General features: G+C 44.9%; 1 pseudogene; it reads right to left on the bottom strand.

The window, feature by feature from the left end:
• Positions 1-42,130: 42,130 nt before the first annotated feature.
• LOC123821136 lies at positions 42,131-60,619 on the bottom strand (annotated as a pseudogene).
• Between the last annotated feature and the right edge of the window lie 11,282 nt (positions 60,620-71,901).

Below are 71,901 nucleotides of genomic sequence, written 5' to 3'. Positions count from 1 at the left end.
TGCACGGAAGACAAAGCAGTAAGATAAGGACAACGACTCCGGTTCCTAGCCAATTGTACAAGAGTTGGTGAATGGAGGGAAAAATAACCGGCTAAAGTGTTAAAGAATTTTTCGGCATCTCGAGCAATGTCGACGTCCAATGGGGGGGGGGCATTGACTAGATCCTGTATCTCTTTGTGCAAGGTGGCGAGGTCCAAAGAAGTGTTACAATCATGCCAGATTCCCGTCAGGTGATTCCGCACCTTATCCCAAGGGAATCGAGAAGAATTGTAAGGAAACGGGGTAACACAAATATGTGAGTATTGAAAGTGACATTTTAGAGAGGAGCGGACCTCGAGAGAGTTCAGTTCCTCTCCGACAACCCTTACGGTATCGTACAGAGCATTCAACTTCTGCTCTATTTTTCGATCCCATTCCTCTTGGGTCTGAAATGCAACAGACACATTGCGAGCTAGCTCGATTAACGAAGTCCGCGGTCTGAACCTCTTCTGTTAGTGCTATGGCGGCGGTGGCGGCCGTAGCTATAAGGGCAATTAAGGCAGATATTCCTGTAATGAGCATTCCTACGAACCGTTTTGTGCGGGCCAACATTAAGTCATTAACCTTTTGGATGATAGCAAAACCAGGGTCCCTCATACCAAGGGGTGGAAAGGTTAACAGGTACAAAGGCAAAAGAAGGTTGTTTCAATACAGCAAATGAACTAACATTCATAGATAAATTAAGGCAGTTAGTTAGATAGCACTGATCACAGGTTAGGTTATATACAGTATTATGAGAGACCTGCAAGTCTCCAGCAATGAACGCGAAAGGGTCGGGTACACAAGCTATCACAGAAACATTCTTCTGATTTCCAGACCAAGAGATGGCGTCCTGAGCTCCTATGTGCATCCACTGGACCGCTCTCTTTGCTACGGTAATATACTGAAGAGAGGCCACAGCTTTCCACAACATAGTCTGATAGGTTCTATTGTTTTTGGTCCAAATTCCGTAGAGAAGATTTTGAGGCCGCAACGAGCCGTTGCGAAAGTCACTCCAGTCACAAACCCCTTGGTCGCAAACTGTTTGATTGAGATGGCAAATCCTCCAGGCCGGTCCCCATTGGCTGGGCGATGGGGGTCCGACTTCTGCAAGTTGGAATGTCGGCAGGGGGAGTTCCTACGCCAATCGTGGCGGAGGTATTGTTGCGTTTCAAATACAGCATATCAACACCCCAGTGAGTCCCATTACTAAAGTCACTGTCCCAGTCCTCATACCTCTGAATAAGAGTACAGTTTGCCAGAGAGGTGGAGAAGCAAAGCGGCTGCGTCGTAGATATGCCTGAATAATTGACCATCGCACTCACTGGTATCACGTGTCCGACGGAAGGGGTGCCCAGTACCTGGGTGTTGTTGACATAAACTGGAATGAACTCGTTGTCTTCCCAAGTGACTGGGTGCATGACAGGGGGGTTCGGGACGAAAGCCCAATACACCTCCGCGCTCACCGACAGCCTCAAGAGCCAGATAAGGCTAAGTAACAGCGCCAGCCGGCGCAGCTTCTTCTCCGGCCTCCTGATCCGAGGCTGTGTCGTCAGCGACATCTTCTCCATCCTTCTCGTCAGCTTGCGAATTTTGCTCTTGGGCATGACGAACACAGCGTTCAGGCAGCCAACGAGGAGTCTCAGCGTCTGTAGGAAAAACACACACATACCCTCTTCCCCATACTAATACTGGGTCTGGGCCATGGCGTGACCCGTCAATGGGATCTCTCCAATAAACTTGTGGGTATTGACTCATACGTGGGCTCCAATGACGGTCAGCTGCAGAGCGCCCCTCGGTATCTAGAGTGAGGAAATTTAAAACGAAAAGAGAATGGGCTAACAGTAACTTCGGGGACCGAGGATCATACCATCTCCCCCCTTTTAGTTTAGTAAGCTGGTGTTTCAAAGTAAGATGGGCACGTTCAACAAGTCCTTGGCCCTGTGGATTATAAGGGATACCGGTTTTGTGAATAATTCGAAAAGAGAGACAAAAATTGTGAAAAGTACGGCTGGCATAGGCGGGAGCATTATCAGTTTTCAGTACACGAGGGGTTCCTAAAATGGCAAAACAGGAAAGGAGGTGAAGAATAACGTTACGGGTATTTTCGCCGGGAAGAGCTGTAGCGCATAAAAAATGAGAACAGGTGTCAATCGTAACATGCAAATATTGAAGTTTTCCCGAAGGAGAGAAGGTGGGTTACATCCATCTGCCAGAGATCGTTAGGGCGAAGGCCCCTAGGGTTGACGCCAAAATGAGGAACAGGGGATAAGGGAGCACAGGAAGAGCATGACTTGACAATCTGTCGTGCGGCATCCTTGGTCAAGCGGAATTGATATCGTAACAAGCGGGCTGACTGATGGTGAAGGGCATGAGAATCCGTAGCTTGCTGTACCTGTGACAGATAGACTTGTGTATGAAGATCAGCAAAATGATTACCTTGCGTAAGAGGACCAGGGAGCCGGGAGTGACCTCGAATATGTCCGACAAAACAAGGGGAAGAACGAGATTGAAGGAGGGATTGAATTGTAAGGAATAATTGGAAAATAGTAGGGTTGTGAGTATGGATCAGAGGGACTGTTTCAAGGACAGATAAGGCACGAACGATATATTGACTGTCAGTGTAAAGATTGATTGCCTGCTGAAAAAAGCTCCAACGCGCGGGACACTGCATAGAGCTCAACTTCCTGTGCAGATGAAAAGGAGGTGGACCATACAAAAGTTTTATCAGGAGTAACTAAAGATGCTCTGCCATTAGAGGAGCCGTCAGTGAAGAGAGAAATGGCTCCTGCGATGGGGTCACTGACGACAACCTTAGGAAAAATGAAAGAGGCAACGTGCGCGAACTGTAGAATCTTGTCATGCGGGAGGTGATGAGCTATTTCACCTGCAAACCCTTCAAAGGCAAGAGCAAAGGAGTCATTAAAATTCATCAACCAAGAATATTGCTCTGCAGTATAGGGGATAATAATTGTGGGAGGATCCCTGCCTAGGACTTGTACAGATAATTTACGGCCTTGCTGAACGCGCTCCGCCACCAGGGTAGGGTAGGAAAGAAGGGCTTTCCGCGGGGTGGCAGAGCCATGGAGCCATTGCAAAACACCCTGTTGGTAGAGAACGCCCTGTTGGTGTCAGCGAGGTGGGAATGATAATTAACTGCCAGGGCCGAGTGACGTCACAGTAGGTCAACTGCGCTTCCTGTAGGGCTCGAGAGACCAGCTGGAGAGCTTGTTTAGCTTCCGGGGTCAAGGATCTAGAGGAAGAAGGGTTAGAGTCTCCATTAAGGATATTAAATAAAGGTTTGAGATCTCCGGTAGTCAATTTTCAGAGCTGGTCGCAACCAATTTAACTCACCTAGGAACGTCTGAAAATCATGTAACGTTTGGAGAGAGGACGTATTGATGGTTATTTTTTGAGGGGTAAAAAGGGAGGGTTTTAACTGGAATCCCAAGTAGGAGTAGGGATAGGCAGTCTGGACTTTATCGCTTGCAATCTGGAGCCCTGAAGAATGAAGAGCCTGTTGCATGTGAGAAAAGGTATCAAGTAAACGCCGTTCTTCAGCATGTGCAAGGAGGATATCGTCCATATAGTGAATAATCAGAGTATCAGGAAATCGTTCTCGAGTGACTTTGAATCGCCTGTTGGACAAATTTTTGGCATAAGGTCGGGCTATTAGCCATGCCCTGTGGGAGAACTTTCCACTGATAACGCTTTCATGGGCTCTTGAAGGTTAATGGTTGGAACACTAAAAGCAAAGCGAGGGCAATCGACAGGGGACAACGGGATCGTGTAAAAGCAATCTTTGAGATCAATGACAATTTTATAAGTGCCCGGGGAATCCCGGCGGGCGAAGGCAGACCAGGTTGCAAGGCCCCCCATAGGGTGCATGGAGGCATTCACTTTTCTTAAATCTTGCAAAAAGTCTCCACTTCCCTGATTTTTTCTTAATGACAAAGATAGGTGAGTTCCAGGGGGAAGTAGAAGGTTCAATATGGTCAGCCGCTAGCTGCTCCTGCACCAGCCGTTGCGCGGCAGAAAGTTTCTCTTTGGAAAGCGGCCACTGATCTACCCATATGGGTGTATTATCCTTCCATGCTATAGGATCCGCATATGAAGCAGGAGAGACCGTGGCCGCTAAGAAAAAAGACTGTAACGGGGTTCCTGGTTGCCACAAAACTAAGCCCATACCTTCCATAACATCTCTTCCCCATAAATTCACTGGAAGATGGGGGAAGAATGAAAGGCTGGAAGGTCCCAGAGGAGCCTTCCTCATGAGACCAATTAAGCAAGGAGGCACTCTGGTAGGGGGAGGAGGATTGTCCAACCCCCTGGAGGGTAGTAGTAGTTGGGTGCATAGGCCAAGATTCAGGCCAGTGCTTTAGAGAGATTACCGATACATCGGCTCCAGTGTCTAAAATGCCTCTAAAGTCCTTTCCATTGATTCGGAGCTGACACTCCGGTCGGTCTAATTTAATGGCCCTCATCAAAAATACATCAGTGGATCCAAATCCAGAGGATCCACGGCCCTTCTCCTGTAGGGAGGGCTGTCCAAAAGTTTGATAAGGAAGCAGAACAAGTTGCCCAATCCTGGTGCCAGAGGGTAGGTTAATAATCACTTTTTTCTGTTTTTGCCATAACCTTTATTTCTCCCGTATAATCAGAATCGATTATTCCCAGGAGCTACAAAAAGTCCCCTCATGGTAAAACCGCTTCTTCCTAAAAGTAACCCGACCGTGCCCCTCTGGCAAAGGCCCATATGTGCCAGTAGGTAGAGCCTGCATGCCCATCTCAGGGGTCAAGGTTACATGCTGGGAGAGGCAGAGGTCCAAGCCGGCGCTCCCTGGGGTGGCTCGCTTAAGCTGGGAAATGTCTGGCTGCTGGATACTGGAGGTGAATCCAGCACGGGATTGCTCATTGCCCCGTATATTTGCTGCGGGGGCCCGAGGCTGGCCCCCTCCTCCCGTTTCCCTGTGACGGGAGGATGTTCCCCCTCTCTATCTCTCTTGGAATGACACTCATTGGCCCAATGATTGCCTCTTTTGCATCGGGGACATAAACTAGGAGCCCGGGCCGAAGCTGGCTGTGCGGAACCTGAATTCTGAGAGGGTACCTCCTCTGCATTGCCGAGCAATGTGGCCGAGCTTCCCACAATTATAGCAGCTCCCAGGCGGTCCGGGCTTCCTTCTCTTGTTGTCTCTTCTAGAAGCCAAGAACTCATTAACTGTTTGTCCCTTTAAGGCTGCAGCTATAGTAAGGCCCTGAACATACCCAGGCCCAATGTCAGTGCACAACTTGATATAATCATTTAAGGTAGCGCGACCCTTCCACGGTCTCATGGCAGCCTGGCAGGTATTGGCATTTTCAAAAGCCATCTCCTTGGCTACTATGGACGCAGCGTCAGCGTCTCCAATGATCCGCTGAGTGGCCGTCAAGAGCCGAGCTACAAAATCTTGGAATGGCTCATCAGGCCCCTGCCGAATTTTAGAGAGCTCCTCTCTTCGGACTCCTGACTTAGGTAGTCTCTTCCAGGCCGCAGTAGCAGCCCATCTGATGAAATCATATGCCGACGCCGGGTATAACAATTGGCGTTCAGCACCTGAATATTCCCCTGCCCCCCTGCAATTGTTCTGCAGTAAGGTTATCCCGGTGAGCTGCGTCTGTTCCTGCATAGCCCTACACACTGCTCATAATACTCCGTCAGCCATAAAGGTAGTCTCCCCCCTGCCAATACCGCCTTACATATGGTCTTCCAGTCATGAGGAGGTAAAGACATTCCCAGCAATAGCCTCCATGGTAGCAATAGTGAAAGGAGCAGTAGCTCCGTATTGGGCACAGAGCTAACTTAAGCTCCTTTAATGCCTTATAGGAAATGGGCTCATAATCACGAATGTCAACCACCTCTCCCTGATCATTCTGCCCCTGCCTTCTAATAACGGGAAACAATTGAGACTGCGGGAATCCCTCAAGGGGGTCCCCCGCTTGGCGCGCCTGTTGCAATGCTAATTGTAACGGAGAACTGTGCCTGATAAATCCTGGTGGAGGGTTAAGCCGATGTCCTACACGGGCTATGAGCGGCACCCCAGTGGCAAACAGGGGGTCCGGAGGAGAGGGAGCTGAGACTGGGGGCATTTGAACCTCCTGCTTATTAACCCTTTGAACTCGCTCATCCCTTAATTCTTTAAGCACAGACAATAATTCTTTCAGGGTTGGATCCGCCTCGCCGGCCGGCTTCTCATCCTCAGCCGAGGCGAGGAACACCTCCTGAGGGGGGCGACACGATGCTGTCTGCTCAGCAAGGTCCCCCCAATCAACTTCTGCTGGACCGGGAACCCGCGATTTCTCCGATAAGTTCACTTCTGACTGATCATAGTTCGGCGGTTCCCATTTTAGGGGGTGCGGTCGGGCGGAGGTGGTGGGGGAATATAGATTCTCCGCCCGAGCGAGCAGCACGGAGACTGCCCCGCGTGCTGCGCTCCCACTTGGCAAGCTCAGAATCCCCCCTTAAGCAGTCTCGAACAAGAGACCAAAGAGAGAACGCATCTACAGGTGTCTTCTCAGGACCATTAGTTTGATAATGCTCTTTGATGCGCTCCCCCACTTTCTTCCACGTATCTATATTTATAGTCCCTTCTTCCGGAAACCACGGGCAGATCTGCTGAATGAAATCTACAAAGTGATGGATTTGCCCTTTCGACGTGGAAATTCCCCGTCCCCTCAATAGGGAACACAATACCTGCTCAAAGAGTTCCCTCTCGGTAGAAAGTGAAACCCCCATTTTTATTAGCTCTCTTCGTCTACTCCCTGCTACTTTCGTTTTTCTTTTTCTTTCGTATACTTACTGGGCCCCTGTAGCAGCGGTCCTGTCAGGCTCTGCTGTCGTCAATCTCAGGACTCTGGTGGTCCCCCGAAGACCTCTGGTTCCGGTCCCTGTTCGGGCGCCACTTGCCGCGGCCAGCGAGGCAGTGGGTTCGAGACGCGCAGTGACGGACTGAAAAGAGAGAGCGACCAGTTGCTCTGGTGGCAAAAGGCAAGTTTATTGAAAACTCCTGTCATTATATAGTGAGATGTTCTAAAAATAGAATGCTTGCTACGCAATGAGAGTCTTTGTTCAAGAAAGTTTACACACCCCTTCAGGTCACGTACAGAACATCCTGGTTTAGATTAACTCCAAGGACACGACGCATCGCCCCAAGGCTCCGGCACCTCCCTGTCCTTCTCTTGGGAACAATCCGATAACAAACAAGGCCGGGGTAATGTCAGGTCACCTCCCCCGAGGCCAAGGAACAGGCCCAAGCATCATTCTCACAATGCAGGACCCTAACTCTTGACCCCTTCCTGGGGGCTTGGTTCCCCACAACCTGCTGAGAATTCTTTTTCTGGGAAAAGAATTCTGAGAAAATAATTATTTTTTCTTCATGAGGCAAACTATGTTCATGCCAAGAACAACTAGAAAAGCTGAATAAAATACAGAAAACTGGGCTTCTGGCCAAGATGGAGGCATAGGTAGACACTAGGTGCCTCCTCACACAACCAAGATAATGACAACAATAATTTAGAAATAGAATAACCAGAACTGACAGAAAATTGAATTGTATGTAAGTCGGACAACCAAGGAGTTAAAATAGACATGTTCATCCAGACTGGTAGGAGGGGCGGAGTCGGGCAGCTGGGCGGAGAGGGGTTCAGCAGCACAAAGAGTGTTGGGACCAGGCACGTAAGACAGCAGTGAGCAGACCCTGGGCATGCAAGCAGAGTCTGGACATGCAAGCAGCAGCTGGCAAACCCTGGCTGAGGGGTAGCAACTGTCAGACCCAGCGAGGCGGCAATTGTGAAGCAAGTCTCTGCACACAACCCAGGATCCCAGTGCTGAGAAATAGAGCCTTGGGGCACTCAACCTGTGGGGGTTGAAGCTCAAGGAGAGACTCTCAGCCTCACAAGAGAGGTCACCCCACGGGGTGCACAAACCCATCCATATGGGAATCAGCACCAGAAAGGTCCAGTTTACTTGGGGGAAGTGGTGGAAGGTACTGAAATCGGCAGAGAGTGGAGCAAGCGCCATTTTTCCCTCTCGGACTTTGCCCCCACATACAGTGTCACAACCTAGCGACTGGGGTGCCCCGCTCTGGTGAACACCTAAGGCTCTGCCCCTCATATGTAACAGGTGCTACCAGACCAAAAGAGAGAGAGAGAGAGAGAGAGAGAGAGAGAAATGGCTCAAACAGAAGAACAAATGAAAGCCCTAGAACCAATCTTTTTAAGCGACCGAGAGATAGCCAACCTATCAGATGCATAGTTCAAAACACTGGTGATCAGGATGCTCACAGAATTGATGGATTTTGGTCACAAATTAGATGAAAAAATGAAGGCTACAATAAGTGAAATGAAAAATGCACATGGAACCAATAGTGATGGAAAGAAAGCTGGTTCTCACATCAATGGAGTGGACCAGAAAGAAGAAGAAAACATACAATCAAAAAAGAATGAAGAAATAAGAATTCAAAAAAATGAGGAGAGGCTTAGGAACCTCCAGGACATCTTGAAATGTTCCAACATCCAAATTATAGGGATACCAGAAGGAGAAGAGGAAGAGCAACAAGTGAAAAAGTTATTGTAAGGTTTTCTTAGACCCCGCTGAGGAAATAAACAGCCAATTAGCCATGGAAACAGGCAGATGAGCTTTATTTTGGAAGTTTGTGCTCCTGGGCGACGTTTTCCCCGCCTGGAGAAAGGGCTAAGAAAAGACCCCAAGGGAGAAGAGAAAGGCTGGGAGTTTTATATGGCTTGACTTCACGCGGGAGCCAAGGATTGGTTCTTGGTGAACAAAGAAGCAACTTAGCATTGGTGGCTCCTGGTCTGATGTCAGTCACCTCTTCTGGGTCAGAGTTCAGTTGCCATATTACTTGTAGTCCAAATGGTGGCCATAGTTGTAGTCCAAAATGCTAATTGTAACTAGATTCCCACTCATCCTACCCTGCCCACCCTGACAGTTATTTGAACAAATAATAAAGGAGAACTTCCCTAATCTGGCAAAGGAAATAGACTTCCAGGAAATCCAGGAAGCTCAGAGAGTCCCAAAGAAGTTGGACCCAAGGAGGAATACACCAAGACACATCATAATTACATTAGCCAAATGAAGGAGAGAACCCTAGAAGCAGCAAGAGATAAGGAGACAGTTACCTCCAAAGGAGTTCCCATCAGACTGTCAGCTGATTCCTCAAAAGAGACCTTGCAGGCCAGAAGGGGCTGGAAAGAAGTATTCCAAGTCTTGAAAGGCAAGGACCTACATCCAAGACTGCTCTATCCAGCAAAGCTTTCATTTAGAATGGAAGGGCAGATAAAGTGCTTCTCAGATAAGGTCAAGTGAAAGGAGTTCATCATCACCAAGCCCTTATTTTTTTTTAATTTTTATAAATGCATTTTGATTTTTTAAAGATTTTTATTCATTTATTTTTAGAGAGGGAAGGGAGGGAGATAGAGAGAGAGAGAGAAATATCAATGTGCGGTTGCTGGGGGTCATGGCCTACAACCCAGGCATGTACCCTGACTGGGAATCAAACCTGCGACATTTTGGTTCTCAGCCCATGCTCAATCCACTGAGCTACACCAGCCAGGGCACCAAGCCCTTATTATATGAAAGGTTAAAGGGACTTATCTAAGAAAAAGAAGATAAAAACCATGTATAGTAAAATGACAGCAAACTCACAATTATTAACAACCACACCTAAAACCAAAAGAAACTAAGCAAACAACTAGAACAGGAATAGAACCACAGAAATGGAGATCACATGGAGAGTTAGCAACAGGGGAGTGAGAGGAGGAGAGAAAGCTAAGAGGTACGGAGAATAAGTAGCATAGATGGTAGGTAGAAAATAGGGGGAGGGAAGAATAGTATGGGAAATGTAAAAGCTAAAGAACTTATGACACATGGACATGAACTAAAGTGGGGGGAATGTGGGTGGGAGAGGGTGTGCAGGGTGGAGGGGAGTGAAGGAGGAAATGGGACAACTGTAATAGCATAATCAATAAAATATATTAAAAAAGAAAATATAGGGAATCAATAAATAAATTTTATCAGCTTTAAAAAATACAGAAAACCTCTTTTTAAGTTATTGGAGAGCTGCCAAGTTGACAGGCATTTGATGGGTTATGATCTCAGAAGAAGGCAAGCACAATGAGGTGAGCTGACTTTCTGTGAACCATTTCCCCCTTCAAATAATTTGCTGATTGTAGCTAAGAAACCTAGAACTTGGACAGAGGGCCATGGCTAAAAGGCATGTGAATGTAAGAAATATCCAAACCTGTAAGAATTTTTATGAGTTTATTAGAGCCAAATTGACAATTGTTGTGAAGCAAAATCTCATCGGGTTGCTAAAATGCTCCAGAGGATGGCAGTTTTGCACCTTGTTTTATACATTAACAATCAAAGAAGGAGTAAGAAGTGAGGCAGGAGATATCCAGGAAGGAGGATACTCCAGAGGTGCCTCAGGGCTAAGATAAAGGACAACAATACAGGGCAGAGACCCTGTTCTAAGACAGTTTTTTTTCAATTTCTGGAAAAGTGCTGAATCATGGTGAATCATGAATGCACTTGCACAGAAGATGCTATATGACCCCTGCTTCATGATAATAGCATTACAATAAATTAAGGTTGTGTGACCCCCTTCCCTGGTGGCCAGTCAAGGAAAATCATGGGAGACCACATGTGCAGTGGCTTTAAAGTAATATAACTACTTGTACATGCACAATAAAAGCCCTCCAAAACTAGCCAGGAAATATCCGCCCTATAAGAATAAAATCCCTCCAGCCCTTGTGGTCAGTTTCTGCTTGGAGTTGGCCTGCTCCCATGTTCTGTGGAGTGTACTATTGCTTAATAAATTTGCTTTCTCTCTTCCTGCTATAAAAACGCTCTGTGTGTTCAGTTCAATTCTTTGTACATGATCACCAAAAACATGGTTACATGTGCCCACCTGTGACATAAGAAGGGTTACATGAAATTCATTGGTGTGTGGATAAAAAGGGACTGATAGGAGACTTAAGAGTTGGAAAATTTCAGTTTAAGTAATAACTGATAAGCTTAGTAATAACTGATAAGCTTAGTAATCAATGCATGTAAAAACTTTTGTACCAGAAACTGAAGGTATGACCCACCCTGACTCCAGGAGACCATAAGCAGTTTACACCTTTGTGCCTCAGGAAGACTGCAAGCAACTCAAGATGATATGTGAGCCATTGTATTCCCAGGTGAGATGACCACTGCCCAGGACACAGCTAAATACAACCGCCTGGGGCACAGCTTAAGACCAATACCCAGGACAAGAATGCTGAAGTTGTTTTTTTCTAATCCAATTAATTTTCCCCTGAATTTCAAAACCCCTTACTGCACCTTGTTTATTCCCTTCTATAAAAACCTTGGCCTGGAAAGAAGAGACAAGATGGTTTGTTAGGGGATGAACCTACCATCTTTTCAGATTGCCGGCCATCTGAATAAAGTGCCCATAAAAATTCAGTCCTGTATCTGCTTATTGGGTTTGGTAGTGACAGGCAGCCTCAACTCCAGTGTCTTTTCCAGTTTCAGGGCCACATGCTAAGCTGAACAAGCTCAGGGGAGGCCTGCATGACAGGCTTGCAAACTTGGAGACCTAAAGTAACCACATAGGATCGTCTGAAGTTAAAAATTTTCTCACTAAAGGCAGGTCATGGTGGGCAGTTATGTTCTAGGCTGGAATCTTCCCTGACAAAGGTCAGTTTTTACCTTAACCGAGCCTGTCTATTGTCTTTGCTTCTGGGATAAAGTGGCTTTGGAATGTTAAGGTAATTTCCCTTTTTCCAAACCCCTGGGACACAACCACCCACATCAGAGCAGAGACCACAAGTCCTCTCATTGTTTTTGTTATTGTGTTAATTGTTGACTGTTAACTGTCCTGCACCCATCTTTGTAAAAGAAATGTATGTCTATCATTTTACCTTTTTATCCAATCCCAAATGTTATGCTGCTTTGCTTTCTCCCGCCTCCCTAATCTATCACCATTGAATTTCATGTAACCCTCTTATGCCTCTCTTTTGATTGTAATGTATAAAACAGGTGTAAAACTGCCATTTTGGGGAGCATTTCCTCAATCTGTTGAGATTTTGCTTCCTGGCAATTGTCAAATAAACTCACAAATTTTCTTGAATCTTTAAACGTTTCTTACATTGACAGGTGATAGATTAGGGAGGTGAAAGAAAGCAAAATAGAGATTGAAATGTCTTCTTAGGCTCTGCCGAAGAATAAATGTTAATCAGCCACAAAGTTAGGCAGTATAACACTTTTTATTGGAGTTTGCGCTTCTGGGCAACGTTCTCTGGTCCAGAAAAAGGGGGCTGGAGAAGCGCCCTGAGCAGGAAAAATGGCGGGGTTTTATTTTGGGTTGGCTCTCTGTGGGAGCTGGGGATTGGTCCCTTGTGAACAAAGCAGCAACATATCATTGGTGGTTCCCCTTGTGCCCTGGTGATGTCAGCCATCTCTTCTGGGTTGTAGTTCAGCTGCCATGATTGATTGTAGTCCCGCTGCCATTTTGTCCTACCCTGCCCATCCTGACACTCCGATCTCTTTGATAGGATAAGGGGCACCATGCTCCATCCAGCTACTTTCTGCTGTTAGGGGGGCATAGAGGGGAGGGGCTAGAGGTCGGCTGTTTCTGGTTTGTCAGGGAGGGGCAAGTAGGTTTGGGCCTTAATCCAACCTGAAAACATGTCAACAAAAGTTAAAGGTAGTGGAATCTTTTGTGGGGAGGTATGTGGGTGAAGTCAATTTGCCAGTCCTGGCCAAGATGTCCTTTTATGTGGTGAGTTGGAAACCAGGGCTTAAGGTTTCCCTGGGTTGATGTGTTGATATTTTAGAGCAGACTGAGCATTCAGCATGCACCTGCTTGATGGACTGGAGAAGGTTTGGGAAGGAGAAGAGGGGATCTAGGAACTTGAACAGAGCCTTGGGGCCAATGTGCAGTGACTGGTGGATTTCTGAGAGGAGGGAAACAGCCTGTTGTTGGGGAATGGCAATTTTTCCATTGAGGAAGATTTAACCTCTGCTGCCAATGCAGCCACTCTGGGCATACAGGGAAGAGTATTCCTGAGGAGTATAGGAAGGACGTACAGGGGTGGACAGGAAGAATATGGGGGAGGGAGAAGCTCCAGTGGTCAGTTTTCATGCTGCAGCATTAGCCTGGGCATTGACTTGGGAGATGGGGTTTCATGAAGTTTGATTCCCCTTGCAGTGAACAACAGTTACTTCTGCAGGTAATTTTAAAGCTTGGAGGAGTTCAGAGATTAGAGATGCATTAATGATAGAAGAGCTTTTAGATGTGAGAAACCCATGTTCCTTTCAGAGACTAGAGTGGCTGTGAACAATGAGAAAGGCGTATTTGGAGTCTGTGTAGATGGTTATTTGGTTGTTTTTTGCCAGAAGGAGAGCTCAGGTGAGAGTGATGAGTTTGGTTTTTTGTGAGGTGGTGCCTTCAGGCAGCGGTTGTGCTTCTAGGGTGGAAGCAAGGGTGACCACTGAGTAGGCTGCCCTCCGCCTTCCATCTGCCCCCACCACAGAACTTCCATCGACAAACAGAGTGAGGTCAGCATTGGGGAGTGGAATGTCAGACACCCTGTCTAGGGGCTGCCCGAGAAAGTCAAGAGCTTTGGGACAAGACTGAGTGGGTTCAGGATCGATGGTAGGCACTGGTAAGAGGGTGACCGGGTTGAGCTGAGGGGAGAGGCGAAGGGATAAAGTGGCACTCTCTATAAACAGAAAGTGCAGCTCTTGAAGGCATGAAGGGCTTGGTAGTGAGAGCAGATCAGTAAGGCGGTGGGGTGAGAAAATGACCACCGGCTGGCAGAGAGTCAGCTTGCCTAACTCTGCAGCACTACCCAGGGCACAGAGACATGGCTGCCACCCCCGTAAGGTCGGATCCGGCTGCTTGGAGATGTAAGCAACTGGATGGTAGGAGGGGCCAACAGGAATAGTTTAATTTTAATGATTGGGCTATATGATTAGCTAATTTATAGACGGTATTAGGTGAAGAGTTAACATAAGTGAAAGGGGTTAAGGGGTAAAATAGAAAGCTACTTATCAGACTTAGGAGTAGTCCTGTGGAAGAGGAGCTTGGGGTCCTCTGCCTGTGTACCGGAGCAGGTGGTGTCACCCTGCTGTCTAAGTTGTCTTTTTTCTGCACAGGAACTTGAAGTCCTCTACCGGCTCACAGGTGTATGTAGAGTCTGAATTCCTCTGCTGGTCTGAGGAATAATCTGGATCAACAGGAGCCGGCTTTACCCTAGAAATATGAACCCAACCATGCCCAGGAAAGAGCAGAGCTGCTGTTTGGTAGCAGGTGGTGTCAGCTCAGCAATTGCTTTTATTCTTTCTGGTGACAGCTGCCTAGATCCTGGAGTTAAGATGTATCCTAAATAGTTTACTCTTTGCTTGGAAATTTGGGCCTCTTTCTTAGAGACTTGATATCCCTGGCCCCCAAGAAAGTTCAGAGTTAGGATAGTGCTGCAATCTGAGGCTTCCTTCGAGGGGCTACAGATTAAAATATCATCTACATACTGTAAAACTGCTCCTTCTTGTAGCTGTAAATCTTGTAGATCCTTCTCTAAGACTTTGGCAAATAGATGGGGGCTATCTCTAAAACTTTGTGGTAGTACTGTCCAGATATACTGTTGATGGGCCATTGTTTTGGGGTCTGTCCACTCAAATGCAAACAGGTACTGGGAATCTGGGTGGACAGGGATACAAAAAAATGCATCTTTTTAAGTCTAAGACTGTATATCACTGAGTATAGTCCGGCACATGGGTGAGGTAGTATATGCATTGGCCACTAGGGGATATAAGGGGACGACAGCCTCATTAATTAACCTTAAGTCTTGGACTAACCAATACTCTCCTGTGGGCTTAAGAACAGGGAGGATGGGAGTATTGCAGGGGGATTGACAGGGTACCAGCTGCCCGTGTGTAATATACTTCTCTATGATGGGCTGCAGACCCTCTAAAGCCTCCCGCTTGATGGGATATTGTTTCCTGTGGGGATAAACTACCCCAGACTTTAGGAAGATTTGGACTGGTTGGGCAGTGCTGGCCAGGAACCCCAGAGTCCCAAACTAAGGGACCTATTTCTTGTAAAATCTGCTCTGGGATATTATTTTCTTTCTTGTCTTCACAAGCTAGCATAATTATAAGGCCTTATCTGGGACCTCCTGAAACTTCAAAATTGCTCCTAGTATGGCCAAGAGGTATCGTCCTAGCAATGGTATAGGGCATTGTGGAATAATCAGAAAAGAATGCTTAAAAGTTTGGCTTTCACTGACAAGTGATAGGGGGTGTGTAAAAACAAGTCTCAGATTTTCCTTTGACCCCCATAATGCTTCTTGAGTTAGAAGAGAGAGGACTAGCATATGAATTAAGGACAGAGTAAGTGGCTCCACTATCAACAAAAAAATTAATTTTCTTACCTGCCATGTCAAGAGTCACCCGGGGTTCTTCGTTAGAGATCGAGATGCTGGTGTAGGCTGGGGCCAATCTGCTCCCCGGGCACCCTCAGTCCTCAAGTGATGCCATGGCCATAGGAGATGACCCCTTTCCACTCTGGGAGTGGGGGCAGTTGCCCTTCCAGTGCCAGGGATCAAGGTTTGTTCCTTTGCACTTGGGACATAGCCCTGGGGGTGGCTTAGTGCATTCTTTTGCCCAGTGTCTAGGGCTTTTGCACTTAAATCACATTCGATCCTTGTGCCTTCCATGTCTTTGTGGCTTTCCCAGGTTACCTTGAGATGGCTGACTGCCAATGTTGCCACTAAGAGCTAATGCAAGTAGCTTGGCCTGTCTCTCCTCTAAGTCTTGATTGATAAAATCTGAGAAGGCAACATCCATCAGCTGTGCCAAAGGGGTTTGGGGCCCCATTTGTAATTTCTGAAGTTTCTTATGAATATCAGGGGCTGACTGGGTTATAAAGTGTTGCCCTGTCCCTCTGGAGACGATGGGTCTATATTAGTGTACTTCTGAAAGGCCTCTACCAGTCTGTTGTGGAATAGCAGGGCTCTCTTCCCTTCCTTGTGTTATTTCCTTAACCTTATCATAATTCACTGGCTTTTTGACACAGGCCCTCATTCCAGCCAATAAGCACTGTATCATGACAGATTTACTTCTGTTTCCTCCTGGTGTATTATAGTCCCAGTTGGGCTCATGATCTGGGACAGCCTCAGCCACAGGCCTCGCATTACCGGGGTCTTCAGTATGCAATTGATCTGCATGTTTGTGGGCCCCTTCCCAAATTAGTCGCTTTTTTTTTTTTGGAGAGCAACATGTAGTTAGAACTATGTAAAGGTCTCTCCAGGCCATATCAAAGGCAAGGGTTAAAATATGGAAGTTACTGATGAATCTCAAGGGATCCTCAGAAAAGTTTCCTAGCCTTTCCTTGCACTGCTGCTGGTCAGCTATTGAGAAAGGAGCGTGTACCCGAACGACACCTTCTGCTCCCTCCACTTCCCGGGGCGGGGGGCAAATACGGGAGTCTAGGGGCTCTAGATTCAGGCAGGAGCAGGTGTGTGAGCTGACCAGGGAATAAAGGTCTTCAGAGGGAGGGGGAGGATCTGGTTGAGAGGGGAGGGCTGGAGCTGGAGTGGCTGTTGGCGAGAGCGGATAAGGAGGGGGAGGAGGAGGGGAAGCAAGATCTTCAGGGGCATCAGAAAAGGAGGAGGGAGGCTCTGGAGCAGTTGCTTTTGGAGATTGTGCAGGCTCAGAATTTCCCTGGGACAAGAGGACTTGAGCCGTGGAACTCTGGGTGCACAAGTCTGGGCAGAGCGCAAAGCCCAGAAGCCCTGAATGTAGGGGACCTCAGACCATTTGCTAGTCCGTCTGCAAAAATTATTTAGGTCAGTAAGGGTAACAAAATTGGAAGTGCCTTCAGGAGGCCAGGTTTTGCAATTATTGAGCTGATATAATGGCCAGGCTGTAGTAGACAGAAAAATCAGCGATTTTTGTTTGAGGCCAGGCACCCTAGAGGTGACTTAGGGTCTGGTTTGGACCTCTGTCCCCCCATTCCTGGTCCCAAGGACGGAAGATCAGTGACCGAGAATTGGCGTCCCGAAACTCAAGTCACTGACCAAGTCAGACAGAAATGGAGTTCAAGGCCGGGGGATGTGTCCAGCCGTTCTTGTATCCTGGAGGGAGAACAGTGTCTCTTAGAAGGGCTACCCCGACGTGGTGCTACGATTTTCGGTAGGAGAGCAGTCTCTCCGGCAGATGGGGACCTGGAGTCGGAGTCCAAGGACCAGGAAGTTGAGGGACGGCGGCACTTACCCTGGTTCAGTGCTTGGACTGGGGGGGTGGCCGCGAGGCTTCCTCAGAGAGTAGGGAGAGGAGCAGTCTTCAGCAGACAGCAACTCCTCCTGTGTTTCAGCACCAAATGAAAGGTTATTTTAGGCTCTGCCGAAGAATAAATGCTAATCAGCCACAAAGTTAGGCAGTATAAAGCTTTTTATTGGAGTTTGTGCTTCTGGGCAAGGTTCTCTGGTCCAGAGAATGGGGGCCGGAGAAGTCGCCCTAAGCAGGAAAAATGGCGGGGTTTTATTTTGGGTTGGCTCTCTGTGGGAGCTGGGGATTGGTCCCTTGTAAACAAAGCAGCAACATATCATTGGTGGTTCCCTTCGTGCCTGGTGATGTCAGCCATCTCTTCTGGGTTGTAGTTCAGCTGCCATGATTGATTGTAGTCCCGCTGCCATTTTGTCCTACCCCGCCCATCCTGACAAGGATATCTCTGGGATTGGGTAAAGGGTAAAATAAGGAGACAAATACTTCTTTTACATTGGTGGGAGTATAGGATAGTTAACAATAAACATTTATAGCACTTGGAGATGGTATTGTAACAGGGTGCAGCCAAGGGGGGGGTGGCCCAGATAGGGATTTGTAATGGGGTCCAGAACTCAGGGTGTCCAGGAAATATTAGAGAAAAATATATATGATGTCCTCACCCCCACCAGTCTTAGCTGGGGGATGGGAACAAGGAGCAGGGCCATTGAGAGCTGTTTTGTACAGCAACAGTTTTGCAGCTAACCCCCAGCATTGTCATTTAACATATCTATAACCTTTAACTGGTTTCATAAATATGTTAAATAGTTGTGGCCATGCTTTGAGCCAGGGGATGGGAGTGGGTTCAACCCAGGATGCAACTAGGAAGCAACTTCCCCTGGTAACAGGACCTGAGGGAGAGCTTGGAGATGATTGGCTCCAGGCCATGGGCCACACCTGTCCAGACTTAACGTGGCAGCACAGTAAAGCTGGAAGAATACAGGAATGCTGGTGTTACAGGGTGCAGCCAAGAGGGGGGACCCCAAATGGGCATTTGAAATGGGGTCCAGAACTTAAGGTGTCCAGAGATTTTAAGATGTCTCCACCCCCCCACCCCCATGGTGTGGGTTGGGGGAAGGGACAAATGGAGCAGGGCCATTGAGAGCTGTTTTGCATAGCAACAGCCTTGCAGCTACCCTCTGGCGCGGTCATTTAACATATCTATAGCCTTTGGCTGGTCGCTTAGATATGTTAAATAGCTGTGGCCATGCCCTGAGCCAAGGGAATGGAAGTAACTTCCCCACCAACATGTGACTGGGGGCAGATCCCCCAAGCTACAGCGCCTGCGTGGGAGCTCGGAGAAGATTGGCTCCAGGACATGGGGCCACACCTGCCCAGACTCATGATGGCAGCCCAGTAAAGCTGGAAGGATATGAATTCTGGCATGTGAAGCCGAGTGTGGGAGGAGTCGGAAATGAGGCTGCAGAGGAAGATTGGCCGCGGGGATTTAAAACCCAGACTTGGCGGCCATTAGGAAGGAGAACCGTGCTGCTTTAGGAGAGAGAACCATGCAGCTTTAGCAGAATAGGGAGGACCTCAGCCATTGGGAGAGAACCATGCTGCTTTAGGAAGGAGAGCCATGTGCAGCCCTGAGAAGGAGAACCATGCGGCTTTAGCAGAATGGGGAGGACCTTGGCCATTGAGAGGAGGGAGAACCGTGCTGCTTTAGGAGAGAGAACCACGCGGCCTTGACAGAGTGGAGACTCCCGCAGCTTTAGAAGGGGAACCACCACCTCGTTTTAGCAGAGATCCCGGCGACTCAGCTGAGGGTGCCGGGAACCCAGGGAGGTCTCCCAGTCGAGATGGAGTATTAACTGGGAAGAACCAGAGGACTGCCTGAGCCATGGACTTCTATTTCCTTTCCTGAGATACGGTACTCTGGACTGGGCAAAGGGGGAAGGAAGGAAGGACTGTGTCTGTTTGTGGGTGTTTTAAGGGACTTTAGGATTTTTGATGAAGACATTAGGTCACTACTTTAAGTTAGTATAGCATTAAATAAATATTTCCTTTCCTTTTCACGAATCTCTGGCATTGAGAGACGTCTTTCCTAGGGTGGCGGACATGACGGACCTGGGGGCCTTTTAAATAATAGTATATTGTCCCAGGCCCCGCCTTGTTCTGTTCTGTAACACTGGCAGGTGTAACTGATTGTGGGAGGAGTCGGAAAGGAGGTTGCAGAGGAAGATTGGAGTTGGGATTTAAATCCAGGCACACAACCATACCAGGGCAGGACCACAAGGCTTGGGCAGAGGTTGGGACCATGTGGCTCTGTGGTGCGCTCCCTTTTGCCACATGGTTTAGGCAGCAGGAGAGACTTCACCTGGAGGAAAAGGGGTTAAAGGATTCTTGCTGGTGGGCCATGAGAAGGTGCCACATGGCTTTGGATTAACTGGAGATCATGGTGGCAACACAGCTGATGGAGCCAGGAGCCTGAATCACACACTTCTACTTCTTTTCCTGGTACCCCGGACTGGGCAAAGGAGAGAAGGAAGGACTGTGTGCATTTGTGGGTATTCTAAAGAACTTTAGTATTTTAATGGAGACATTAAATCATTACTCTAGTATGTATACTTTTAAATAAATAATTCCTTTCCTTTTCACCAATTTCTGACATTGAGAGATGTCTTTCCTCTGGTGGCAGGCAAATTGAACCTAGTGTGGTGGGGGGGAACCCCTGGAGAAACAGGAGGGGTCCTTTCTGTAATAATAATCGTTAACCACCCCCACCCTGGGTCTGTTCTGTAACAGTATGACAGGAAACAAGAAAACAATGAGGTCTTGGCTCTCTGGTTGGGAGATTGAGTAATTCCTTATTTCAGATCCCTCAGGGCACAGACATTCCAAAGGTGTTATCTTAGATGCAAAAAAGACAATAGGCAGGCTCAATTAAGGTAAAGATCGACCTTTGTCAGGGAAGATATGGCCTCAAGCTTAATTACCCATTACGCCCTGACTGCTTTTAGTTAGGAAGTTTTAATTTCGGACTATTTTATGTGGTTACTTTTGGCCTCTGAATTTGTAAGGCCACAACACAGGCTTCCCCCTGAGCTTGTTGGGTTTAGTATGTGGCCCCATTTTTGTCCCAGGCAGAAAACACAGTAGGGTCTCAGGACCTTCAGAAATAAGAAATTGGAGATTGGGCTCGTTAAGGCAGCAGGTGTTATGGAATAGCAAGTGGGGTCCTGCTGCCCACTGCCACCCTATAGGCAAAATTCCAGAGGTAAAGTTCTGGTGATAAAGGAGTCTTTATTCAAAAGCTGCAATTAAGGCTAAACTATTCAACACCTGAGTTCTCCTATCATTCCCCCTATTAGTTTTTAATTATCTTATTTCTATGGGGTTAATTTATGAACTAAAACAAGATAATGATGGGGGACTTAAAAGTTGGCGAATTTTAATTTTAGGTAATAGCTAATAAGCTTAGTAATCAATGCATGTAAAAAGCTACTGTTCCAGGAATTGAAGGTATGACCCATCTTGACTCCAGGAGACCATATACCTTGATGCCTCAGGAGGGCTGCAAGCAGTCAACATGCTACCTGAGCCATTGTATTCCAGGGTGAGATGTGTGCTGCCCAGCACACAGATAAAGGCCACCACTCAGGACACAGATGAAAGAATGCCGCAACTTTTTATCCAATTAACTTTTTCCCTGAGTTCCAAACCCTTTGAAACTGGAAAAGCTGGCATTCATGCAGCCTATCACCTACCAGAACCAATAAACAGAGACAGGGATTGAATCTTTATGGGCACTTTATTCAGATGGCTGGTGATCTAAGAAGATGGTGGGTTTGTACCCTAACAGATCATCTTAAATTCCATTTTAAACCAACCCTTTTTACAAGAAGAAGAAAAGTGTAGGTAAGGGGAAGGAAAGGGGTGAATGTCACCCTGGAGTACAATGGCTCAGATACCATCTTGATTGCTTTCAGTCTTCCTGAGGCACAAAAGTGTAACTGCTTATGGTCTCTTGAAGTCAAGATGGGTCATACCTTCAGTTCCTGAAACTATAACTTTTTACATACATTGATTTTTTACATACATTGATTTTTATATAGATTGATTAGCTGTTACTTAAACTAAAATGTTCCAACTTTCAAGTCCACCATCGTTCCCCCACTGTTAGTTTAAACTATCTTGTATCTGTGAGATCAGTTTCATATGGAAGCACTCATTTTGTTGTTGAGCATGCATCTTAGCATTAGACCATCTGGTAGGGGGCTTAGGAATACACTTAATTACAGATCCACATAAGGGGCACATTGTATGCCATGACAAGCTATGACAAAGCACAAAACAGTTTTTAGCACAATTTACAAAAGTGCACACATTCCCGCCGGGGCTACATTAGTGACTCTTAAGGAAAACATTTCCCTATCCTTTAGAATTACCACAGGTTCCCAATTATAAATATAGGAGTAGGTAATTTTCTTGTTTAATTTTATATTTTAACTAATTAAAATTTTTTCAATCACAGGTGACATGCAATATTATTCAGTCAGTGCTGAATATGATTTTTCTCTCTGTTCAAGGTTATAAAGCTTCTCTCACTATTATTCATTTGTTCTGGATGATTTCTCCACAATTTAATTGTAATTCCAGATTGATCCTGGGAGGCAGTTAGTGTGGCTTCCACTCACTCCTCCGCCATCTTGCCTCCTCTCCTATTTTCTTTTTCTTTCTTTTTTTTAAACAGAGTTTTATATAAAGAGCATTTCTTTTTTAAAAAGATTTTATTTATTTTTATTTTTTAGAGAGGGAAGGGAGGGAGAGAGAGAGAGAGAAACATCAATGTGCGGTTGCTGGGGGCCATGGCCTGCAACCCAGGTATGTGCCCTGACTGAAAATCGAACCTGCAATGCTTTGGTTCACAGCCTGAGCTCAATCCACTGAGCTACACCAGCCAGGACTTTTCTTTTTCTTTTTTAAATATTTTATTTATTTACTTATTTATTTTTAGAGAGAGGGGAAGGGAGAAAGAGAGGGAGAGAAACATCAATGTGTGGTTGCCCCTCATTGGACCTGGTCTGCAACCCAGGCATGTGCCCTGACTGGGAATCGAACCTGCGACCCTTTGCTTCGCAGTCCGGTGCTCAATCCACTGAGCCACACCAGCTAGGGCCCTATTTTCCTATTGATATACTTAAACAGAGTATAATTTCAAAGGCTTTCCAGGGGAGTACAAATAGAAACAACTATAAGACATGTAGTGAAAGTTTGTTCAACATAAGTTTCTCCTGCAAGACAAAATTCAGAGATGTTTAGAACATTTTTGCTAATATATCCAAATGTTTTAATCTCATTTGAAAGGAACAAGTTCTCTATAACATAAGGTTAAATGAAAAGTAATGAATATAAGTCATTTTTTTCAAAAGATGATTTTCAGGTCTTCTTGAGGTTTTGCGGTCCATTGTTCCTCTGGTGATTTCTTTACTCTGGTGTATTTTACCACAGTGGAGATGGTGAGGAGTATGCCCCAAGCCTCAGTCCACTTCTATTTAGTGCTCTGGAGAGGCTCTCTTCCAGGTCTTGAGTAGCACCTTGTTCCCAGGCTCAAAGTAATGTAGTGAACCTGTAGGGGAGAGGTCTCTACTACAGGTAAGGTCATTAATCATAGCTAAGGTTTGACTTAAATACTGTACGTTTTCTTTATCTTCACTTTTTTTAAAAAATAATTATTTTATTGTTGTTCAATTACAGTTGTCTGTATTTTCTCCCAGCCCCTCCCCCACCCACCCCAGCCAAGCCCACCTCCCTCCCTTGCTTCCCCTTAGTTTTGTCCATGTATCCTTTATAGTAGTTCTTGAAAATCCTTCTCCTCATTATTCTCTCCCACCTCCCTTCTGGTTACTGTCAAATTGTTCTTAATTGCTATGTGTCTCGTTATATTTTGCTTGCTTTTTTCTTTTGTTGATTATGTTCCAGTTAAAGGTGAGATCACTGGTATTTGTCCCTTAGCTCCTGGCTTATTTCACTTAGCATAATGCTCTCCAGTTCCATCCATGCTGTCACAAAGGGTAGGAGCTCCTTTTTTTTCTCTCTGCTGCATAGCATTCCATTGTGTAAATGGAGCATACTTTTTTGATCCACTGATTTACTGAGGGGCACTTAGTTTGCTTCCAGCACTTGGCTATTGTAAATTGTGCTGCTATGAACATTGGCATGCACAGGTTCTTTTGGATTGGTCTTTCAGGGTTCTTGGGATGTAATGCCAGCAGTGGAATTGCTGGGTCAAAAGGCAGTTCCATTTTTAGTTCTTTGCAGAAATTCCATATTGTGTTCCAAAGTGTCTGTACCAGCCTGCATTCCCACCAACAGTTCAGTAGGGTTCCTTTGTTTCCACATCCTCTCCAAAACTTGTTTGTTGATTTGTTTATGATGGCCATTCTGACTGGTGTGAAGTGGTATCTCATTGTGGTTTTAATTTGCATCTCTCTGATGGCTAGTGATGCTGAGCATCTTTTCATATGCCTCAGGGCCCTCTGTATGTTCTCCTTGGAGCAGTGTCTGTTCAAATCCTTTGCCCATATTTTAATTTTTTTTTTGTCTTCCTGGAGTGGAGTCATGTGAGTTCTTTATATATTTTGGAGATCAAACCCTTGTCTAAGGTATCATTGACAAATATGTTTTCCTATATAGTTGGTTCTCTTTTCATTTTCATGCTGTTTTCTTTGGCCATGCAGAAGCTTTTTAATCTGATGAGATCTCATTTGTTTATTCTTTCCTTTATGTCCCTTGCTCTAGGGGACATATCAGTGAAGATTTTGCTGCATGGAATGTCTGAGATTTTCCTGCTGATGTTTTCCTCTAGGACTTTTATGGTATCATGACTTCTATTTATGACTTTTATCCACCTTGAATTTATTTTACACGTATGGTGTAAGTTGGTGACTGAGTTTCATTTCTTTGCATGTAGCTGTCCAGATCTCCCAACACCATTTGTTGAGAGGCTATTTTTACTCCATTTTATGCTTCTGCCCCCTTTGTTAAATATGAATTGAGCATAGAGACTTGGGTTTATTTCTGGGCTCTCTGTTCTGTTCCATTGGTCTGTCTGTTTTTATGCCAGTACCAGGCTGTGTTGATTACAATGGCCTTGTAATACAGTTTGACATCAGATATTGTGATTCCTTGTACTTTGTTCTTCTTTCTCAACATTGCTGCAGCTATTCAGGGTCATTTATTGTTCCATATAAACTTTTGGAATGTTTGGTCTATGTCTGTGAAATATGTCATCAGCACTTTAATAGGGATTGCATTGAATCTATAAATTGCTTTGGGAGTATGGACATTTGGATGATGTTAATTCTTCCAATCCGTGAGAATGGTACATGCTTCCATTTTTTGTGTGTGTGTCTTCCTTAATTTCTTTCTTCAGTATTGTGTAGTTTTCTGAGTATAGGTCTTTTACCTCCCTGGTTAGGTTTATTCCTAGTTACTTTATTTTTCTTGTGCTATATCAAATGGGACTTTTTTTCCTAATTTCTGTTTCTGATATTGCATTGTAGGTATACAAAAATGCCTTTGATTTCTAGATATTGACTTTGTATCCTGCTGTTTTGCCAGATTCACTTATTAGGTTGAGTAGTTTTTTGGTGGAGTCTATAGGATTTTCTATCTGCACTATCATGTCATCTGCAAACCATGACAGTTTTGCTTTCTTCTTTCCAATTTGGATGCCTTTTATTTCCTTTTCTTGTCTGATTGCTGTGACTAGGACTTCCAATACTATGTTGAAGAAGAGTGGTAAAAACAGGCATCCTTGTCTTGCTCCTGATTTTAGTGGGAAACTCTTAAGTTTTTGCTCATTAAGTATGATGTTGACTATATTTCTCTGATATGTGGCCTTTATTACATTGAGAAATGCTCCTTCTGTTCCCACTTTGCTAAGTGTTTTTATCATAAATGGACACTGTACTTTATCAAATGCTTTTTCTGCATCTATTGATTTGATCATGTGGTCTTGGTCTTTCATTTTATGTGATGTATTGTGTTTACTGATTCATGAATATTGTACCATCCTTGCATCCCTGGGATGAATCCCACTTGGTCATGGTGTATGATCTTTTTCATGCATTGCTGGATATGATTTGCTAATATTTTACTGAGGATTTTAGTGTCTATGTCATTGGTGATATTGGCCCGACTTTTTCTTTCTTTGTTATGTCTTTATCTGGTTTTGGGATGAACATGATGCTGGCTTCATAAAAAGAGTTAGGGAGTCTTCCATCATTCTGGAGTTTTTGGAATAGTCTGTGAAGAATAGGGGTTAGCTCTTCCTTAAATGCTTTGTAAAATTCTCCTGTGAAAACATCTGGTTTCAGGGCTTTTGTGTGTCAGGAGTTTTTTGATTACTGCTTCAGTTTCATCTGCTGTTATTGGTCTGTTCAGGCTTTTTGCTTCTTCTTCAGTGAGTTTTTGAAGATTGTATTTTTCTAGAAATTTGTCCAATTCACCTAGGTTTTCAAATCTTGGCATGTAGTTCTTTGTAGTAATTTCTTACAATCCTTTGTATTTCTGTGGTACCAGTTGTAATTTCTCCTCTTTCATTTCTGATTGTGTTTGAGTCCTCTCTCTTTTTTTTCTTGATGAGTCCGCTTAAAGGCTTGTTGATTTTGTTTATCTTTTCAAAGAACCAGCTCCTGGATTCATTGATCCTTAGAATTGTGCTTTTAGTCTCTATGTCATTGAATTCTGCCCTGATCTTGGTTATTGCCTTCCTTCTACTTGCTCTGAGCTGTCTTTGTTGTTATTCATCAAGATCTTGTAGGTGTAGGGTTAGGTTGCTTATTTGAAATGTATCTGTCTTTTTAAGGTCGGTTTGTGTTGCTGTGAACTTCGTTCTCAGGACTGCCTTCATTGTGTCCCATATGTTTTGGATTGTTGTGAGTTCATCTTTGTTTGTTTCCAGAAACTTTTTGACTCCTTCTTTAATCTCATTTTTGATCCATTCATTGTTTAATAGCATGCTATTCAATCTCCATGAGTTTGAGTTATTTTGGGTTTTTTCCTTGAAGTTGGTTTCTAGTTTCAGTCCCTTGTGGTTGGAGAAAATGCTTGATATCAGTTTAGTTTTCTTGAATTTGTTAAGGCTTGTTTTGTGTCCTATCACGTGGTCTATCTTTGAAAATGTTCCATGGGCATTCCAATGGGCATTTGAAAAGAATGTGTATTTTGCTTCTTTGGGATAAAAGGCTGTATGTATATCAGTTAGTCCATTTGATCTAGGGCATTGTTCAATGCCAGAATGTTGATATTTTGTTTGGAAGATCTGTCCATTTTTGACAGTGGGATGTTAAAATCCCCTACTATAATTGTGTTGCTGTCAATATCTTTCTTGAAGTCCTCCAAGATTTTCTTTATGTATTTGGGTGCTGCTATTTTGGGTGCATATGTAATTACAATGTTAATGTCTTCTTGATGGATTTTTTCCTGGAGTATGAAGTTGTGGGAGGCCACTCTGTGTGGTGTGGGCCCAGCTCCCACTGGGAGATGCACAGGACCCATGCCCACAGATAGGTTTTCCTGTGGGGAATCGGGCTTTCAGTGTACCTAGGCTGCTATGAGTCTTGCTTTTTGCTAAAACTCCCTCACCCTGAATTGAGGACATTTATTGAAAAGCAACTTCCTATAAATCATGCTAAACCTTCCAAGGATGAGTGTAACCAGTCCAACTACTTTTGCCTTTTCATTTGCATATGTCCCTCTTCTGTGATGTAATTACCAGCATCCTCTCCTTTGTTTTCTGTAGAAGGTAACCACCTAAAGTGAGCCTTTGCATAGTTAATGAGGACCTTCTTGTGCCCAGTAAGACAATAAAAGCTCATTAGAGCGAGGGCCAAGGCTTTTGCTCCCCTTAAGAGAAAAGGCATGCCATCCCTTTTCTTCCACTGGATTCAGTAATCTGTGTGAATATCTCATTTTCATCCACAGTGGCATGGACCCCATGAGCCAGCGTCCACATCATGAAGTAATCTTCTGGGTATCTTTTTATGGCTCTTTTTTTGAAGTCTATTTTGTCTGATATGAGTATTGCTACCCTGGATTTTTTACCCTGTCCATTTGCTTGGAATATTTGTTTCTAGCCCTTCACTTTCAGTCTGTGTAGGTCTTTTGTTCTGAGGTAGGTCTCTTGTAGGCAGCATTTGTGTGAGTCCTGCTTTCTTATCCATTCTGCTATTCTATGTCTTTTGATTGGGGCATTTAATTCATTTATGTTTAAGGTTATTATTGATAGATAGTTATTCATTGCCATTTTTTTTCATACCTGTTTTCTTCTCTCTCTTTCTCTCTCTCACTGTTTTTCTTCCTGTTCTTAAAGCAGACCCTTTAGCATGTCTTGCAGACTTATTTGGAGGAGGTGTATTCTTTGAGGCTTCTTTAGTCTGGGAAGCTCCTTATTTGGCCTTTCATTTTAATTAAGAACCTTGCTGGGTAAAGTAGCCTTGGTTGCAGGCCCTTGGTTTTCATTACTTGGAATATTTCTTGATATTCCCTTCTGGCTTGGAGTGTTTCCATTGAGAAGTCAGCTGCTAGTCTTATTGGGGCTCGCTTGTATGTTACTTCCTGTTTCTCTCTTGCTGCCTTTAGGATTCTCTCTTTGTCTTGGAATTTTGCCATTTTAATTATGATGTGTCTTGAAGTGGCCCTCTTTGGGTTCCTCTTGATTGGGACTCTGTGTTTCTGGATTTGTGTGACTTTTTCTCTCATCAAATTAGGGAAATTTTCCATCATTACTTTTTCAAACAGTCTTTCTATCCCTTGCTGTTCTTCTTCTCCTCCTGCTATCTCTATTATATGGATATTATTCCATTTCATGTTGTCCTGCATTTCTCTTAACTTCTCTTCATTACTTCTGAGTCTCTTTTCTTTTTCTTGCACTTTCTGGGTGTTTTTTTTTTTTTTAACGTTATGCTCCAGCTCACTGATCTGATCCTTTGCTTCATCAAGCATGCTTTTGATTCCTTCTACTCTGTTCTTCAGTTCAGAAATTGTATTCTTCATTTCCTCTTGGCCCTTGTTGATAGTTTCTATTTCCTTTTTCATGCTGATATAGTTTACAGTGTGTTCATTGTAGTTTCCCTGTAGTTTTTGGTAATTCTTTGTGAGTTCATTGAACTTCCTTATAACTATTGCTTTGAACTCAATATCTGATAATAGAGTTACCTCTATTTCATTTAGCATTTTTTCTGAGGCTTCCTCCTTTTCTTTCATTTGGGGATTGTTTCTTTGTCTTCCCATTGTTTGTGTTCAGTTGGAGGGGGAAGGCAAAATGGTTTAAGATGGCAGGAATGTATTCTCTGGTATTTACCAATCTGTGGAGAAGAGATAGGAGATCCTTTGTATATGTACAGTGCTTTTTTAATATATTTTATTGATTATGCTATTACAGTTGTCCCATTTCCCCCCTTCTCTCCCCTCCACCCTGTACCCCCTCTCCCACCCACATTCCCCCCCTTTAGTTCATGTCCATGTGCCATACTTAGGAGTTCTTTAGCTTCTACATTTCCCATACTATTCTTGCCCTCCCCCTATCTATTTTCAACCTACATTCTATGCTACTTATTCTCTATACCTTTTCCCCCTCTCTCCTCCTCCCACCCCCCTGCTGCTAGCCCTCCATGAACCCTCCATTTCTGTGGTTCTGTTCCTGTTCCAGTTGTTTACTTAGTTTCTTTTGGTTTTGCTTAAATGTGGTTGTTAATAATTGTGAGTTTGCTGTCCTTTTACTATACATGTCTTTTCTTTATCTTCTTTTCTTAGATAAGTCCCTTTAGCATTTCATAAAATAAGGGCTTGGTGATGATGAACTCCTTTAACTTGACCTTATCTGAGAAGCACTTTATCTTCCCTTCCATTCTAAATGAGAGCTTTGCTGGATAGAGCAATCTGGGATGTAGGTCCTTGTCTTTCATGACTTGGAATACTTCTTTCCAGCCCCTTCTTGCCTGTAAGGTCTCTTTGGAGAAATGAGCTGACAGTCTGATGGGAACTCCTTTGTAGGTGACTGTCCCCTTATCTCTTGCTGCTTCTAGGATTCTCTCCTTTGTTTTTACCTTGGCTAATGTAATTATGATGTGCCTTGGTGTGTTTCTTCTTGGGTCCAACTTCTTTGGGGGCTCTCTGAGCTTCTTGGATTTCTTGGAAGACTGTTCCCTATGCCAGATTGGGGAAGTTCTCCTTTATTATTTGTTCAAATAACTTTTCCACTTGTTGCTCCTCCCCTTCTGGTACCCCTATAATTCGGATGTTGGAACGTTTAAAGGTGTCCTGGATGCTCTTAAACTTTTCCTCGATTTTTTGAATTCTTACTTCATCATGCTTTCCTGCTTGGTTGATTCTATCTTCCTTCTGGTCCACTGTATTGTTTTGAGACTCAGATTCCTTCCTTTCACTATTGGCTCTCCTCCGCGTATCTTCCTGCATCTCTTTTATGGTAACCTGCATCCTTTCATCTAAATTGCACCCAAAATCAACCAATTCCGTGAGCTTTCTGATCACCAGTGTTTTGAACTGTGCATCTGATAGATTGGCTATTTCTTGGTCGCTCAAAAGGATGAGTCCTGGGGGACTGATCTGTTCTGTTGGAAACATGTCTTATGTCTTTCCCTGTCTCTCCTTTTTTTTTTCCCCCCCCAGTCTGGTCGCTCTTGTTACGGTGCGGGGCGGAGCTTTGGGTGTTCACGGGGCTGGGCACCCCAGTCGCTAGATTGTGACGTTATATGTGGGGGCGGGGGCGGGAGCCGGGACGGGAAGGAACAATGGCGGTAGTTCCGTTCTCCTGGACTCAAACTTTTCTCTGGGATCCTGGGCTGTGAGCCCTGCCCTGGTCCACAATCACTGCCTCACTGGGTCTGCCAGCCGCAGCTTGAGTACTCAGGGATCACCGCTGCGTTCTTGTGCCCCGGATGGCTGTCACGCCGATTTCGCACCAAATTTTCCCCGACCTCCTTGCGCTGCTGACCTGCGCCAGCCCCACGCCCGCCCGGCTCGTTGTCTCCTACCAGTCTGGATGTACGGGTCTACTTCAACTTCTTGGCTGTCCGACTTCCATTCAGGGAAAATCCTCTATCAGTTCTGAGTGTTATTCTATCTGAAAATTATTGTTATTCTAATCTTGGTTGTGCGAGGAGGTACGGTGCATCCACCTATTCCTCCATCTTGCTGGAAGTCCGGCTTTGCTCTTGTATATGTACAGTGTTACCTGTGATATTTCACTCAAGTAGCCACTATAGTTTTGGTTCACACACCAAGCAGTTGGGTGCTGAGGTACCTGGGCCCTCACTTCTTTTTTTAAAAGATTTTATTTATTTATTTATTTTTACATAGAGGGCAAGGGAGTGAGAAAGAGAGGGAGAGAAGCGGCAATGTGTGGTTTCCTCTCAAGTGCCCACACTGGAGACTGGGCCTGCAACCTAGGTATGTGCCCTGATTGAGAATCTAACAGGCGACCCTTCAGTTTGCAGGTTGGTGCTCAATCCACTAAGCCATAACCATCCAAAGCTTTACCTTCACTTCTTGATTTATATGTATATATCCCACCTGAGCCATAGCCTGAAATGGTCACCTGTATACAATTTCATAAGGACTCAACTGAACCTCACTTTGAGGAGCCACCCTAATCCTGAGCAGTTCAGTAGGTAAAGCTTGATGCCAATGGAGATGAGTTTCTTGGCACAGCTTGGCTACATTTTTCTTGAAGGTGTCATTCATCATCTCTACATTTCCAGAGGCCTGAGGTCTTCATGCCATGTGGAGTCTCCACTTGATTCCTAAAAACTCACTAACCTGTGTAATTTCTGAAACAAAAGGAGGTCCATTACCACTCTGGATGCTGTTGGGTAGGCCAAAGTGAGGAATTATTTCCTTCAGTAAGTCTTTCACTACCTTGAGGATTACTCTGTTCTAGTAGAATAGGCTTCTCCCCAACTTGAAAAGGTGTCCACAAACACTAGGAAATATTTCCACCCTTGGACCCTTGGCATCTGGGTAAAGTCTATTTGTCAGTCCTCAAATGGGCACTGTTCTTGGTGTTGGTTCCCTTATTTTTTTAAATGAGAATCTGTCTTGGGGTTATTTTTCTGGCACACAACACATCTAGCAATTATTTTTTTGTATGGCTTTAGAAATTCCAGGACTCGTGAGCCACAGTTTAATATACATGGTTAATGAGTCCCTTACATAGTGAGTGGCTAGTGAGTGGCCTCATGGAAATGATTCATGACTGGCTTTACTGAATATTCAGGAAAGCAGTATAACTCCTTTCTTACTCCTTCTCCATCCACTATCAGCTTCTTTTTCATCAAAAACCAAGCTCTCAGCTTTCTCTAAGTCTGCAGTCAATAATTCAGGGTCAAATTGTAACAAGTTTAAGGACAGGCACCAAAGGCATTATAAACATTCCTTTAGCAGCCTCTTGCACTGCTGAAGCAGTCAGATTGTTTTCTCTAGCCATTTCAGTGTTCTCTTTCTGATACCCTGGGCAGTCTGTAATTGCCACCTGTAAAGGTACCTGAACAGCCTCTAATAATTTTAAAATTTCTGCTGCATTCTTACTCTCCTTTCTATTGGAGATTAATGGTTCTTTTTCCTTCCAGATGGAACCATGTGATTGCAAAATTAGGAAAGCTTACCTTGAGTCAATATACACATTCACTTTCTTCGTGTGACAATTCTAGTGTCCTTGTTAATGCAATCAGTTCAGCTTTCTGAGCAGAGGTTCCTGGCAGCAAGGCCTTGACCTCTACTATTCCTTCAGGAATTACAGCTGCATACCCAGCCTTTCTGTTGCCTTTGTCCATATAACTGCTTACATGTGCATATAGAGTCCAGTCTGCTTCTTCTAGAGGATGGTCCTATAAATCAATTCTGTTAGAATAAACTAATCAATTATCTCAGAACAGTCACATATTAGCACAGCTGAGTCAGGCTCTGGGATAACAGAGGCAGGATTTAACTTACAGTTTTTGAGTGAGATGGGATTGTCGAGAAGAATAGCTCAGTACCTGCCCATTCTTCCAGCAGTGAGCACAAATTTCCCTGTTGCTGCAGCAGGCTAATCACTTTGTGGAGTGCATAAATGGTAATAGGCTGTCTTATGGAAAATTTTCAGCTTCCTATAAGAGCTTGCAGGTGGCTGTCACAGCTGTTAAGTAGGCTATCCATCCCTGGACATTGTGATGTCTTTGACAATTTGCAGTAGGTTGCAGAATGTCACTAAACATTTGGGTGAGGACACCTGGGGCAATGCCCTGCCCATCATGAATGTATAACTGAGGGGGCTTTAGTAGGTTTGGAAGTTCCAAGTTTGGTGTAATAGCCAGGTATGCCTTCAGGGACTCGAAAGCCTGAATGTACTCCTTTGTCCACTCTAAAGGGATATACTCTGGTCCTTTTAGAGTTTTTCTAGTTTAACAGATCTGATGTAGAATACAGAGTATATGCCCTTAATATCCAGTGGGCTGGCACTCTGGCCCTACTGCCACTGGAAGTGTTCACAAAGGATATTGCCCAGACCTGGTAGGGGCTTTTCCTCTACTGCATTTTGTTCCCTGACAGGTTTGAGATGGAGAGACCAGTTCAGGCTCACTTTCCCCAGTTCCCTCAGCTGAGTAAGGAGGAAGATCCCCCAGGGCTGGAGGGCCTGTGGGAACCCTACCCATGCTCACAGCAGTCATAATATCTAGATCTTCCTGAGCTCTCTTCTCTGAGCTTCTGTTACCTTGCACAGACAAATTCCCTTTTCTCTGGATCATTAATCTGTTTCCTTTTAATCCTGCATCCTGATTATATAAACTCATGGAAGTTTCTAGGTAAGGCATTTTGTCCCAGTTTCCTGATCTTTGACAAAACAACTCTAGTTACAGTATGATACAGTGATTTAAAGACCCATTCGGTGACCAGCGCTCTTCTGAGTCTAGATTATACAATACATATGCTGAATAATATTACAATAAAAAACACTTTTTTTAGGCATTGGTTTATAAATATAAGTTGACTAATCAGCCAAAACCTGCCCCAAAGTTCTGTTTCCCAAACTAGAACATACCCTTTTCCCAGGCAGAGCTCTGTAAACCAGGAGGCACTTTAATTCCTAACAATCTGAGTCATGACCGGGGATTGTAAACTGAACCAGAAAGTGCAATGATTCAATCAAATATGAAAATGATGGGAAGTGCTGAGAGTCAGAGGAGAGTCCCCAAGTGAAATCACTTGGTAGCTGCTAGGAAGTCTCCAAATCCACATGCTGGGACCTCTAAGTCCAGGTGGACAGTGAGACTCCCCACCAAATACCCAGACTTATGCGAGAGTCCCAAAGTCTATCCTGGCAGAGTTGCCAAAATATGAAACCGGAAAAGCCGCCGTTCATGCAGCCTGTCACTACCAGAACCAATAAGCAGACAGAGGGATTGAATCTTTATGAGCATTTTATTCAGAAGGCCAGCGATCTGAGAAGATGGTGGGTTTGTACCCTAATAGACCATCTTAAATTTCACTTCAAACCAACCCTTTTTATAAGGAGAAGAAAAGTGTAGGTAAGGGGTTTAGAATTCAGGGAAAAAGTTAATCAGATAAAAAGCTGCAGCATTCTTTCATCTGTGTTCTGGGCAGTTGTCTTTATCTGTGTCCTGCAGTACCCTGGGCAGTGGGTGTCTCACCCTGGAGAACAGTGGCTCAGGTATCATCTTGATTGCTTGCAGTCCTCTGGAGGCACAAAGGTGTAACTACTTATGGTCTTATGGAGTCAAGGTGGGTTGTACCCTCAGTTCCTGGAACAATAGCTTTTTATAGGCATTGATTATTAAGCTTATTAGCTATTACCTGTTTTCCAACATTTTCCAACATTTGAGTCCCCCAACACCTTTACCTACACTTTTCTTCTCCTTAAAAAAAGGGTTGTTTGAAAGGGAATGTAAAATGGTTTGTCAGGGTACATAACCTATATCACTTTAGATCACTGGCCTTCTGAATAAAGTGCCCATAAATATTCAATCCCTGTCTCTGCTTATTTGTTCTGGTAGTGACAGGCAGCATGAATGCTAGCTTTTCACATTTCAGGTTGACTACAACTAGACTTAGCAAATTTACTGAACTGTAAAATGTCAGTATAAAAACTCTAAGCTAAAGATGGGCATAAAAGGTATGGAAAATACAGCTAAGTGTACCCTTGCTGGTATGGCTCAGTTTGTGGGAGCATTGTCTTATAAACTGAAAGGTTGTGGGTTTGATTCCTGGTCAGAGCACATACCTAGGTTGCAGGTTTGGTCCCTGGTCAGGGTCTGTGCAAGAAGCAACCTATAAATGTTTCTCTCTGACATAGATGTTCCTCTCCCTCTCTCTCTTCCTCCCTTCCTTCCCTTCTCTCTGAAATCAATAAGCATGTCCACAGGTGAGGATAAAAAAATATATAGCTAAGCACGTAAGAGTTCTGTGGGAAATAATGGAAAGACCTAACATGTGTAACTGGAGTCTTGAGAGAAGAAAAAAGAAGTGGGCAGAAACCATATCTGAAGAAATATAGACAGACTTTTCCAAAAACATGGAAGTTTTATGATCCCCAAGCAGGATAAATAACAACAAGGCTGCATCTAGGTATACCATACTCAAGCTACCAAAAACAAACAACAACAGCAACAACAACAACAAACAAAGAGAAAATATTAAAAACACCCAAGGGTATATGTGGGATGGGAGTGGGGACACATTACTTTCAAAGGAGTACCAATAACACTGATATTCACTTGTTAACAGAAATAATGGAAGTGAGAAGACAATGAATACCACTTTTAAACCATAGAAAGAAAAGAAAATGTTAACACAGAATTCTATTTCTGTAAAAATACCCTTTAAAATGATTTTGAAATAGACTTTTCTATTAGAAAACCGAGAAAATTTGCTGCCAGCAGATCTGCAGTAGAAGAAACACTAAAGAGAATTCTTCAGGTAGAAGAAAAATTATCTCAGGTAGAATCACAGAAATGTAGGAGAGAATAAAAAAAGAAATATTAAATATGTGGAAGAATATAAAAGAATACAGCAAAAGCAGTAATGTCTTTTTAGGTATAAACTATATATGTAATTAAATAATACCAATAACACAAAAAAAGTAGAATGGAGGAAAATAGAGATTGAGTATTATAAGATCAAAGCATTATCTGGGGGTGATAAGAATAAAATCTGTATTAGACTATAATAAATAATATAAGTTACAATCTCTAGACAATCCATTAATGGAATAATAACGGGTCATGTAAGTAGCAACTAATGGGTGGGAGAGAGATGAAATAAACAAATGAATTAATCCAAAATAAGGCAACAAAAGAGAGGAAAACAAAAATAAGTAGGATATATGGGAACAAATAGTAAGATGGTATATACATGAATGAGACTATATCAGTAATTACATTAAAAGTAAGTGAACTAGGCTCTGGCCAGGTAGCTCAGTTGGTTAGATCATCATCCTGATGGGCTAAGGTTGTGGGTTCAATTTCCAGTCAAGGCACATTCAAAAATCAACCAATAAATGAATAAATAAGTGGAACAACAAATACACGTCTCTCTCTCTGTCTCTGTCTCTCACTCCCCATCCTTTCTCTCTCTCTCTCTCTCTCTAAACTCAATAAATAAAAGCATAGCCCTAGCTGGTGTGGCTCAGTGGATTGAGTGTCGGCCTGTGAACTAAAGGGGCACTGGTTTGATTCCCAGTGTATGTGCCCAGTGTGGGGCACATACCTGGGTTGTGGGCCAGGTTCCCAAAAGGGGGCATGCGAGAGGCAACCACACATTGATGTTTCTCTCCCTTGCTCCCATCTTTCCCCTCTGTCTAAAAATAAATAAATAAAATCTTTAAAAAATAATTGTTGTGAACCGCCCTGCCTGGTTTCAGAAACTATAACCCCTTGTGGCTAGGGCTGAGTAAAAAGACCTTGAGACCATAAGCCACTTAGGAGACAAAGCTTATCTCCCTGGCAGGAGCACCACCTCTGTCCACTTTACTTCACCCTGCCTGGCCCTGCATGACCGGTTAGCCAATGATGGGTAAGATTCCTCAAGGGAGGTATGACCTAAGACAGGCATGATCATGAAGTGGCCCTCAGGGAAGGACTTGGGGGGCTATAGAAAAAGGAGGTGATGGACCCTTACCTTTCAGCTTTGACACAGCCTGAGTCCTCATTCTGTCTGCAAGAAGTCTCCTAATCTCTTGGCTGCCTTACTTCCCCTGCCTTACTTAAGCCTGAAACAATGCTGGAGGTGGGTGCAGCCCTGTTCTGGAAAGGGTGGGTTCCCTAGGGTGATCAGGCCTAAGAAAGAATGCATAAAATCTTATAAAACCTGCTTTGCTAATACTCTCAATTTAAATGATAAGAGTCTAAGATGAAGTGAGTTTGTTCCCCAAAATTTTATGGTCCTTTAACTATCTGACCCTGATTCAGAATAAACCCTCATAGTTCTTTGAATGTTATCTACTGTTTGATCATTACTGCCTGACAATGATTGATGAGCTTTACCTATACACCCTGTATTCCTATGCAAATTAAACCCAATAAAAGACCACTGAGGAACAGGTTCTGGGTCCTCCTTTGAGAGATCAGTCACCTTTCCTCCCCAAACAGATCTTGTCTTGGTAGACTTATTCTCATCTGTGGTGGCTGGGGGCAGGGGCTCTGTGGGCAGAGGCACCCCACAAATAATAATTTAAATAAATAAATAATAATAAAAGTAAATGAACTAGATACACAAGAGATAATGGTTGGATGCAGAGTTGCCATCTGCACCAAGTGGGAGAGAGCTGACACTCTTACACAGATTTTTGTCCTTCCCCACTGTGAAACAGACAGCTATTTAATCAGAAACTACATTATTGGAAATAAGCTGGGACAGACTAAGACAAGAGGTGTAGGGGCAGGGGGAATGCACCCACAATTTTCCCAGAAGACTGAACTGTTCCTTCCAGGGGAGACACAGAGGCCCCACCCTCTCAATTGCAACATAAGTTCCCTCTGGAGGCATGTAAAGGAGATACAGGCAGAGCTGCCAGAAGTTGGATGACCTACCCTGGGATCTTGAGCTGAAAAACCAGAGACAGATCCAGGAAGAAATCAGAAGGTGAACACCAACAGCTGAGATGAATTTCACCTTGCTCTTCCTCAAAACTTCTGTGTTTCTTCATTTTTTCCTTTCACATAGTCTTTTAATATTTCTTCTTTTACTTCCATTGTATTCCAACTCACTCACTACTCTTGGTCTTTTATTTTTTATTCTTTTTATTCAGATTATATATATTTTTTCATATTATTGTTATTTCAAAACCAGCAAAGGGTGGGCGGTGGGGATGGCTGGGGTGGTGGGAAATAAACCAAAATGAGGTAATAGATGTTTAACTAGACTTACTGTGATGATCATTTTGTAATACATACAAATATTGAATCATTATGTTGTATACCTGAAGCTAATACAATATGTTAATTATACCTCAATAAAAATAACAAACAAACAACAAAAAACTAATCAACAAACAACAAGTGCTGGTGAATGTGGAGAAAAGGGGAACTCTAGTGCATTGTCGGTGGGATTGCAGACTGGTGCAGACACTGTGAAAAACAATCTGGAATTTCCTCAAAAAAACTAAAGATGGAATTGTTTTTTGACCCAGCAATTCCACTGCTTGGATTATTCCCCAAGAATCCTAAAACACCAATCCAAAAGAACCTGTGCACCCCAATGTTCATAGCAATGTTATTTGCAATAGCCAAGTTCTGGAAACAGCCTAAGTGCCCATCAGTAAATGAGTGGATCAAAAAACTGGTACACTTACACAATAAATACTATGCAGCAGAAAGAAACAAGGAACTCCTGCCCTTCGCAACAGGAGAAGAATATTATGCTAAGTGAAATAAGCCAGGTAGTGAAAGAAAAATACAATATGATCTCACCTACAAGTGGAACCTAATGAACAAAAGAAACAAATGAGCAAGATAGAGCCAGAGAAATGGAAATAAAGATCAAATTGACAGTGACAAGAGGGGAGAGAGAAGAAGGGGGAAAACAAGGGGAAGGGTCTAGTCAAGGAACATGTATAAAGTACCCATGGTAATGGACAACAGGGTGGGCATTGAATGAGAGAGGGGGAGGAGGGCAGAGTGGAGGGATAGGGGACAGCAATAGGGGAAATATTGGGGCAACCTTAACTAACATCCATAAAAAAAGAGAGAGACAATGGTTGACAGACTTGGTAAGAAAAACTATATTCAAGAGGTACAAGATATTATAAGAACATAAGAAACCTATACAGTTTTATTATTCAGTGTCACCCCAATAAATTCAATAAGTTTTTAAAAAAACATAAGAAAGTTGAAAATATAGGAAATATGGGGAAAATGTGCTATTATGAGTGTAGAGCCATTTCACAATGATAGACATTTCGATCCACCAGAAAAATATCAATCCTAAATGGGTATGAGCTTAATAACACATGAAACATATATAAAACAAAAATAGACAAAGCTAAAAGAAGAAATAAAGAAAATTACAATCATAGTAAGAAACTTTAATGTCTCAATAATGAAGAGAAAAACAGATCTCCTCCAAAATCAGTAACTGGATGATTTGACAAATCATATTTACTAACTTGACCTAAGAAATACATAGAACATCTGCCCTCAACAATGGCAGGAAACACATTCTTTTCAAGTATGAGAACATTACAACAAAAAATTATGGAAAAATCTCTCATGAACTGCAAAAATACTTGAAAATGTAATAGGATGTCATTATATATTTGTCCAAACCCGCATGATATACAACATCAAGAATGAACAGTAATATAAACTATGATCTTTGGGCGATTATGAAGTTCAATGTAGGTTCATTAGTTACAACATATGCACCACTCTGATGTGGGGTGTTGACAATGAGGGAGTGTGTGCATGTGTTGGGACAGGGGAGGTATAAGAAATCTCTGTACCTTCCCTTCAATTTTGTTATGAAGCAAAAACCCGAATTTACATTCTTATAATAGAAGCCAGGGGGGCTGTGTGTGTCTGTCAAAAATCAATCAATATAATTCATCATATTAAAAGAATAAAGGCAAAAATATGATTACCTTGAAAGATGAAGAAAAAGCATTTGATAAAATTTAACACTGTGAAAAAAATACTTTTAACAAATTGAGAATACATGGTCATGAGTATATTAAAAGCCCTATAGCAAATAACATACTTAATAGTAAATATTGAAAGCTCTGCCTGCCCACAAGGTTGAGAATCAGATACATATACCCATTATTTCTATTGTAGTCAGCATTCTGCTGGATGCCCTGGCCAACACAATTTGTAATCAACGTTGTATCCTGCAGCTTTGTTGATCTTGTGTATCAGCTTCAGTAGTTTTTGTGGATTCCTTAGGATTTTCTGTATAGGAGACCATGCCATTTACAAAAATAGTTTTACTTCTTCCTTTGCAATCTGGGTGCCTTTTCTTTCTTGTTCTTCCCCAGTTGCCCAGCCACTGCAACTTGGCAAACTGAAAAGGAAGGCATGAAGATTGGAAAGGGAGAAATAAAACTGTCATTTGCAGAGATCATAATTATATATAAAGAATCTAACAAGGTACTACAACTTAAGTGACTATAGCAAGGCCACTCACTATATATGAAATCAATATACCCAAAACAATCTCTATTGTACTAGCAACAAACACATATAAAACACCTAAGAATAAGGCTAATGAAAGATGTGCAAGAACACTTTGTTGAAAATCACAAAACAGTTCTAAGAAAACTTGCAAGAGACTTAAAGAAATGAAAGAATACACCCTGTTAATGGGTCAAAGATGCAATATTGTAAAGTGTCAAGTGGCCCCTGATCTGGTCTATACATTCAATGAGATACATTTAAATTCTAGTGCTTTTTTGTGTGTGGAAATTGATAAACTGATTTTAAAGTGTTGTGTGGAAATGCAAAGGGCTTCTTTCTGCTGGGGTCACTTGTGGATAGGATCTGAGAGAATCCAGGCCAGCTCTCTCTGGTCCATGGGGAGCATCTGTGTACTTTTCACCTTGACAGGGGCCAGCCCAACACAGCAGCCCCTTCTTCCTCCCCATCACAGCAGAGAGCCTGCTAGTCTCTTGCCATTGAGAAATTTCAGCTATGAATCAGGCACACCAGTGCACTTTGTCCTACAAAGGGGATGCTTTCCAAGTTTTCCAAGCCCTAGAAAGGCCACTGATAGTCATGAGTCTCACCTTGAGGGTGGTTGGCATCTGTCTCAGGACCCCAGGTGAAAAGGAAACAGTTCCATTTGAGTAGCCCGCTAAAAATCATATAGAGTATTCCTGTTATGTGTAAGCTATTAACAATAACTGGAGTGTGGACTATGTTGAAAATGTGCCTGTGAAATAAGTGAGAAAAAGCAAAGACATATTCTGTCTGCATGGACCATTGCTAGGAAAAGCTATATTTGTACATTAACTAGGACTGGAAGTCCCGTGAAAGAGGCAGAAACTGAGTGTAAGGTTCACGTTCACTACTGTCTTTTGCTGAAGTTGCTTCACTGCATAAGAAAAGAGATGATGCTGGTTTAAGGTTTATTCTAGTTACAAAAGAACAATGTGTAGACTCTGCAAGTTCAAATTGCCTGTTAAGTAACAGTGACGAGCACAACACCTGCTCCTTACCTTGAGTACAATAGCACAGGGGTTGATGACCATGGTTTGTGGAAATTTCCATCTTAATGAGTTTTATACCAACACCTACCACAGCACAGTTATCATAATGGAATTGCTAGGTTTATGGGGAAAGCTCTCAGCTCTATGGGCTAGGTTTTGGTCATGTGTTTTCACCATTTCTGCCTAAACTAAGTGCACCAGGAGCTGACCATTGTGAACCAGCACCTGTGAGATCAGGGGTGTAAGGTGTTGGACTCGGGGAGGGGAGGGTGCTGTGAGCCACATTTGGCTTGATGTAGGGGCAGGAGTTGACAGAGCCTCCAGGAAGGACCTAACACAGAGATGAGGCCCTCCTAACCTGACACAGGGAGCTGATGCCCAGAACCTAGGCAGGCTGCTCCAGGCACTGTCCTGCAGATCCTGAAGCAGTGAGTCCCCATCCCTGGGAGCTATTTCTTCTGAGCTGTGGGCATGTGGTATGGCCCAGACATCCTGGGACTGTCCCACATCTATAGGCAGAACCCCATTCTCAGGCTGTGCTATTTATTATGGACCAACTGAAATAAGTGCTTGAGATATTCCTCCCACACACCCCACACCCTTATATTCCCTCCAGGGCAATTTGTTTTCTCTCCTAGACAGAAAGCAGAGAAACCACAGCTGTAAAACTGCAGCTTTAGCCTCAGAACATCATCAGCTTTCCAAGATGGTGAGACCCGAGTTTCCTCTGCATTTCCTTTCAGCACATACAACTATGCTATTGTTAAATAAACTATTTCTTCCCAGTGCCTGAGATTCCAGTCCAGATTCCGACTGTGATGACCAGGAGCTCAGATTCTAAGCCCAGGCAGCTAAAAGAAAGCTCATGGCAGAAGAGGGATGGAGTGAGTTGGGAAGATCTCTTAGGCTGGGGAGTTGTCACCTCCTCTGTTCTGCACAGCAGCACTCATTCCTTTGTGCCAGGCTACCCCACAGCCCAGTGAGAAGCTGGAAGATTGGAAGAAGTGTCCAGGACACTGGCTGTCACCCATGACCATGGGGAGAGTGGGCTCCTGAGCAGACCCGAGGTCTCACCCCATTCAGGACTCTGTGGTGCGGCACAGTGCATGCCAGCATTTCACCAGTTCCTTGGGCTTGCTGAGCATCTTGGTCCAGTGCTCCAGCTCTCTGCCTCAGGCATACATGTAGGGGCCCACCACCACATGGCCCAGCCAGAGGCTCCCTAAAGGGGAGGGACAGCATGTCATTCTCTGGGGCACAGAAGACACATCACCTCAGGCATCCCCAAGTGCCCAATCTCTCTGCTCCCGCCCCATTTCTCTCATTCACTCCTCACCTCCAAGGAAGTAGCCAGTCCCTTCCCTCTTGGAGCTTCATCTGACAGCCCCCAAAGAGACCTTGACTTTGCCCTGTAGCTGGAGATGGCAGGGTTGCGGGGAGGGTGTGTAGGGGAGAGGTAAGCCCAGATGAAGAGCCAGACATTCAGGGACACCCACTCTGCCCCTCACCCTCCTGCTGGGCCATCTTAAGCCTGCCTCACTTCAGAGCCAAGGGGCTAGGGGCCCTTCCACAAAGAGGCCTTCTTTCACCAGCACACTTACACATTTGGGGGAACACTCAACAAAACTTTCACCCTCCCACTGTCACAGTGGAAAAGGTAGCTCTGGCCCAGGAGACCAGCTGACTCTGCTTCCCTGGATGGTGACAGTGGACAGTGGGATATGGGGCAGTGTGGGGGAGCTGCTGGGATAACTCCCAAGACTTTAAGGCTGTCTGAAGGCATGAGGCAATGCAGGGAACACAGTGACCCACAGCATTAGGTCACTTGACCGAGTGGAGGCAGCCATGCTTCCTGCCAGACTCTTGTAGTTTGCCACAGGAGGGGGTGGCAGAAGTCGTCCTCTTTCTAGGGCACCACAGCCAAACCAGAATAAAGCTGGGTGTGAATCCCTGCTCTCTCACTAGCAAGCTCTGTGTCCTTGGGCAAGTGTCTCAGCCTCTCTTAGCGCTAGTTTCCTTAGGGAACAGGACAGAAACACAGAGCTCTCCTGAGGGCCCATGCTGACTGAATGCTCAGCAGTTCCCCTAGGCCTGTTGCCCCACCCCCTGGGGTCAGGAGCAGGCTTATTGTGCCCTTCAGTGTCCTGCAGCATTGTCAGGCTGAGGCTGGCAGTGTCCAGTTCTGTGGGCTGGGCCTTGAAGCTGAAGGTCTCACTGTATACAGGGTTGGCAGAACCCAGCACAACTGAAGTCTTCATGCACTTGACAAACTTGTGGTTCATCAAGGACACTTTGACAAACACACCTGAGGGGCAGTGTAGACAGAGGACTGAGAAGTACAGGCAAGGGCCCAAGCCTCTGGCCTGTGGGAGGTCTAGGGGGACACATGCCACCCCATTGCCAGGATCCCATTACTCACAGCTACTACAGCCAAAGGGCATTATAAGAGGAAACAGGGCTGATTAGTGTACTGCCTCAGAGCGGAGGACACACCCAGCTCCCTTCCTCTTCCTCTCTGCCTCCCAAACCATTCACAGCTTGGCTGGCCCTTGTTTCTAGAGGCCTGGCACCATGCATTCATTCCTCCCAGTTGAGTGCTGGGTGCTCAGGCTCCTGGGGTCCCTTAAACACCTTTCTCCTTCAGAGAGCCAAATGTTTTGGGGTGGAGTTCAGATAGATTTTAGATCGGCAGTGGACCTTGAATCCCAGCTTGCTTAAGATGCAAAGACTCATAGGTGGCCAACAGCCAACCTTTACTTAGATGCAAAGGCACACAGGTGGGGTAGGGCATGTGGGGTGAGCCAGTGCAGGGCCTCTGTTCCTCCAGCTCCTGGGTTCTGGGAGGCTGGAGGAATCAGAGAGCCATTAGGCCTACCAGCCAGAGGTACCTCTTCTTCCAGAAGAGTGCCATGTCTATGTTCAGGGGAACCTCCCTGGGCGCAGGAAGGTGTGGGGCTTCACTCTGGACGAACTGGATCCCTTCATAGAATGGCAGGTGTAAGGGTGGGCAGTATAGTTCAAGGAGCCAAGACCTTGCCTTCAGAGAAGGGGGAACTGACTTGGTCCTAGGGACTTATGGGTCTTGCAGGAGCCCAAAGGGATGCAATATTGGGTTTGACATAAGGAAATGGATTCTCACATCAATGTCCACAGAGGAAGGGTGCAGATCATAAGAGAGTGAGTGCTCTGTGATGAGGAGTATGCAAGAAGAAACTGGATGGCTGAGCGCGAGGGTCAGACTCTAGCCCCAGCCCCAAGCTTACAGGGCAGGATCTGACCTAAGGGGAAAACTTACTGACAACATCCCTGTTGTCCTGGAGCTTCAGGCCCTTGGCGTGCAGCACCAACCACAGTAAGAGGGCTCAGGCAGTCATTGTAGCTGAGGCAAGACTGGAGGTCACCAAACTCTGAGGGGGGCTGGAGATGCCAAGAGGAAGGCACCATGTCATACTGGCAGGTACTGGTGTTGACAGTAGAGACCTGATTCTTCTTGCTGACGCATGTAAAGAATTACATATCAGCAAATCTAGTAGTATGTAATCAGTTTATTAGAGGCCTGTTTCCATGGAAGGGAACAGAACTGGATAGAGTAGGGGGTGAAAAGGCAAAGTTTCAGGGCAAAGCAGGGTGAGAAAAGCAAGACAGGCTGGAGACCAGGCTGGCAAGCCCCTGGGCAACCTGAGGCTGGGTGGTCAGAGGCCCTGTGGCCCGAGAGCCAAGAGCTCCCTGAGCCCCCAGAGAGAGTCCTTTGTTCTCAGGACTTATATAGTTGGTGGGATGGTGGGGGGGAGTCACATATTGATTAACGGGTAAATGTGGTGCCAGCTTTCCTGGGGAAATGTGACTACCCAAACTTAGGGATGTGTGGGGGTTTGTTAACTCGAATCCTTGTCTTGCTCCAGACTCCATTTGGTCATCTTTTGGAAAACAAGCACGTGACAAGAGGCAGTTTATGAAAATTGGGGAACTTTCCAAAGTTATTTATGGGCTCTTTCTGTAAGCATCAGGGACTCCCTTGTAAAACAGATAGTGACCAGAGGTAGGCAATTGACCAAAGTTGTTTTTGTGGGTTTTTTCTGTGGGCACCGGGGACCCTCTCCCACATTCAAGCCTTGGGATGAAAGCACAGTTTCAATGCTTTCTTTCCCAGATAGTGGAAATGTTACATAGAATTTCAAGGACTTTCCTTCTTTCTTGCTAACATAGTGTTTCTTGTGATGTTGTAACACCTGGCAATATTATCAGACCAGGCTCAGGACTGCTGAGTTAGCATGTGAGACTTGTCTCCTTCCTCCTTCCTGCCTCGGTTTACTATTTATTTTACCTAATTTGTAAAAGGCGTTTCCTGGCAACCAGGGTGATAAATGCTGGCCAGCGATAATATTGCAGTCTCAGAGTTCTTCCTATGTTGTCTCCTGCTTCACTGGGAGAGCCCCACTGCCTTCCTCCTTTCTCCCAATAGTCAGGCCCAGGGGACCAGGTGACATACCCACTTCATGCCCATTTCCCCTCCTTTAAATCCACCCACCACTTTATAGATGGAGAAACTAAGGCCTGGAGGGCTGCAGGGATCTGCTGGAGAACACACAGTGGTGAGGACCAGAGCTGAGGCTTCAAACCCAGGTCTGGGGAATTCCAAAGCCTATTCTGAGCCATGGGTTTTTCTTGAGGGTTGGGGAAGGCAGGTAAATACATTTTTTGGTGGTCAATTTGTAGTATTGCCTTTCACAGCTGTCTGATCTGAATGTGGAATCCAAACACAGATTTTTCAAGTTGTTCTGGGTAATCTGACATCAAGGCAAAAGAACCTCCTTGCCCAGGAGTGACTCCACATACCCCTTTTATCCAAGTGGCTCCATCTAGGCCCACCACCCTGAGTCACACTTGTAGGTGTGCTGGCCCACCCCTGCTGGCTGCCCATGGTAGTCTGACACTCAGTGGCATATGTCTAGTGACCTTGACCTTTATCTCCAGGCTCTCAGCCTCTAGGTATCTCCAGATAATTCACTGACAGTCATCTGCCAAGATCTCATTCTTCAGGGGAAAGAATACCTGGCCCAGCAGCTGGTGCTTCCTCTGCCTGTCCACATGGTACACCGAGAACTTCAGTACCCTCTGAGTGATGCTCTTGCTAGATACCTGGGGGAGATGAGGGCTAGGCTGGGGACAGGACTGGGGACAAGAGATAGGATGGTGTGCACATTGTTCTGCACACAGGAGCTTTTGGTGAGGGGTGTCTCAACCAGAGATTTGTATACCCCAAACCCAGGCATCTTTGCACGGCATTCATAGCAACACAGCCAGTACAGCAGCATTCCCTCAGGAGGTGGGAGTGAGTGCCAGTCTTGCCATGTACAGTGTGGTCTGAGGACCAGCAGAATTCACCACCCTCTGGACCCTGTTAGGAATGCAGGACCTTAGGGAACACCCCAAACCCATGAAGTCGAATCTACTGTTTCATAGGACCTCCCAGCGATTGGCCTGCACTATAGAAGTGTGAGAGGTCCTGCAGTGGAGCCTAGGGAACCTGCCTGTCTCTGCTATCTGGGTTGGGCACCCCAACTTCCTTCTTCCTGAGACTCAGTCTCCTCATCCTGAAATGGGATAATGGTTCTTACTTTCTGGGTTGTAAAACCCAAACATAGTGTCTGACCTAATACAGGTGGTCAATTAATACTGATTTTCTTATCTTCTTTTTCTCCTTCCCTTCCCTCTTAAAGCACAAGAGAGGATCAGGATCAAGTTAATGCAGGGACAGGGCAGGGAAATGATGAGCAAAGAGAAGTAAGTATGTGAACATGACATGTGACCATGCTGATTAGCCAGCCTGTACACCTTGGGTCTTGCTGACCTGACAAAAATGGGTTCACCTGTGAATTCTAACAGCCTTGGCCTCAGCAGGATAGCCAGGAACTGTGCCCCATGTCACATCCCTCTTCTCAGCTCTCAGCCTCAGAAGAGGGCAAGAGTCAGGGCTCAGGCCTCTGCAGTCACACTCTTGCTGGATGATGACAGGCTTCTCCTTATCTTGCAGTCAGCCTGCTGCCCAGCGCTTAAAAATGTTTGTCCCTCCCTGGCTGGTGTGGCTTAGTGGACTGAGTGCCAGCCTGAGAACCAAAAGGTCTCAGGTTCGATTTCCAGTCAGGGCACATGCCTGGGTTTGGGCCAGGTCCCCAATTGGGGGAGATGAAGAGGCAACTGATCCATATATCTCTCACACTTAGATGCTTCACTCCCTCTCTTTCTCCCTCCCTTCCCCTCTCTCTAAAAATAAATAAATAAAATCTTTTTACAAAAGCGTTTGTCTAAGGCCTCTCAGCAGCTCTTGATGGCTGGCTTCCCAAAAGGGCCCCCAGTCACCTGCTGAGGCTCCCAGGCCACTGTGAGCTTGGCTCAGTGCCCTCATAGCCACGGCACCTCCAGACCCTGAGCCAGGGAGCCCAACATACAGCCAAGGCATCATGCTGGCCTCTGACAGAATAGGTGAGTTTCTGTCCCCATTCCAAGAGGCCTGGAGATCTCACCCTCTGCCTTCCTTGGTTATCCTTGCCAGAAACCCTATAATGCTCCCGGGCTTCTGAGTGCTTCCTCCATGTCCCATGGGCCAGGACCTGGCATTCAGTAAGTGAGTCAATAATTTTTTTTTGTCTCCTTCAGGCAGCCTGGGCAGGAGGAGCCTGGTCTTCTTTCCCCTTACTCTCCAAGTCTCTCCCCTGCCCCTGCCATGGGAGTTCAAGGTTCTTCAGGTCCTGACCTGAGAGGCAGGGTAAGGCAGGTCCTGTAGCTCAGGGATTCTGGGGGCCACAGGACCCTGGCTAGTATAGAATGCTGGGGTTCTCTTGCAGGATGTCTGCTCCTTCCCAGACCCTGCCTGCTCCAGACACTGTACCTGGCAGATGAAGTGTTCATCAAACTGAGGGTTGGCAGTTCTGCATTTGGTCTTGGACTGGAGGAAGTGCCACTTATCTGGCAGCAGGTGGACCTTCACCAGTGGGCTGCAGGTCTCTGAGGGGGCTTGTAGCCCCTGTGCCTTGATTAGGCCCACCAGCAGTTTGCTTAGCCTCCTGCTGGTATTCCATGGAGAACCACAGCCACCCCAGGCAGCCCTCTGGGAAGTGGGTCTCATTCTTGTCTTCTGGGAACTTGTACAGCTCTGGGTTAATGGTCCCCACCACACATGCATCTCCTGTAACACAGGGGCTGGGAGGAAGGCAGAGGCCTAGGAACAGAAATCTCTGGGCTTTACTGCCCTCTCCTGGCCCATTCTTTCTTGGCTAAGCCTTGACTAGGCCTCTCCTGTGGCCCCTCCTGATCATATGTGCCCCACTTGCTTCCCTTGACTGAACGGAGTCGCTCTTTGTAGTGCAGCTCATCTAGAAGGCCTCACACTAAAACATTGTCCATCCAGACCTGCTCCTCTCTGTGGCCCCCAGCAGAGGCCTCAGTATTCATTCAACTCCTATCCCCTGTGATTAATCCCTATCCTCAGAGGTGAGGGCCTGCTTGGGGGGTGGTCACTCCCTATCTGCACCTCATCTGGCCCCTTTCTGTGGTGTCTAGAGGATGTCTCAGTGATAAAGTGTTGCCTCTTTTCTTTCTCTTCAAATTAGGAGGACCAAGAAGGACTGGTAGTTCCTGGGAAGCCTTCAGAGCAAAAGGGGTAGGCAGAGAGCTGTGCCCAGCTCCAACCATTCTGCCCTTTCTATCATCCTGGAACAGGACCCAGCTCAGGTCCTGCACCTGGAAACACCAGGGCTCCATTTTCCAGATGCTTACTGCCTCTGTGACCTTGGGCAAGGCATGGCTAACCTTCCAAGCCTGTTTAATAATGTGTAAAATGGGGTGACAGTCCCTCTCCCTACAGAGGCACCGTGAGGTCTAATTCCAAAAGGGCACATGAGGCAGTTTCAGGCCCCAACTGGTGTGCAGCAGGCACTTGGTGAACTCAAGTACCTGGAAGGAGTGGTCAACTCTGGCATCCCTGTGCCCATCCAGGCAATGTTCCAGACCCAGGCCCACGACAGCAGATGGGTCTGCCTTGGCCTGAGCAGACCTTGACGTCTGGGCAGGCCTTGGCGGGAGGACTCACCAAGGTGGCTGCTGCATGTGTGGGGCAGGAGCTCCGGGGCTGGGCAGAGGTCCTGTCACACCTGGGCCCATTCTCTGCTCTGCAGGGGCACCCAGTCTTGACTTTGGAGGGAAGGGGCACCACAAATGGCACATCTGGTGGCCTATCCAGAAGCAGAGTGATTACATATAGGTGGCAAGGGAATGGTGTGGCCTCAGAGCACTTGCCCAGAGGGATTGAGTACCAGAGCCAAGAACTCTGCCCACAGCAGTGGCAAGTTGGAGGGGCATAGCCTCTGGAGTCAGACTGCCTAGGTTTCAATGCCTGTTCTCCCACTTACTACTTATGTCCTCTGAGCCTTAGTTTTCTCAGCTGGACATAGGCTTCATAATGCCCATCTCGTGGCTGTGGTGAGGATTCTGGGGTTTATTTGTGATAGTTCCCAGCATTGCAACAGCACACAGGCTGTGCTTCATAAACAGACCTTTCCTTCCTGCCCCACTTCAAGGGAAATGCCATAGGGAGGGTACTAGGCAAGGTCAAGGGCTTGCTGGGCCCCACATCCTATCTTACCTGCTTGTCTGGGTCCTGCCATGCAGGGGGCAGAGCTTGTGCCACCTGTGGGCTGGAGGCAGTCCCTGGCAGCTCCTCATAGGTAAATGTGGCACAAATCCTCTTCCAGAGACTGTAGCTCACTGTGATCAACAACAGGAGCAGACCCCCAAAGATGCCCCCAGTCACCAGAGCCACCTTCTCTGGGGGTGGAGACCAACAGGTCTGTGGTGCCCCTTTATACCACTGGCTTTCTGGGGGCAGAATTTGGACAGCAGGCTTTCTGGGTCTGCTGGGGAGGGGGGCTGCTGGCTGGGCTTTGCTGGGTATCAACTGAAAAGCCATTTCTTTTGAGGTCCAAGTGCCCTGGGCAGCAACTTCTGGTTTCCCTTGGAAAGCAGCTGGGATTCTTGCTAAAATGAACCACTTTCTTGTGCTTCTGGGTAGGAATTAAACTGTCTTTTACCAGACCTCCATTTTCCCTGGAATCCTTTTCAGGCTTGAGGGTGGGCTGGCTGTGGGCACCAGGCACTTAAGGAAAGCTGAGGAAGGGGTGATGCCCTGGGTGACTGACACTCAGAACCCTATCCTTTGCAATTCTGGAACCTGTTGAGGGGCTGGACTCATGTTTGAATTCTGTAACTTTCTCTAAAACCTGCTCCTTGCCTTAACTCTATCAGCATACTTTAGGGAGTCCAGGGGAGGCACTTGAGGAGTTGTGGACCAGGATGGGAGCAACAGGTGTGAGAAAGAGACACACACAGAGGATTCTTTGTACCTGGCACCTAACCAACACATTTTCAAGGACCTAGGAGGCTCTACCCAGCGCTCCCCGAAAGCGCTCGGACACTTGGTCTCAGGAGCAAAGAAGGGGGCCTCCTTTGGCTCAAATGCTGGTGCAAGGCTTTCGGGCTCCATGCTCTGGACCGCGTGGAGCGGTGAGAAAACAAGACCCCCTACACCTCCTGACCCTCTACTGGCTGCGAGGGGCCGGCCTCACTCTTCACTCCACTCCGCACTGCCAGAAGCCCAGGGCAGGACAGGGACTACGCCCCACTGGGGGCTGGCGGGGTGGAGGAAAGTGACCTAGGGGACTGAGCGTATTGCTGGGGGCGAGGGTGGGGAGACTAGGGCACTTACCAGCCGTGGGTCTTCTCCCGCTGGCCATCCGGGTGTGGCCCCGGGTTCCGTCTCTCTGGTCTCTGCGCCTCCCGCCGCCACCGTTGCGAGTCAGGGTGTTAAGGCACGTTGTGGGGCTGTAGGTGGGCGTGGGTGGCTGCCAATCGTGGCCCTGAGGTGGCGGATGGCTGGGGCAGGGACTTGGCGCCCGGAGGCTGCAGCCCCGCCAGGGCCTGGCCTTGGCCTGGGCTTGGCCCAGGAGGGGCACCGAGCGGACCTGGCGCTCCCGGAGATCTCTGGGCTCCAAGCTGGGCGGGGCGGGCGCCCGCGGACAGAGTGAAGTGCTAGGGTCACCCTCTCCAGGAGAACAGAGCCGGTACCTTCTCCGCCTGCTTCAGCTACAGGGCCATTTGCCCTGTTACACCTGGCGGCTTGGGCAAACCCCGCCTAGGTGTGCGCTTCACCTGCTACAGCTCCTTTGAGGGCTGAAGCTGCGGGCTCCAAGGGGTCTCCCGGATCCCGGGGCATAGTTCCCGGGCCCCAGCTCCATGTTGCCCGCCTGACCACCCAGGCGTACGGTGAGTTGCTGAAGTGTCCTGGCTCCCATCTCAGTAGACAAAATAATGAAGCGTGGAAAGCATGGCTTCTGCAATCCGACCACCTGGGTTCCAACTCCGGCTCCCCACGTGTAGGCTGTGCTACTTGGGCAATTTATTTCAGGCCACTTTACTCAATCAGGTTAATAATAGCACTCCTTCTAAGGTTAATGTATGTACAGGGCACTTAGAGCCGTGACTGGACCAAGGGAGAGAGGAGCAGGGCATGCCAATCCTTTTATAGTGAGTATCTAACCAAGGGTGGCGTCACCTGGCACCCTTCGCACCCTTTGCACCCTTAGCACCTACAATTATAGTAATTATTATCAGACCTCAGGGACATCGCCAGTCTTGGCTGTGGACTCAGCCTTGGCTGAGAGGCTCAGGTAAGGCCCCTCCAGGTCCTCTGCCTGCTCCCACCAGCATGTGCCCTGAATGGGGGCATGTGCCTCCTCATGGAGCAGGCACAGTGTTCCAGCGGAGGACTTTGGTGGGAGTGTCTGAGACCTCAAGGCGGCTGTAAGTGGGGACAAAGGAATATATGTGTGTGGGAGGAGAGAGACTTGGTCTTCTTTTACAGCCTTGAAGCTTTCATCCAAAGACTCAGCCTGGGTCCTGCTTGTGAGGGGTACCTGTGCCTGTCACAGGATGGAGGAAGCGGGGTGGACAAGAAGCAGAGCGGTCAGGTGGTCTGTGTGCTTGAAGCTCCCCTCTGCCTGAACACTGGAAGACCTGGGGCAGGCTGGGGCAGTGAACTGAGGTCCCACACAGGAGCAGGGTCTGGGAGCCTTTGGTGCCTGTGTGCAGAGGAAGTGTGGCCACTCTCCTTTGGAGTCTGGACTGGTGTGAGATGGTGAGAAGGCATGGATGGCCCTGCACCTAGAAACAGTCCCAGAGGAGTGGGGTCTCTCTACTCCATCCCTAAACTGGGCTAGGAACCTGTTGTGGGCAGAACATTTTCCCCACAGGCCTTTCTCCTCCTGCAAACCTGCTCTCAGGGCACCCACTCATATTGGCCGGACTGACTGGAGAACCTGGGGCCCTGACCTCTGCTTCTGCTGGGCTGGCATTGGGGTGGTGTTTCAAGAAAAGGGGCCCAGGTCCCCCTAAAATTTCTCCATATTTCCCCTCATGTCTGAGTTGGATGTCTGTATTAGTTTCCTTTGCTACTGTAATGAATTACCACAAATTTTGTGGTTAAAAACACCAATTTATTGTCTTACCAGTATGGAAAGCAGGGCTGCATTCCTCCTGGTGGCTGGGGGAAAATCCATTCCTTTGCCTTTCCCACCTTCTTGAAGCTGCCTGCAAGTGGCCCCATCCTTCACCTTCAAAGCCAGCAGCAGTATTTTCTAATCTCTCTGACTCCCCATCATCTTCACATCAACTTTTTCGGCCTCTTTCTTATAAGGATCCCTGTGATTACATAGGGCCCACTCAGATAGTCCAGGGTAATCTCCCCATCTCAAAGTCATTAACTTAATCACAGCTGCAAAGTTCCTCTTGCCATGTGAGGTAACATATTCCTAGGGTTCAGGAATTAGGACAGAGGTTTCTTTGGAGCCATTATTGTGCAGACCACATGTTGGGGTCCACCCTGCCTGGTCTGAGGAAGCTATAACCTCCTGTGGCTAAGGTTGAGTGAGAGACCTCTGGACCAGGAAACACTAAAGACACAATCTTATTTCCCTGGCTTAGGAGCTCTGCCTGCTCCTTGCCTGGCCCCCATTGCATGGTCAGCTAGCCAAAGACGGGTAACATTTCTCAGAGGAGAATGGATCTAAGACAAGCACAATCACAATCACATGAGAAAAGCCACCAGGGAAGAGACTCAGGGGGCTGTGGAAATGAGGGGGTGACTGACATCGATACCTGCCCCCTTGGCTTTGACATAGCCCGAGTCCTTGTTCTGGCTGTGAGAAATCCAAGTCTCCCGACTGCCTTTGTCTCCTCTGCCCGACTCAGGCCTGTGGAAATAACAGGGGTGGTGCAGTCCAGACCAGAGTTGGCGGACCCCTGAGGTAATTAGACCTAGGGCATAGAATATGCAAGATCCTGTGAGAACTGCTTGCTGGAGGATGCTCTTGAATTAGAATACGAAGGCACAGGCAGGAAATGAGACTAGCTTTTAGGTCCTGTAGCTTTTTAAGTGATAAAACCCCAAACTCAGTGTGAGCCCTGTCAGCCCTTTGAAAGCTATTTGTTTGATCTTCCCTGCCAGACTGTAATCAACAAACTGTATATGTAATCTTTTTTTTTGTCTGTTCTTACCAATTTAATCTTTTTTTTATTTTAATCATTGTTCAAATACAGTTTTCTCCTTTTTACTCCCAATCCAGTCCCCCCTCCCAATCTCCCCACTTCCTCCCATTGCCATCCTCCCCTTAGTTTATGACCATGTGTCCTTTAAGTTTGCTCCTGTGAACCCTTCCCACTATCCCCCTAAATTCCCTCTTCTCTCCACTCTGGTCACCGTCAGCCTGTCCTCTATTTCAGTGTCTTTGGTTATATTTTGCTTGTTTCTTTGTTTTGTTATTTAGGTTCCTGTTAAAGGTGAGATCATATGGTATTTGTCTTTCACTGACTGGCTTGTTTCGCTAAGCATAATGTTTTCCAGCTCCATCCACGCTGTTGCAAAGGGTAGGAGCTCCTTCTTTCTTTCTGCTGTATGGAATTCCATTGTGTAAGTGGACCATAGTTTTTTGATCCATTCATTTACTGATGGGCATCTTGGTTGCTTCCAGCACCTAGCTATTGTAAATTGTGCTGCTATGAACATTGGGATGCATAGGTTCTTTTGAATTGGTGTTTTAGTATTCTTAGGATAGAGTCCCAGCAGTGGAATTGCTGAGTCAAAAGGCAGATCCATTTTTAGTTTTCTGAGGAAGTTCCATACTGCTTTCCATAGTGGTTGTACCAGTCTGCATTCCCAGCAGCAGTGCACTAGGGTCCCCTTTTCTCCACAACCTCTCCAACACTTGTTGTTTGTTGCTTTGTTTATGATGGCCATTCTGTCTGGTGTGAAGTGGTATCTCATTGTGGTTTTAATTTGCATCTCTCTGATAGCTAGCGATATTGAACATAGTTTCATGTGTCTTTGGATTTTCTGTATGTCCTCCTTGGAGAAGTGTCTGTTCAAGTCCTTTACCCACTTTTTAATTGAATTCCTTGTCTTCTTAGAGTGCAGTCTTGTAAGTTCCTTATATATTTTGGAGATTAAACCCTTGTCTGAGGTATCATTGGCAAATATGTTTTCCCATACAGTTGGTTCTCTTTTAATTTTAATACTGTTTTCTTTAGCTGTGCAGAAGCTTTTAATTTTGATGAGGTCCCATGTGTTTATTCTTTCCTTTATGTCCCTTGCTCTAGGGGACACGTCAGTAAAAAAGTTTCTTCGTGAAATATCTGAGATTTTCCTACCTACGTTCTCCTCTAGGACTTTAATGGTGTCACGTTTTATATTTAAGTCTTTTATCCACCTTGAATTTATTTTTGTGTATGGTGTAAGTTGGTGCTCAAGTTTCATTTTTTTGCACGTGGCTGTCCAGTTCTCCGAACACCATTTGTTGAAGAGGCTATTTGTACTCCATTTTATGTTGCTGCCTCCTTTGTCAAATATTAATTGACCATAGAGACTTGGGTTTATTTCTGGGCTCTCTGTTCTGTTCCATTGGTCTATGTGCATGTTTTTATGCCAGTACCAGGCTGTTTTGATTGCAGTGGCTTTGTAGTATAGTTTAGTGTCGGGTATTGTGATCCCTCCTACTTTACTCTTCTTTCTCAAAATTGCAGCAGCTATTCGGGGTCGTTTATAATTCCATATAAATTTTTGAATTGTTTGTTCTATGTCTGTGAAATATGCCATTGGTACTTTAATAGGAATTGCATTGAATGTGTAAATGCTTTGGGTAGTATGGACATTTTGATGATATTAATTCTTTCAATCCATGAACACGGTATATGTTTCCATTTGTTTGTGTCTTCCTTGATTTCTTTCTTCAGTGTTGTGTAGTTTTTGAATACAGGTCTTTTACCTCTTTGGTTAGGTTTATTCCTAGATATTTTATTTTTCTTTTTGCTATTTCAAATGGGATTTTTTCCTTGATCTCTGTTTCTGCTGTTTCATTGTTGGTGTACAGAAATGCCTTTGATTTCTGGATATTGATTTTGTATTCCGCTGTTTTGCCAAATTCATTTATTAGGTCAAGCAGTTTTTTGGTAGAGTCTATAGGATTTTCTATGCATACTATCATGTCATCTGCAAACAGTGACAGTTTTGTTTCCTCCTTTCTGATTTGGATGCATTTTATTTCTTTTCCTTGTCTGATTGCTGTGGCTAAAACTTCCAATACTATATTGAATAGAAGTGGTGAAAGTGGACAGCCTTGTCTTGTTCCTGATCTTAGTGGAAAAGATTTTAATTTTTGGCCATTAAGTGTGATGTTGGCTGAAGGTCTCTCATGTATGGCCTTTATTATGTTGAGGAATGCTCCCTCTATTCCCACTTTGCCAAGTGTTTTTATCATGAATGGGTGCTGTACCTTATCAAATGCTTTTTCTGCATCAATTGATATGATCATGTGGTTTTTGTCTTTGCTTTTGTTTATGTGATATATTACATTTACTGACTTGTGAATATTGAACCATCCTTGCATCCCTGGGATGCATCCAACTTGGTCATGGTGTATGATCTTTTTAATGTATTGTTGGATGCAGTTTGCCAATATTTTGTTGAGGATTTTAGCGTCAATGTTCATCAGTGAAATTGGCCTGAAGTTTTCTTTCTTTGTTGTGTCTATATCTAGTTTTGGAATTAGGATGATGTTGGCCTCATAAAAAGAGTTTGGGAGACTCCCATCTTTTTGGATTTTTTGGAATAGTCTGTGAAGGATAGGGGTTAGCTCTTCCTTAAATGCTTTGTAGAATTCTCCTGTGAAACCATCTGGTCCCGGGCTTTTGTGTGTTGGGAGTTTTTTGATTACTGCTTCAATTTCTTTTGTTGTTATTGGTCTGTTCAGGCTTTCAGCTTCTTTTTCATTGAGTTTTTGAAGATTATATTTTTTTTGAAATTTGTCCAATTCACCTAGGTTTTCAAATTTCTTGGCATACAGCTCTTTGTAGTAATTTCTTACAATCCTTTGTATTTCTCTGGTATTTGTTGTAATCTCCCCTCTTTCATTTCTGATTGTGTTTATTTGGGTCTTCTCTCTTTTTTTCTTGATGAGTCTGCTTAAAGGCTTGTTGATTTTGTTTATCTTTTCAAAGAACCAGCTCTTGGATTCATTGATCCTTAGAATTGTGCTTTTAGTGTCTATGTCATTTAATTATGCTCTGATCTTGGTTATTTCCTTCCTTCTGCTTGCTCTGGGCTGCCTTTGTTGTCGTTCCTCGAGTTCTTGTATACACAGGGTTAGGTTGTTTGTTTGGAATGTTTCTAACCTTTTTAGGTGGGCCTGTATCGCTATGAACTTCCCTCTCAGGACTGCCTTGGCTGTTTCCCATAAGTTTTAGGTTGTTGTGAGTTCCTTTTTGTATGTTTCCAGAAACCTTTTGATTTCTTCCCTAATATCATTCTTGACCCATTCATTGTTTAATAGCATGCTATTTAATCTCCATGATTTTGAGTGGTTTTGGTTTTTTGCCTTCGGGTTGGTTTCTAGCTTCAGTCCCTTGTGGTATGATTTCAATTTTCTTGAAATTCTTGAGGCTTGTTTTGTGTCCTATCATGTGGTCTATCTTTGAGAATGTTCCGTGTACATTTGAAAAGAATGTATATTTAGCTTCTTTTGGATGGAGGGCTCTGTATATATCAGCAAAGTCCATATCATCAAGGGTATTGTTCAATGCCACAATATCTTTGTTGATATTTTGTTTAGAAGATCTGTCCATTTTTCATAGTGGGGTGTTAAAATCTCCCACTATAATTGTGTTGCTGTCCATATCTTTCTTGAAGTCCTCTAAGATTTTCTTTATGTATTTCGGTGCTCCTATGTTGGGTGCATATATATTTACAATATTTATGTCTTCTTGATGGATTCTTTCCTTGAGTATTATGAAGTGACCTTCTGGGTCTCTCTTTATGGACCTTTTTTGGAAGTCTATTTTGTCTGATATGAGTGTTGCTACTCCAGCTTTTTTTTTCCTGTCCATTTGCTTGGAAGATTTGTTTCCAGCCCTTCACTTTCAGCCTGTGTAGGTCTTTTATCCTGAGGTGGGTCTCTTGTAGACAGCAGATAAGTGGGTCATTTTTTCTTATCCAATCAGCTATTCTATGTCTTTTGATTGGAGCATTTAATCCATTTACGTTTAAGGTTATTACTGATAGGTACTTATTTATTGTCTTTTATGTACATGTGTTCCTCTCTCTCTCTCTTTTCCTTCCCTTCCTTAAAGCAGTCCTTTTAGAATCTCTTGCAGAGTTGGTTTGGTCGAGGTGTATTCTTTTAGACTTCTTTTGTCAGGGAAACTTCTTATTTGGCCTTCTATCTTGATCAAGAGCCTTGCTGGATATAGTAGCCTTGGTTGCAGACCTCTGGTTCTCATTACCTGGAGTATTTCTTGCCATTCTCTTCTGGCTTGAAGTGTTTCCATTGAGAAGTCAGCTGTTAGCCTTATTGGGGCTCCCTTGTATGTTACTTCCTTTTTCTCCTTTGCTGCCTTTAAGATTCTCTCTTTGTCTTGAAATTTTGTCATTTTAATTATGATGTGCCTTGGGATGGGTCTCTTTGGGTTCCTCTCAATTGGAACTCTCTGTGTTTCCTGGATTTGTGTGACTTTTTCTCTCATCAAATTAGGGAAGTTCTCCTTCATTACTTGTTCCACTAGGTTTTCGATCCCTTGCTCTTCTTCTTCTCCTTCTGGTATCCCTATTATACGGATATTATTACGTTTTATATTGTCTTGAATTTTCTTAATCCCTCTTCATTCTTTCTGAGCCTCTTTTCCTTTTCTTGCTCTTTCTGGATTCTGTTTTCTACTTTGTCCTCCAGCTCGCTAATCCGATATTCTGCTTCATCAATCCTGCTTTTCATTCCTTCTGCTGTGTTCTTCAGTTCAGAAATTCTATTCTTCATTTCCTCTTGACTTTTGTTGAGAGTTTCTATTTCCTTTTTTATGTTTATATAGTTTGCAGTGAGATTGATGTAGTTTCCCTCTAATTTCTGAAAGCTCATTGTAAGTTCATTGAGCTTCCTGGTAATCATTGTTTTGAACTCACTATCTGATAGTTGAGTTGCCACTATTTCATTTAGCATTTTTCTTGAGGCTTCGTCGTTTCCCTTCAGTTGGGGTTTTGTTTCTTTGTTTTCTCATTGTTCGTGGGTTTCTTCTTTTTTTCTTCTTGTTTGTTAATTTGAACTGTTCTGATTCCCTGTAATTATGGTGTGAACTTCTGTGGTAGAATATTTGTGTGTTTCAGTGGTGCAATCTCCTTCGTGTATCCTGGTGTTCACAGCTTCCCCCTACTCTTTTTTGTGATCAGTTGGAGGAGTAAGGCAAAATGGTTTAAAACAGCAAGACAGTATACTATGATATTTACTTTAGCAGCCAGTAGAGAAGAGATGGGTTATCCTTTGGCTCCTTATAGTGTTAACCATGATCCTCCACCCCACTATCCACGTTTTAGAAAGGATGGAAAGAAGGTAAGACTCTCATTGGGGCCGAGAGGATTGTTAGTTGGATCTAGAAAGCTGTGAGGCTGTGGGAGGTCAGCTTCTAAGGTAGGGGTTGGACTAAAGATTAGTATATAGGAGTAGTGAGTAAAAGAATAGAGACAACCCCCACAATAGTATAGTTCAGAAAATTGCAAAGTGGGCTGAGATCAGGTAGGGGGTATTGAGAAGCATTTACAATTGTATAGACTAGGTCTTACTAGCAGTAATAGTAAAGTGACAGTCTTGTGGCAGAATCGATGAGGTCTAGATAACAAGAATAAAGAGTATAGAACCTTGAGAGGTGTATTAATGGAACACAGATGAAGGATAGTAACTTATCAACATCTTGTGACTGAGATACCAGGGGAAACCTATCAAATGACAGTATAACCAGCCAAGCAAAGAAGATTATACAGAAAGAAAAAGAATACCAAAATATTATTAAAATAAAAAATGTCGGAAGAGTGAGAAAAAGGTAATACAAATTTACAGTAACTTGCAAGATTAAAAAAAAAGGAAAGAAAAGCAGAAGACATAGTGCAGGAGAGATAAATTTGGAGTGGAAAGAATAATATTAGGATGAATGGAAGAGAAACATAAGGGATTGCAAGATAAAAATAATAAGAATTGAAAAATAAAATGTCACATAAAACACAAGATAAAATCAATCAACCAACAACAGCCAGAGAAACCAAACAAAACCAAACAGAACCAAAAAAAAACCCCCCAAACAAAAAAAACCTCTTGTTGGTTTCTAACTGGCCAGACCAGTTTTTCTGATCTTGCTGGCTTCAGCTGACTGAAGGACCTTTGAGATGCTTCTCTCTCTCCCAGCCAGATCTCAGCAAGTCTGTCAGGTAGCCTGGGCGCTCTCCCGAACACACTGGCTCTCTGGATCTCACTTCCACGTTCTTCTGGACTCCGGGGTACTGCAGGTTTCCAGCTCTATGATCTCAGGAGGCACCTGCGATGTTTTGGGATTCACTGCATCCTCCCTGGGGATTGTAAAAGGGTGCACCCCTTCCCCAAACTTTTGAGATTGGGGTCTAGGATTGCCCTAAGCGCCTTGCCACGACCCTTCCGGGATCAAAGCGCGCGAGAGTCAGTCATCCTGACAGTGCGTGAGCCAAGCCATTTCCAGCTCCGTGTTCCCCGCTGAACCGCACTCCGACCGGGTGTTGGCGCCTTTCTCGGCTCCCCCAGTTGGGCTGGCTGGAAATTTCTGAGCCACTAGTGTAGGAACGCACCAAGTGCCACATCCCTCCCGGGATCGCAGCGCAATTCAGGCCTCCCTATGGGGTGCGAGCGGAGGGCAGCCCGGCTCTGTACTCTCCACTGATCTGCACTTCCACCGGGCTAGGGGTGCAGGCACCCTTCCAGGCTGCCCCTGGTCCTGTCGGCTAGAGACCCTCACTCCTCCCAGTTCTCTGGGCAGGTGTTCATAGTCCCTGGGCGATTTTTTCCCAGTCCAACTGGCCAATCTGTTCCTTCTAGCAACACGTTCTCCCCTGGAGTTGCTCACCGCCCCCCCCCCCCCGTATTCGGGGGAGGGAGCAGCAACTTCCCTCTCCCGGGAGCCATGGGGCAGAGCCCGGAGCACCGGGAGGGCCTGGGGTCTACACACCCTTAGACCCCGCGCTGATCCCTGGGCCCCTTTTGTCCTGTAGCCGTCTCCTTACCGTCTGGTTTTCCAGTGAGTGCAATTATTTTTGATGTCCTGCTTTCAAAAGTGATTCGGTAACCTAGCCCACTTGCTCTGTTTCTCCACCAATCTGCAAGTTTCCCCTCTCTTCACAGAAGCCGAGAAAAACGCTGCCTAGAGTAAAGCCGCCATCTTCCGAAAAGTCCTAATCTTCTAATAATCACACCCCACATCCACAGAATTAAGACACAAGACATGCTTGAGTCACATGACTCCTGCCCACCCCTCATTAGACTCTGTATATGTAATCTTAATAAAAGCCTGCTCAGGTGGGAAGGCACGGTGATCCCCTCTTGAGAGAGTGGCTATTCTGTTCTTATTTCTCCACAGGACTCGGTAGTCTGTGTGTATGCTTTCTCATGTCTTGAGCAACTGCAGCGTTTCTCGGTCACTGCTGGCCGGTGGCTGCCACAACCACAGTGTTCATACAGCCCTCTGGGAGGGATGGTTTACATTCTCCTTCCTTCTGCTGCCTGGAGCTCTCAGTGCACCCCAAGTCTGGGACCAGAAGGCTAACAAGATCCATATGTCCTCTGCAGGGTAACTCTTCAGTCAAGATATCCCAACCCCAAGCTGCCCTGTGTGGCCTGACCACCCCTGATGGGGCATGGCACCCATCTGTACCTAACCACCTCCATGGTTGGGTCTGTACTGCACTTGGCTCCTTTGGGTATGGGTTGGGGAGTAGGTGCCACTAGAAAATGGAAACTTGTGGCCAGCAAAAAACTGCCAGACCCAGAGTTGCACATCCTTCCCCAGCCCCATGTTGTGCCTTTCCAGGGCTCCCATCCAAGCAGTGGCCAAATCCTGCCAGCTCTTCCTCCTCTGCCCATCTCCATCACCACCAAAAGCTTCACCTGGGGCTCCATTATCCCTTACCTGGAGCAATGTGGAGCACTGCATCAACATCTTCTCTGTTCTTCAGATTTGATCTTCCACCTGTTCATCACCTTATGTCCTCCAGACCCCCCACCCCCATTCCCACCCTCCATCCCTATACAGTGCTCAGTGCCTGTGGTTGCCAGCCTGCTCACTCTCTCAGACCAGGACCTCCATAAAGACAGGGTCATATCTTTTTTTGTCTTAATCCTCCCCTAAGGACATTTTTTTATTGCTTTCAGAGAGAGAGGAAGGGAAAGAAAGGCAGAGAGGGAGGGGAGGGGTGAGAAAGGGGGAGAGAGAGGGAGAGAGAGACATGGATATGAAAGAAAGACATCAATTGGTTGCCTTCTCCTGGGGATGGAGCCTATAACCTGGCTATGTGCCCTGACCAGAAATTGAACCTGTGACCTTTTAGCTCAGTCTTTTACAGGATGATGCTTCAACCAACTGAGCCACACCAACCGGGTCAGCAGAGCCATGTCTTATTCAGCTCAGCATTCCCAGTATCTTCCTCTGGGGCCATGGCTGTACTGGTAGTGGATGAAGGGCCTGTGCATTCAGGAGGAGCTGCGCTTAGGTTTCTGCCGCCACTGTCCATGTGGCACACATTCAGGACCCAGGCTTTGAGCCTGATGGGACCTCCTTGGCCTGCTCTGGAGGCCAGCTGCGGGGTCCTGCACTCATGCTGCTGGCTCTGTCTGTAAGCACCTTACACATTCAGCCAGCCTACTGCTGAGTTTTGTTTTTATTTTAATTGTTGTTGAAGTACAATTTTCTATCTTTTACTCCCATCATTACAGAACAACAAGGGGGGGCCTGGGACGATATACAGTTACCCGAAAGGAACCCCCCAGATTCGTTATGTCTGCCGCCAGAGGAAAGACATCTCTCAATGCCAGAGATTCGTGAAAAGAAAAGGAAATGTTTATTTAATGCTATACAAACTTAAAGCAGTGACTTAATGTCTTCATCAAAATCCCAAAGTCCCTTAAAACACCCACAAACACACAACAGTCCTTCCTTCCCCACTCTGCCCAGCCTGGGGTACTGTATCTCAGGAAAAGAAATAGAAGTTTGAGGCTCAGGCAGCCCCTGGTTCTTCCCAGTAATCTGTGCTCGGCTGGTAGGCCTCCTTCCGTTCCCGGTATCATCAGCTGTGTCACCAGGATCTCTCCTAAGGCTGGGTGGTGGTTCCCCCTTCTAAAGCTGCGGGGGTTGCCACTCTGGCAAAGCCGAGAGGTTCTCTCTTTACTGCCCCAGCTGCATGGTCCTCTCTGCACAATGGCCAAGGGAGTCTCCATTCAGCCAAAACCACGTGGTTCTCCCTCCTCAATGGCTGCAAGGAGGGGGGTTGCCAATCTGCCAAAGCTGAGTGGTGCTTCTCTGCTAAAGCCACACGGTGATTCTCGCAGGGCTGCAGGAGTCCCCGCTCAGCCAAAACCGCGTGGTTCTTCCTTCAATGGCTGCCATGTCTGGGTTTAAATCCCCGGCCAATCCTCCTCTGCAGCCCCATTTCGGACTCCTCCTATAATCGACTACACTTGCTAGGCCTCTCATATCCTTCCAGCTTTACTGGGCTGCCATCATGAGTCTTGGCAGGCATAGCCCCATGTTATGGAGCCAATCTTCTCCAAGCTCTTACGCAGGCACTGTAACTCAGGCACTACCTCCCAGTTATATACATTGGTGGGGAATTTACTTCCATCCCCCTGGCTCAGAGCATGGCCACAGCCATTTAACATATCTATACAACCAGTTAAAGGTTATAGATACGTTAAATGACCATGCCAGAGGTTAGCAGCAAAGCTGTTGCTGTACAAAAGAGCTCTCAATAGCCCTGCTCCATTTGTCCCTTCCCCCAACCCACACCTGGGGGGAAGGGGATGAGGACACCCTAATATTTCCTGAACACCTTGAGTTCTGGACCCCATTCCAAATCCCTATTTTGGGTACCCCTCTTGGCTGTACCCTGTTACACCATCCCAGCCCACCAACCCAGCCCTCCCCTCCTCCCTCCCATTTCCACCTGCCCCTAGTTTTTTATCCATGTGTCCTTTATACTTGTTTTTGTAAACCCTTCCCCCTTTCCCCTGAAATTCCTCTGAAATTCCCTCCCCTCTCCCCTCTGAACACTGTCAACCTGTTCTCTATTTCAGTGTCTTTGGTTATATTTTGCTTGTTTCTTTGTTTTGTTGTTTAGGTTCCTGCTAAAGGTGAAATCATATGGTATTTGTCTTTCACCACCTGGCTTATTTCGCTTAGCATAATGCTTTCCAGTTGCATCCATGTTGTCGCAAATGATAGGAGCTCCTTTCTTTCTGCTGCATAGAATTCCATTGTGTAAATGGACCATAGTTTCTTGATCCATTCATTTGCTGATGGGCACCTAGGTTGCTTCCAACACTTGGCTATTGTAAATTGTGCTGCTATGAACATTGAGGGGCATAGGTTATTTTGCATTGGTGTTTCAGGGTTCTTAGGATATGATCCTAGCAGTGGAATTGCTGGTTCAAAAGCCAGATCCATTTTTAGTTTTCTGGGAAAATTCCATACTGTTTTCCATAGTGGTTGTACCAGTCTGCAATCCCACCAACAGTTCACCAGGGTCCCTTTTTCTCCACGTCTCCAACACTTGTTGTTTGTTGCTTTGTTTCTGATGGCCATTCTGACTGGTGTGAAGTGGTATCTCATTGTGGTTTTAATTTGCATCTCTCTGATAGCTAGCGATATTGAGCATCTTTTCATGTGCCTCTGGATCCTCTGTATGTGCTCCTTGGAGAAGTGTCTGTTCAAGTCCTTTGCCCATGTTTTAATTGGGTTGCTTGTCTTCTTAGAGTGGAGTCATGTAAGTTCTTTATATATTTTGGAGGTTAAACCCTTGTCTGAGGTGTCATTGGCAAATATGTTTTCCCACAGAGTTGGTTCTCTTTTTATTTTAATACTGTTTTCTTTAGCTGTGCAGAAACTTTTTATTTTGATGAGATCCCATTTGTTTATTCTTTCCTGTATGTCCCTTGCTCATCAGTAAAAATGTTGCTGCGTGAAATATCTGAGATTTTCCTACCTATGTTCTCCTCTAAGACTTTAATAGTGACATGGCTTATATTTATATCTCTTATCCACCTTGAATTTATTTTTGTGTATGGTGTAAGTTGGTGCTTGAGTTTCATTTTTTTGCATGTAGCTGTCCAGTTCTCCCAACACCATTTGTTGAAGAGACTGTTTTTACTCCATTTTATGTTGCTGCCCGCTTTGTCAAATATTAAGTGACCATAGAGACTTGAGTTTATTTCTAGGCTCTCTGTTCTGTTCCATTGGTCTATGTGCATGTTTTTATGCCAGTAACAGACTGTTTTCATTACAGTGGCCTTGTAATACAGTTTGGTATCAGGTATTGTGTTCCCTTCTACTTTGCTTTTCTTTCTCAAAATTGCAGCAGCTATTCAGGGTCATTGATGGTTCCATATAAATTTTTGAAGTGTTTGTTCTATGTCTGTGAAATATGCCATTGGTACTTTAGTAGGTATTGCATTGCATCTGTAAATTGCTTTGGGTAGTATGGACATTTTGATGATATTAATTCTTCCAATCCATGAACACGGTATATGTTTCCATTTGTTTGTGTCTTCCTTAATTTCTTTCTTCAGTGTTGTGTGGTTTTCTGCATACTGGTCTTTTACCTCCTCAGTTAGATTTATTTCTATGTATTTTATTTTCATTTTTGCTAAATCAAATGGGATTTTTTTCTTGATTTCTGCTTCTGTTGTTTCATTGTTGGTATACAAAAATGCCTTTGATTTCTGCATATTGATTTTGTATCCTGCTGTTTTGCCAAAATCATTCATTAGGTCAAGCAGTTTTTTGGCGGAGTCTATAGGATTTTCTATGTACACTATCATGTCATCTGCAAACAATAACAGTTTTGTTTCCTCCTTTCTGGTTTGGATGCCTTTTATTTCCTTTTTTTGTCTGATCGCTGTGGCTAAAACTTCCAATACTATATTGAATAGAATTGGTGAAAGTGGACAGCCTTGTCTTGTTCCTGATCTTAGTGGAAAAGATTTTAGTTTTTGCCCATTGAGTATGATGTTGTCTGTAGGTCTCCCATATATGGCCTTTATTATGTTGAGGAATGCTCCCTCTATTCCCACTTTGCTGACAGTTTTTATGAAAAATGGGTGCTGCACCTTATCAAATGCTTTTTCCGCATCTATTGATATGATCATGTGATTTTTGCCTTTGCTTTTGTTTATGTGATGTATTACATTTACTGATTTGTGAATGTTGAATCATCCTTACATCCCTGGGATGAATCCAACTTGGTCATGGTGTATGATCTTTTTAATGTATTGTTGGATGCAGTTTGCCAATATTTTGTTGAGGATTTTAGCGTCTATGTTCATCAGTGAAATTGGCCTGAAGTTTTCTTTCTTTGTTGTGTCTTTATCTGGTTTTGGGATTAGGACGATGCTGGCTTCATAAAAAGAGTTTGGGAGTCTTCCATCATTCTGGAGTTTTTGGAATAGTCTGTGAAGAATAGGGGTTAGCTCTTCCTTAAGTGCTTTGTAAAATTCTCCTGTGAAAACATCTGGTTTCAGGGCTTTTGTGTGTTGGGAGTTTTTTGATTACTGCTTCAGTTTCATCTGCTGTTATTGGTCTGTTCAGGCTTTTTGCTTTTTCTTCATTGAGTTTTTGAAGATTATATTTTTCTAGAAATTTGTCCAATTCACCTAGGTTTTCAAATTTTTTTGGCATGTAGTTCTTTGTAGTAATTTCTTACAGTCCTTTGTATTTCTGTGGTGCCAGTGCAATTTCTCCTCTTTCATTTCTGATTGTGTTTATTTGAGTCCTCTCTCTTTTTTTCTTGATGAGTCTGCTTAAAGGCTTGTTGGTTTTGTTTATCTTTTCAAAGAACTAGCTCCTAGATTTATTGATCCTTAAAATTGTGCTTAGTCTCTATGTCATTAAATTCTGCTCTGATCTTGGTTATTTCCTTCCTTCTACTTTCGCTGAGCTGTCTTTGTTGTTGTTTCTCGAGTTCTTGTAGGCATAGGGTTAGTTAACTTATTTGAAATGTTTTTATCTTTTTAAGGTAGGTTTGTGTTGCTGTGAACTTCCCTCTCAGGACTGCCTTCATTGTGTCCCATACGTTTTGGATTGTTGTGAGTTCATTTTCATTTGTTTCCAGAAACTTTCTGATTCCTTCCCTTATTTCATTCTTGACCCATTCATTGTTTAATAGCATGGTATTCAATCTCCATGATTTGAGTGTTACAGGTTTCTTCCCTTGGGGTTGGTTCTCTAGTTTAAGTCCCTTGTGGTCAGAGAAAATGCTTGGTATAATTTCAATTTTCTTGAATTTGTCAAGGTTTGCTTTGTGTCCTATCATGTGGTCTGTCTTTGAAAATGTTCCATGTGTGTTTGAAAAGAATGTGTATTTTGCTTCTTTGGGATGAAGGGCTCTATATATATCAGTTAAGTCCATTTCCTCTAGGGCATTGTTCAATGCCACAATACCTTTGTTGATATTTTGTTTAGAAGATCTGTCCATTTTTGACATTGGGGTGTTAAAATCCCTTACTATAATCGTGTTGCTGTCAATATCTTTCTTGAAGTCCTCTAAGATTTTCTTTATGTATTTGGGTGATCCTATGTTGGGTGCATATATATTTACAATGTTTATGTCTTCTTGGTGGATTCTTCCCTTGAGTATTATGTAGTGACCTTCTGGGTCTTTCTTTATGGCTATTTTTTTTAATTCTATTTTGTCTGATATGAGTATTGCTACTCCAGCTTTTTTTTTCCTGCCCATTTGCTTGGAATATTTGTTTCCAGCCCTTCACTCTCAGTCTGTGCAGGTCTTTTGTTCTGAGGTGGGTTTTTTGTAAGCCACACATATGTGGGTCATGCTTTCTTATCCATTCAGCTATTCTATGTCTTTTGATTGGAGCATTTAATTCATGTACGTTTAAGGTTATTACTGATAGGTACTTATTCATTCCCATTTCGTACCTGTGTTCTTCTCTCTCTCCCCCACCCCTTTTCCTTCCTTTTCTTAAAGCAGGCCCTTTAGTATCTCTTGCAAAGCTGGTTTGGTGGAGGTGTATTCTTTTAGACTTCTTTTGTCTGGGAAGCTCCTTATTTGGCCTTCTATCTTGATTGAGAGCTTTGCTAGGTAAAGTAGCCTTGGTTGCAGACCTCTGGTTATCATTACTTGGAATATTTCTTGCCATTCTTTTCTGGGTTGGATTTGAGAAGTCAGCTGTAACCTTATTGGGGCTCCCTTGTATGTTATTTCCTGTTTTTCCCTTGCTGCTTTTAAGATTCTCTCTTTGTCTTGGTATTTTGCCGTTTTAATTATGATATGTCTTGAAGTGGCCCTCTTTGGGTTCCTCTTGATTGGAACTCTTTGTGTTTCCTGAATTTGTGTGACTTTTTCTCTCATCAAATTGGGGGAGTTTTCCATCATTACTTTTTCAAATAGGTTTTCTATGCCTTGCTCTTCTTCTTCTCCTTCTGGTATCCCTATTATACGGATATTATTACGTTTCATATTGTCTTGCATTTCTCTTAATCCCTCTTCATTCTTTCTGAGCCTCTTTTCCTTTCCTTGCTCTTTCTGGGTGTTTTCTTCTACTTTGTCTTCTAGCTCACTGATCTGATCTTCTGCTTCATCAGTCCTGCTTTTCATTCCTTTTACTGTGTTCTTCAGTTCAGAAATTGTATTCCTCATTTCCTCTTGGCCCTTGTTGATAGTTTCTATTTCCTTTTTCACGTTGGTATAGTTTGCAGTGAGGTCATTGTAGCTTTTCTGTAGTCTCTGGTAGTTCATTGTCAGCTCATTGAGCTTCCTGACACCATTGCTTTGAACTCAATATCTGATAGTTGAATTGCCTCTATTTAATTTAGCATTCTTTCTGTGCTTCCTGCTTTCCTTTCATTTGGGGATTGTTTCTTTGTCTCCTCATTGTTTGTGAAACTCTTCTTGTTAGCCTCAGCTTCTTAAATTGATCTGTTCTGGCTCCCTGGGTTTATGGTGTGAACTTCTGTGGTAGAATACCAGTGGGTTCAGTGGTGCAGTTTCCTTGATCTCCCGAGCTCACTGGTCTTCGGCTGTCATTTAAGTTGGCTCTGTATTTGTCTTTGGGTTTTGATTGTTGTTGGGTCTTTGTTTGATGGGTCCTTCCCACCAGCTGGTTATATGAGGGTCACTCTGTCCAATACCTCTTGTATTTTGTTGTGCTGGTGAGGGCAGGTTGTGTTGAAGCTGGTTCTTTCGTGTGTATAAGGTTTTGAGGATTCTCTCTTGCTCTTGTTCAGTTGTTTATACTGAGTAGTGTCTCTACTGTTTAGTTGTATTTCCAAATAGGTTCTGGGTTGAGGTTTGTGTGGTTTCCATTCCCTCCTTCACCTTCTTCTGCTGTTATCTGTTAGTGGTTCTTTTGCTGTTGGGTTTCCTCTTCCCTTGGGTATCCTGGTGTTCACTGCTTCTGCCTACTTTTTTTTTGTGATCATTTGAAGGGGGGAGGCAAAATGGTTTAAGACAGCAAGAGAGTATTCTATGATATTTACAGTAGCAGCCAGTAGAGAAAAGATAGGAGATCCTTTGGCTATGTATAGTGTTAACCATGATCTTCCACCCAACTAGTCGATTTTTAGAAAGGATGGAAAGAAGATATGACTCTTGTTGGGGAAGGAAGGATTGTGAGTTGTATCTAGGAAGCAGTTAGGTTGTGGGAGGTGAGACTCTGAGGTAAGGTGAGAGTAAAGGATAGTAAATAGATGTAGTGTGTGAGGGAATAGAGTTAACCACTACAGTAATAGAGTTCAGGAAACTGGAAGTGGGCTAAGATCTGGGAGGGGTGTTGTGCAGTGTTTACAGTTGCATGGAACAGCAATTATTTACAATAATATTAGAGCAACAGTCATATGACAGAATCTATGACATCTAGATAACAAGAATAGGGAGTATAGAAGCTTGAGTAGTGTGCTAATGGGACACAGGTGAGGTGAAGGACAGTAAATTAGCAATACACTATGCAAGAGATATCAGGGGAAACCTATCAAGTGATACAATATAAGCAGCCTAGCAAAGCAGACTGTACAGGAAGAAGAGGAATACAAAAATACTATTTAAAAATGATGTAAGAATAATGGAAAAATAATAATACAAATATGCAATAACTTGCAGGTTCTCTGTAATAGCAGAGTGAAATTTGTCTCACTGTTGCAGCTGTTGTGATGCCCCTTCTTTGGTTTCAACTCTGGTCTTTTCACATTTCCAGGTGTTTTTGTTGTTGTTGTTGTTTTTGGTCTCACTCGTAGGTATTTAAAAAAAAAGGCAGATGAAGGAAGGAAGAAGAGATGAAATTGGATGAAAGAAAGGAAGAATGAATAAAAGAAGAAAGAAGGAAAGAGAGGAGAAAGAAATTGAAAGAGAAAAAAATTAAAAAATTAAGAATTGTTAAAAAATAGAATAAAATTAAAAAGCCTCTTGGTTTCAAAGTGGCCAAACCGGTTCTTCTGCTTTTGTGGGCTGCTGCAGGCTGAAGGGTGATTGGTAAGGTTTTTCTTCCTTCCTGATCCACACTCTGTCAGCGGCGTGCACTGTGGGGAGCTTTCGCATCACCTCTTTCCTGAGCCTTGGCTGTGGGAACCAGGCCTTTCCCCAAGGTTACCGTTGTGGGCTGGGGTGCAAGGGTACACTCCCATTAGCGCCCTCAGCCAGGCTGCCTCACCCTTCCCAGTGCTATGGGGGTGTGCAGGGTCCTATGCACAAGCACAATCTTCTGCACAACCTCGGTATTGCTGCCCCGCTGGGTGCCAGGGAGGCTGGAGCAATTGCTGTAGGAGAATTCCCCAAGCAGTGTCTGTCTTTTCACTTTTTTTTTTTAGAAATTCCTTCTACTCAAGCCTGCCGCTCCATACAATGGCTTGGCCTCTCCCAAAGCCCAATTCTCCAGCCAGACCGGTGACTATGGGGTTCAGGGCCCATTGTGTGACTCTCAACTCTGCCAATGTCCACAGACTCTGAGGGTGCTCACAGCCCCTGTGTGTTTGCTAGCAACCAGGTTTCTCCTGGTGCTGCTCAAACCTTGTTTGGCTGGGGAGGAAGCAGTTGCCCCAGCTCTCTCCCAAGGACTCTGTGGCAAACCTGGCAGCGCGTGCTGTGCCTGGGGCTGTAGGCCCCTGGTTCTCATGCTGGTCCCTGGGGCCTTATTGTCCTGAAGCACTCTCCTTACCATCTGGTTTTTCGGTTCCACTACTATTTTTGGTTTCTTATTTTCATATATGTTGAGGTATGTTGGTTGTTTGCTCTTTTACTCCATAGATCGGCTAGGATTTTCTCCCGTGTGTCGGAAGAAGTGGAATTCACTCCCTCCTACTTCGATGCCGTCTTCCTTCTCTGCCTGTCTTTTTTAACATATAATTCTCACCTGATGATATGTTTATTGATTTGAGAAGAGAGAGAGCCATTGATATGGGAGAGAAACATTGATCTGTTGCCTCCCATAGGCGCCCTGACTAGGAATCAGACCCATAACTTTTTGGCATATGGGATGACACACAACAACTGAGCCATCAGACTAGGGCCAGCCTGCTGAGTTTTGAGTCTTTTTCCCCCTCTTTGGAATATGGGAACAGGTGGTAAGAAGGAACTCACCTTTTTTGCTGTTCCTTATTGTTTGAGCATTATGACACAGGCTTGATGTACAAGATCCCATCAATCCCTGTCTCATGTCAGCCCTGCAGGGTAGGTACCACCCCTCAGATGAGGAAACTATATCATAGAGGTTCCATGGCCTATCCAGTAAGTGGTAGAACTGGACCTGTCACCTGGCCCCTTCATCCTTCCCTCCGCACTGACCAGCTGAGGAACCCATCCATGCAAGGCCCCAGGAGACCATTTTCTGTGGCGATGACCATGAACTAGGCCGAAAGCTATAGTCACTATGGTCAGTCTCCCCTCTGTCCACTGTCCCACTGGGGCTCTGAGACCAGACTGCACTGGAGCCAACTCCACATAGCAGAATGGCTCCTGGTTTGCTGCTCCCTGGCTCTGCTTCCTGTTTTCAGATTTTGTTTCTTCCTGGGTCTCTGGAAGCTGGGAGACCTGGGAACATCAGTAGACATGGTTTCTTTTTTTCCATGGCCAAAAGGAAGTCATATTTCCACTGGCAAAAGCATTTCCAAGGAGGGTTGCAGGAAGTCCAAGTGTTTAAAGGCCTGTAAATGCCTGCAGGTGATTAATAATTCAGTGTGATGGATGATTCAGGAG

This window comes from Phyllostomus hastatus, unplaced genomic scaffold (assembly GCF_019186645.2).
Source record: "Phyllostomus hastatus isolate PE091 unplaced genomic scaffold, TTU_PhHast_1.1 phas_contig_38, whole genome shotgun sequence".
In the NCBI taxonomy this organism is placed as follows: Eukaryota; Metazoa; Chordata; class Mammalia; order Chiroptera; family Phyllostomidae; genus Phyllostomus; species Phyllostomus hastatus.
This window is presented reverse-complemented; position numbering and strand designations above follow the sequence as displayed.